General features: G+C 41.2%; 4 protein-coding genes across 4 annotated transcripts in view; 3 read left to right on the forward strand and 1 right to left on the reverse strand.

The window, feature by feature from the left end:
• Window positions 1-9927, forward strand: part of LOC117255463 (adhesion G protein-coupled receptor E5) — a 19003-nt gene extending 9076 nt beyond the window's left edge. Inside the window, exons 8-17 of the mRNA XM_033624411.2 lie at window positions 1-8; window positions 88-207; window positions 294-493; window positions 664-831; window positions 2089-2283; window positions 4827-5044; window positions 5186-5344; window positions 6353-6521; window positions 6695-6796; window positions 8074-9927. The exon at window positions 1-8 is cut by the window's left edge and continues 146 nt beyond it. Of these exons, the coding sequence (XP_033480302.1) occupies window positions 1-8; window positions 88-207; window positions 294-493; window positions 664-831; window positions 2089-2283; window positions 4827-5044; window positions 5186-5344; window positions 6353-6521; window positions 6695-6796; window positions 8074-8115 (1381 nt within the window). The 3' untranslated portion in view covers window positions 8116-9927. The remainder of the gene's footprint in view (window positions 9-87; window positions 208-293; window positions 494-663; window positions 832-2088; window positions 2284-4826; window positions 5045-5185; window positions 5345-6352; window positions 6522-6694; window positions 6797-8073) is intronic.
• Window positions 9928-14567: 4640 nt separating this feature from the next.
• Window positions 14568-21673, forward strand: LOC117255464 (long-chain fatty acid transport protein 1-like). The gene is made up of 14 exons (XM_033624412.2): window positions 14568-14782; window positions 15320-15497; window positions 15635-15773; window positions 15912-16167; window positions 16253-16420; window positions 17032-17101; window positions 18109-18200; window positions 18868-18977; window positions 19060-19269; window positions 19357-19483; window positions 19621-19758; window positions 20787-20951; window positions 21098-21244; window positions 21328-21673. The coding sequence occupies exons 2-14, from the start codon at window positions 15328-15330 to the stop codon at window positions 21483-21485; spliced, it is 1950 nt and encodes a 649-aa protein (XP_033480303.2). The 5' UTR covers window positions 14568-14782; window positions 15320-15327; the 3' UTR covers window positions 21486-21673.
• Window positions 21674-22956: 1283 nt separating this feature from the next.
• On the reverse strand, window positions 22957-29691 carry LOC117254705 (zinc-binding protein A33-like). The gene is made up of 7 exons (XM_033623095.2): window positions 29353-29691; window positions 26191-26286; window positions 25827-26063; window positions 25711-25733; window positions 25506-25624; window positions 25204-25418; window positions 22957-23772 (listed from the first exon to the last, which is right to left on the reverse strand). The coding sequence occupies exons 1-7, from the start codon at window positions 29575-29577 to the stop codon at window positions 23080-23082; spliced, it is 1608 nt and encodes a 535-aa protein (XP_033478986.1). The 5' UTR covers window positions 29578-29691; the 3' UTR covers window positions 22957-23079.
• Window positions 29692-41794: 12103 nt separating this feature from the next.
• On the forward strand, window positions 41795-60640 carry LOC117255670 (procollagen galactosyltransferase 1-like). Its single transcript, XM_033624795.2, has 12 exons — window positions 41795-42687; window positions 48421-48531; window positions 48662-48779; window positions 50650-50784; window positions 53080-53284; window positions 53371-53490; window positions 55161-55237; window positions 55323-55429; window positions 55834-55966; window positions 57485-57612; window positions 58336-58542; window positions 58651-60640. The coding sequence occupies exons 1-12, from the start codon at window positions 42470-42472 to the stop codon at window positions 58919-58921; spliced, it is 1830 nt and encodes a 609-aa protein (XP_033480686.1). The 5' UTR covers window positions 41795-42469; the 3' UTR covers window positions 58922-60640.
• The last annotated feature ends 308 nt before the right edge of the window (window positions 60641-60948 follow it).

Below are 60948 nucleotides of genomic sequence, written 5' to 3' on the forward strand. Positions count from 1 at the left end.
TGAGACAGGTAGGGGGAGTTTAATAAACGACAGTGGGGAAAGCAAATGTGAACTGCGTCATTTAAAATGAGCTATGTGTTCAAATAGACGCACAGATTGCAGTGCAGAGGGGGAGGACTCGACCAACTGGCCCTATCCATCTGACCAATGAGAACGCTACACTCGACACTGACTGGACAATAGCAGCTGGGGAAGGACCATACCCTGGTAAACCTCTCTTCTCTTTTGATAAATAAGTCACAGTTTTAATGTTTGTCAGTGAACACTATCATATTTCTTTTTGTCTCTTCCAGGTTTTGCTCTGGCTGCATTGTTGAGCTACAGGAACCTTGAGATATCTGTTAACCAGTCCTTTGATGAGATCACGGGACATGAACGAAATGGAGTGGATCCCTCCCTTCAGATCTCCTCTCGAGTTGTGTCTGTTGTGGTCTCCAACCCATCCACTCAGAACCTGAGCCGCAATGTCAGCATCACCCTCAGACATCTCAAGGTAGTCCCACCATCTGTCCTTCAGTCCTCTCCTCTCAGTGTGGTCAAACTTCTACCAGTGTATTTTTGTGTAGCCACTATAGTCACAACAGTTAGGAACACTGGAATATGAAAATATGAATAAAACACAAAGCCTACTCTTGACACGATGGAATTGTTTTGTGCACATAGGCCCGAGACGAGTCTCCTCAGGTGAGCTACATCTGTGCGTACTGGACTGAGAGCGGGGCCTGGTCCACAGATGGTTGTCATAAACAACAGTCCACCGCCACACACACAGTGTGTATGTGTGAACACCTGAGCAGCTTTGCTGTTCTCATGGCACTCTACCCGATAAAGGTAAGAAACACACACACACACACACACACACACACACATTGGACAACCCCACTAAGAAAGTAGTTTTTGAAACAAACTGTTTCTCTTTGGCAACATTTAAAATAATTTTGGCCTCGTAGCAGAATCATCTGTGTGGAACCTCCTCATGTCCAGTAGTAAAATATATAAATGAACAAAAAATTAGTGAAATAACTGAAAAAATTATTTAAACTCATTATTAAACAGGCTCTATCCAAAATTCGGAGTATATGAGTTGTCTGGACACGGTTCTTAACATGGACATGGCTGCGGATGGACGCTACAAAAGCCCCAGGAACAATGCCAGTCTTTGAAGCCAAATTTAGATTCTTGCTAACTTCGGGGTCCATCACATGAAGCCATTGGGCCCAGAAAGACTCTTTGTGAGTGAGAAATCTGAAAATCAGTGGATACATATTTCTGATGGTCACAATCCCTGCGAAATGACTTGTTTTACTATTAGAATTTGATTCGATAACATTTCTGAAGTCTAGAAGAGCCGCATGATTAAATCATGATATCCCTGTTTAAGTTAGCGGAGCGCTAAACTGGAAGTTAGCTGGCTCGCCCTGTGGAAAATAGCTACTCTTTAATGTAGTTTAATAGATAATTAATAGTATACATGCTCTTTGGGCCCCACAATACAGAAGATCTGGGTAATTTCATACCGTGGAAAATAAGCTTTAATGGCTTTGTGCGCCACTGAGCAGCTTTCATTGGAATTACCTGGGTCTTGCCTCCAGCGCTGTATCTTGCAACAACACCATTCTGATATCATCTGTAACTGCTGAATAAGTGCAGTGCAAAGCAATGCAATGAGCTAGCCAGTGGGCCGAACTGGCTTACCACAACAAACCACAGAGAAGCTCGGATTACAACACACACAAAGGTGACGTTGCTTCATCCTCTGCTCAGGACGCCATTACTCCACCATATCTTTACATAGCAAATAGTGGTTTGCTGCTTTAATAATGCTCTGAATGTCGCATACAGGACCTTTAATGTTTCATCATAAATTTTTATAATAACTCAGTTTATTTGTTTGTTATTATTTCATTATAGACATTTTATTTCAAGTCTGTTTTTATTTCATGATGGCATTTTCCATTATAACATATTCTAAAGCAACAACATTGGCATTATTGTTGCTGTAAACACACACACATTATGTTGTAAATTATAACCTCATACAGTACCTCCAGTTAAACACTTTGGGACCTAACATGTCTTCTCTACTAGCACACCTTTGGGCTCCAGTTGGTGACCAAGATCGGGCTGACCATCTCCCTGCTGTGTCTCATACTGTGCATCATGACGTTCAAGTTCTGCCGCTCCATACAAGGGACCCGCACCACCATCCACCTGCACCTCTGTATCTGCCTCTTCATGGCTGACCTCATCTTTCTGGCTGGCATTTCACGTACTGAACCTGTGGTATGTTCGTGCAAGCAGCTAGTGACTTCAGTCACACGGACTGCAATAATCTGAACATGACCTTGTCTTTAATAAGAAAGTAATTGGATTAAAATGACAGTGGGTCCCACTCATCTTCCTGTTTACATGCAACAAAGCAGAGAGCCCAGTTAATAACTGAAGAGGCTCTCTTCACATCAACATCAGAGCGTTCCTGCAATATTAAACCTCAAGCCCGTCTTCCTGCCACGTTACAGCTGAGTCCCCTTGTGGTTATCTTGAGGCGAAAAAGGGGGAAAACTCTGCTTCGAGACTTTTTCAGAGACAGTACTCTTGAGAAGGCTGACAGTGGAGTGGAAAATCCCAAAATGACCAAAAAGGAAGTTTGTTTGTTCTCACATACTTGTAGAGAGCGACATTGTAATACCTATATTATAATCTCTGGTGCAAAATATCTCTATTGAAGTACAGTTTTGGGGAACTTATACTTTCCATTTTATGCAACCTTACATGGTACTCCACAGTATTTCAGCTTGAACTCATTTTTACTCAACCACAGTAATTTGAAAGCTATAGCTATTACAGTAATCACACATAACCAGTTCGTGTTACAGTTTTATAGATGAAGCCATCCAACAGTATATGAAGTAGTTAAATTTAGCACCACATCGACATGCAACAATATTAAATTGATGATCAAACAAAAATGAATTATTGGTAATGATGCAATCATATTATATATGTTTAATGATGTAGGTTTTGAAAGGGCTGAAATTAGTACTTTTACATGTGAGTGGTATTCCTTCTTAAAGGGTCAGTTCAACCCCAAATCAAAATTACATATTTTTCCTCTCACCTGTAGTGCTATTTATCAATCTAAATTATTTTGGTGTGAGTTGATGAGTGTTATATCAGCTGTATAAGTATAATGGACCTAGATAGCACCTGGTGGTGATCAAAGTGCCAAAAAATACACTTGAAAACCTCTTTCCAGAAGTCATGGCCTGGTTACTAGGATAACCCATAGTCCTTGCTGTGAACAGTTTAATGTAGAAATGATTTTCTTTCCACCAAACTACACAAACCAATCATATCACCATGCAGAAGGAAGTGTGCATCTACCCTTAACTCACCTGGCATCACAAAGCTAGCTAAGGGTGCCTTCAGACCTATGGTGTGTCTCAAATCACATTTCCGTTAGTACACTTCTATGTTGTATACTAAGTGCACTATGTACTCATTGGTGTAGTGCGCAAATTTCGACAAGGTAGTGTTGTCTCAAACCAAACACGGCTGTTGTGCACTCACCGGAAATGATGACCTCAAATTAGCTAGTTAGCAAACTAGCATTAGCATTCGCGTTATCGTTGGCGGTACCAAATCATTACAGACTGCTAAACTAACCCAATAAACATACTGCTGGCTTATACCCAACAACAGTGTAGTGGTGCTCAGTGCAAAACACATGTATTTGTACAATGCAGCGACGTTCACAGTCACACAGTCCTCGGCCGCCATTTACAGTTTGAAAAGTGGTCCCTCCCATTCTGCTACGTAGCCAAGATGGTGACCATTGAGGACGAGAAGTGTCCATAGTTCCACACTCAACTTCTTGACCGTTTTGAGTGCACCATGCCGTAGTGCACTGCATTTTTCCATACTTCTCAGTGTGAACGCACTATGCACTCAAAATATTAAGTGTAAGTACAGAAGTATGTGATTTGAGACACAGCACTAGACTTTGCTTGCTTTGGTCCGAGTCAGGGACTTATTTTGTTACAAAGTTGCACAATTGCCTAGAGTTGGTTCGTGTTCTCACGGCATCATTTACAAGTGGACCAGATAAAATGCCTTGCGTGAGAAAGCTGCTCTTGATTGGTCAGAATTTCCATGCGGGACAAATCCAGGGAGTAAACAAAACATTGAAGAGTACACTTGTAAGGTAAATGTGACACTTTCTAATGTCACAACAATGGAGGGACAACTACGCGGTTTGATTTTAGTGCTGGTCATCATGTACAGTATTGCTGTCATTGTTCATTTTAGGTAAACCATACAGTTTGAAAACGAGGTGCGGCTCCAACGAGAAAGTACAATGTTTTGATGTACAGTGATACAGTTGGCAGGTGTAGTTTGGTCGAAAGAAAATAATTCCTACATGAAACTGCTCACAACAAGGTTATCTTGAGTAACTGGGTCATGATTTCTGGAAAGAGACACTGCTTTTGAGTTTTTCAAATGTTTTTTCTGGGTGCTTTGATCACCACAAGCCAAGTGCCGTCTAGTTTCATTATATTCAAGAGACTGGCTGCTATCTCCAACACTGCAACTCACACAAAAACAATTTAGACTGATAATTAACACTGCAGCTAAGAGGAAAAAACATATTTATCATTTTAGTGACTGACTGTAATCTAATGGAGCTCATGAACATCAAAAAGAACTTGAACATTTCCTATTCATAGTATTGCCTTTATCAGATTACTGCTGTGAGACATTTCATTCCTCCACTCCCTCCTCTCTGATTTTGTCTCTCTTTGTGTTGTCATGTTATGTTATTACAGGGCGGCTGCAGGTTTGTTGCAGGGCTGCTACACTTCTTCTTCTTGGGGGTGTTTGCCTGGATGTTGTTAGAAGGGGTTCAGCTGTACCGCATGGTGGTCCTGGTGTTCAACGCCACCATTCGACCCCTCTACTTATACATCGCTGGTTATGGGACACCACTTGTTATCGTCATTATATCTGCCATCTCTAGACCAGATGGATACGGCACTGACCAGTAGTAAGTGTTACACGATGTGTGTTTGCATACTTGATGTGTGATAGCGATTACAACAGTGCATTACACAGACCTGCTGTTATCTGTCTCGATGACATCAGGAAAAACCCTGTCATGCACATGTGTTTCCTCCCTCCTAACTAGCTGCTGGCTGTCCCTGGAAGACGGCCTCATCTGGAGTTTCTTCGGCCCTGTGTGCTTCATCATCATCATCAACGTCTTCTTCTTCATCGTCACCGTCTGGAGGCTTGCCCAGAAGTTCACCAGCCTCAACCCAGACCTCTCCAAACTGCACAAAATTAAGTCAGTCTGTGTGTTTGTTTGCTTGTGGCTTTTTTGTGTGTGTCCGCTCCTGCTGTTGTAATGTGTTCTGTAATGTGACCCTCACTTGTTCCACTGCGCATGTCCGCACCATATGTCGGCTAAATGGAGCAGCTTGGGGAACTGAAAAATGCACGGATGGAAAGAATGTGACAGTTTTATGGGGGGAAAAATGTAGCCAGTGTTTTCATAGTACCAGCTCTGCTTTCTAATGCTACTGAAAGGCTCCTACCTTCATCTGTGCATGCTCATTTTTTACTCCATTCAATGCATTTGTAGACACCACTGTATAAACATGTGCAGCTGCAGAATACATCTTGCCTCTGATTAAAAAAAATCCATCCTTGGATAAACTGGTTCATTAATCAGTGCTGTTCAGTTTAGCCCAGGGAATTGGGAATGTGAAGCGCTTGTGCTAAAATAAAGGGAGTATTTTTTCAGGTAGGAAAAACTCAGACAGCATTAGATTATATTTAAAAAAATTCTGTCAGTGGAAAATGTGGTACACTATCCAAATTTTAGATGAATTTCTCTGGTCCTAAGGGACTTAGATTAAAACCTGGTGTCCTAGATGATTAAACTTTTATATGCTATTAATCTCCTCTGTATGTTAATGAGAATGATATTGATTAGTAGGAATAAGAGGAATTAATCACCAAATACTTCAAGGGGCCCATGCCCCAAGAGTCCATTGCTGCGTATTTTTAAAGCAGTGCTTCTGAGCGTGGATTTTCCCCTTAAGCTTATCTTCTCTATTCATCAGTTCTCTTTGGTTTCTCTTCTTCCACCGTCTCTCAATAGACAGTTAACAGCTGCTTTGCTTTGCACCAATCCCCCCTTTACTATGCTTTTCCGCTCTTCAGGGATTTTCCAGATACTGGAGTGGTATCTGACTCATCCATGTCATGTTAATCTTTCCTTTCATTCTCTATCTGTTGTCTTTTCTCTGACCCATTACCACCCTCTTCCATCCTTCTGTTTTGTCTGCAGAGCTTTCACAGTGACAGCTATCGCCCAGATTTGCATACTGGGTCTGATGTGGATGTTCGGAGCCTTCATGTTTGAAGATGACAGCATAGTAGTGGCATATATCTTCACTATCCTCAACAGCCTGCAGGGAGCACTGGTCTTCATCATGCACTGCCTACTGTCCAAACAGGTAGGATATGACAGGTGTGTGTGTGTGTGTGTGTGTGTGTGTGTGTGTAACCGGGTCTGTATGCATGAGGCTGAGAAAGAGATAAGATAAAAGTATAAAAAAAAGAAACATGAGAAAGTGTAAGAGGAATCTGAGCAGTGGATTTTTGCCTGATGTTCTGCTGCCCCCTGCAGGTCAGAGAGGAGTACGCCCATTTCCTCTCCTGTATCTGCACACCACAGAAGAAGAGATACTCGGACTTCAGCAGCACAAATCCCTCCAGCAGTCAGTCACAAGTAAGCATCAAGTGACATCACTCACTGTCACTCTCTCTCACACACACATACACTAAACTGCTGTTAGCCTACTTAAGTACAACTTTGGCTGACACATAGAGACACACAACCATTCACACTCACATTCACACCTACAGCCAATTTAGAGTCACCAGTTAACCTGCATGTCTTTGGACTGTGGGAGGAAGCCGGAGTACCCAGAGTAAACCCATGCTGACAGGGAGAACATAAAAACTCCACACAGAAGGGGATCTCTCACCCTGGGTTTGAAGCAGGAACCCTTTTGCTGTGAGGTGACAGAAGCCCCTTTCACACTGCCAGATTTTCGGCGAATGTTGGGCCGTTTTGCCAGCAAGCTGCAAGCGTTTAGACACACAGAGCCGGATTGGCGAGTTGATCCGAGATGCCCAATTTTCCGCCTCGTAGGGTAGTCATATTGGCGGAACCCTTTTAGTTTAAAAAGACCGAGGCAGCCTTCCGCAACAGGAGGGGCTATTGAAGACTTGTGGGAGGGGCTGTTGATGACACCGCAAGTGCGAGCCACTGGCGGTGGATAAACAGGAAACAGCTGATAGCAGGAATGAGCAGCTAGTAGTAAGAGGGAAACACAAACCTGACAGACACTGTAAAGATGAGCCACTGGGGAGACAAGGAATTGTGTGCCCTCCTTGCCCTTGCAAACAAAGAGGCCATTAACCGTCAGATGACAGGGACGGTGAAGAACGGGCCGACTTACAAGAGAATTGCCAAAGGACTGACTAGCTGTCCCACTTCACTGTTTACGTTGCACGCTGAGCTACACGTTTTGTTACTTGCTCATGCCCCCCATTGCCCCAAAAAAGGCGCATTCTGTATAAACTAAAGTAGGCGGCATTTTGCCGCACTCCACGATTTTGTTTTTATACTGCCAATGCTGAACGAAGACTGATTGGGCTTTCCTGCAAATTTGTACAATTCCTGTTTAAAAGGGCTAATGCCCACAGCACCACTGTGCTGCTACAAAAATAGCAGGCAAAGTGCCAAAAAAAATAAAAAATGCATGTTAGTAGTCAACAATTCCTGCATAGCATACCTTTAACTACATTTTGTTGACAATACTTAATAATGTTAACTTAAGTATACTTTTTAATGCCTGACTTTTCCTAATTATAGAATATTTTTACATTGTGATACTGCTGCTTTATGTTAATAAAATTGTACCTCTCCCATTGCTGCAGACACATAACATTATGTCGTCAAACATTTTTTCTGACATTGTGCTGTTTGTCTTCATTCAGGGTTCTCGGAGTGGACACCACACCGGAGAATCCCAAATATAAAGTAATATCTTTTATCCTCCCCCAAAGACAAACTATCCCACCTTTAAGCTTTCTGGGCTGAGTAAGGTCTGATTTTAAAGGTTTGGATGACTTCAAATAAAAATTCAGTCATTATTAACTCACCTCGATGTCAGTTGAAAAAAGTAATCAGGGGCCCTCCAAAAGGTCACACGATAAATCCGAGATGTCTCATGTGACATTTAACAAGAGAGAGAGAAGTTAATGGGACCAAACTAAAAAACTCCACTAATCTGAGTAGCATCATCTGCCAGTGAATTGCATTATGGGTCAGAGAGTCTACCATTTACCACTGTTTGCTTATTCCCCTCACTGTTGTTGCTCCACAGTGATCTAATGATTGATCAAGTTGTGTTGATGATGACTGAATTTTTGTTTTAGTGTGTTATTATTGTCACAGCAGGCAAGAAGTAGCCAACTTCTAAAGTGTTTATTCAGGAACTCTTTAAGTGAAAGTTAAGGTGTTTCTTATTGGTTCTTCCAAAACATATCACAATATAAGCTGTATTGCCTTCAGAGGGATTTAAAGTAAAATACTGACATAGACTATTTATTTTCAAGTGCAGACTATAAAGTCTATTTTATGTAGGCTACAAGAAAATATGAGTGATGCTCTTTATGTTTAAAGCATGAGCAGACAGTTTGCGCTGTATTTTATATAAATGTTTTATGTAAAAATAAGGGTGAGGGTGCTTTTTGTTACAGGGCTCCTCACAGAAAATATTTGTGTCCATGTACTGTGTTTAACAGTATGATAAAGAAACAGCTTGCTGAGCATGCAAATGACTGACGGAGTGCCTCTGACGTTCCCTTTATGTCCCGGCAAATCCCATGTGGGCTCTTGGAAGGATTTTGCATCTGTTGTTTCTCAAGTTTAAACAAAATAAGTGTTTTTTTAATCACTTGTGGCTAATCTTAAAGAATCTTTCTCGATTTACAGCTGAGCTGTGCTTTCTGTCACCGATGTATGAGAAGATATATTACTTCTTTTGAATTAGCAAACAGGAAAACAAATCAAGCCCAAAATAGTTTCTTGGGAAATTCACAGAAAGAGGCCCACCCTTCTGATAAGCCCTCAGTTTCCTGTAATCAAATTGTGTTTATGGAATAAAATTCCATTTCGGTGTCATGTGTTTTTTTTATTACAGTAGTTATTCCTCCATACATTGTCAGTGACTGTAAGGTATCAAATCCCTGAAATGAGAACTATTCAGTCATTTTGATGAGGTCTGATGGGAGCTGTACAGACATGAGTTTATGTTATTGCACTTTTCTGTTGTAAAAATGATAATCCAGCACATCGTAGTTCACATGGTGCATGTGATAATCAAGAAAACTTGAGAACCAGCCTCGCTTAAAGGACCTGAACAGTTTACTTGTTGTAATAAAGCTATCAATTATACATTTTTAATTGTTATAAAAAATGATCAGAGACTTTGATCTGCAGAGAAAAAAGAAGCTGTGCTAGAATCCAAGTCAGTCTTTTAATGTGATGAAGACCTCACGTGTGTGGGTTTCAAAAGCTAAACTGTTTGTAGGTTCTTACGTGTGGCTGCACTGTTTTGTGACCATCGATACCTTTAATTCATGCATTGCAAAATGTATTTTTATGTGAAAAAGCTATGCACATTTTGCAGCATCTGTGAATGTGAGGTTCTTGTTAGAATATACTATAGGCGTTACAGTTTGAAGGTATATGAACTTATTTTTCTACTTTGTTTTGTTGTATGTTGTTTGGTACTGTTTTCTTTGAAGACTATGCACCGCGAGATTTATTAAAGCTTCTACTTCATCTGAACAATCTGTTAAGTGTGTGGTTTGTCAGCATTATTCCAGACAGACAGGTAGATAAACAGATACATAGACAGATAGGTAGGTGTGTATGTAAGTAGATAGTTAGACAGACAGACAGACAGACAGATATTGGTTTGGATCGGTCTGGGGGTTGATCGAGACAGACAGACAGACAGGTAGGTAGGTAGGTAGGTAGGTGTGTATGTAAGTAGATAGTTAGACAGACAGACAGACAGACAGACAGACAGACAGATATTGGTTTGGATCGGTCTGCCGGTTGGTCGAGACAGACAGACAGACAGACAGACAGACAGGTAGATAGATAGATAGATAGATAGATAGATAGATTGGTCGGTTGGTAGATAGACGGACGGACAGACAGACAGGTAGGTAGATAGATAGATGAGAGATAGACAGATTGACAGATAGGTAGACAGATACACACACACATACACACACACAGATATATTGATAGATAGATTTTCCTCCAGTAGGCAGATTAAATTGGTCAGCATGAGTCACACTACCTTAAGAATATAAGCCTAAAATTTGTCAGTATGTTTGTACAGTACAGGCCAAAAGTTTGGACACACCTTCTCATTCAATGCGTTTTCTTTATTTTCATGACTATTTACATTGTAGATTCTCACTGAAGGCATCAAAACTATGAATGAACACACGTGGAGTTATGTACTTAACAAAAAAAGGTGAAATAACTGAAAACATGTTTTATATTCTAGTTTCTTCAAAATAGCCACCCTTTGCTCTGATTACTGCTTTGCACACTCTTGGCATTCTCTCCATGAGCTTCAAGAGGTAGTCACCTGAAATGGTTTTCCACTTCACAGGTGTGCCTTATCAGGGTTAATTAGTGGAATTTCTTGCTTTATCAATGGGGTTGGGACCATCAGTTGTGTTGTGCAGAAGTCAGGTTAATACACAGCCGACAGCCCTATTGGACAACTGTTAAAATTCATATTATGGCAAGAACCAATCAGCTAACTAAAGAAAAACGAGTGGCCATCATTACTTTAAGAAATGAAGGTCAGTCAGTCCGGAAAATTGCAAAAACTTTAAATGTGTCCCCAAGTGGAGTCGCAAAAACCATCAAGCGCTACAACGAAACTGGCACACATGAGGACCGACCCAGGAAAGGAAGACCAAGAGTCACCTCTGCTTCTGAGGATAAGTTCATCCGAGTCACCAGCCTCAGAAATGGCAAGTTAACAGCAGCTCAGATCAGAGACCAGATGAATGCCACACAGAGTTCTAGCAGCAGACCCATCTCTAGAACAACTGTTAAGAGGAGACTGCGCGAATCAGGCCTTCATGGTCAAATAGCTGCTAGGAAACCACTGCTAAGGAGAGGCAACAAGCAGAAGAGATTTGTTTGGGCCAAGAAACACAAGGAATGGACATTAGACCAGTGGAAATCTGTGCTTTGGTCTGATGAGTCCAAATTTGAGATCTTTGGTTCCAACCGCCGTGTCTTTGTGAGACGCAGAAAAGGTGAACGGATGGATTCCACATGCCTGGTTCCCACTGTGAAGCATGGAGGAGGAGGTGTGATGGTGTGGGGGTGTTTTGCTGGTGACACTGTTGGGGATTTATTCAAAATTGAAGGCACACTGAACCAGCATGGCTACCACAGCATCCTGCAGCGACATGCCATCCCATCCGGTTTGCCTTTAGTTGGACGATCATTTATTTTTCAACAGGACAATGACCCCAAACACACCTCCAGGCTGTGTAAGGGCTATTTGACCAAGAAGGAGAGTGATGGAGTGCTGCGGCAGATGACCTGGCCTCCACAGTCACCGGACCTGAACCCAATCGAGATGGTTTGGGGTGAGCTGGACCGCAGAGTGAAGGCAAAGGGGCCAACAAGTGCTAAACACCTCTGGGAACTCCTTCAAGACTGTTGGAAAACCATTTCAGGTGACTACCTCTTGAAGCTCATGGAGAGAATGCCAAGAGTGTGCAAAGCAGTAATCAGAAGAAAGGGTGGCTATTTTGAAGAAACTAGAATATAAAACATGTTTTCAGTTATTTCACCTTTTTTTGTTAAGTACATAACTCCACATGTGTTCATTCATAGTTTTGATGCCTTCAGTGAGAATCTACAATGTAAATAGTCATGAAAATAAAGAAAACGCATTGAATGAGAAGGTGTGTCCAAACTTTTGGCCTGTACTGTAAGTTGTGAAATTGCTCGCCCGCATGCATCAAGGTAATAAACAACCAAGGGCCATTCTTAAGAACTCATTGCCAGGAAGATCACGCAAATTACCATCCATTCGATACTTCTGTGGTGGAAAGTTACAGTACAGGGTATAATTAACTGTGGCACTTAAAAAGACATTACAAAATGTTTGTTTGAATAGCATTTGCAATGCTAAGTGTAGCACAAATAAAGTTAGCAAAGGAACTCATTATTGTCCATTACACAGAAGAAATTCTCTCTTCAGTTTGCTAACATTAGCTACAGTAAGAGTCAGGCTGTAGCATCAAACTCTCTGATGATAAAATGTAATGTAATGTGGGACATCAGGTTAAATGGGACAAATAAGATTTTATATCCTGGGCTCTTTGATATTAGCAGCCAGTCACTGAGATGTTATTGATTGTCACTATTTGCCTTACATGAAACAATCATTAGTCTGAGACAAATTGTATGGGCAGAGCAAAGAGTCTCAGAACTTGGAAGAGGAGCCATGCGCCATGTTGCTTTCTCTTTTTTGGTAATCGGAGTACTGCAGCTGAAATAATAAGGGTATGACAACAAAAATGATTCTATGATTGATGTTGCATTTTATTAACTGTTTGATTTATAATCAAAATATTTTCACAATACATTTTTTAAAATCAAACCAGCATGTTATAAGGCTTCCAGGTGCCATAAAATCACGAGTTATGTGATTGTGTGCCATCTTATAATATTACAGATATTTTTAGCATTTTTAGCATCACTTAGAAAACATTTAAGATGATGCAGTGAGTCCATGTCAGCCACAATAGTCCAGAATAAGCCATAATTGTTACACAAACAAACACAAGCACACACATGTCCGGTGTAGACATTATGGCACCAAGGAAACAGACAGCAAAAGTGCAGGGGAAGCACAGCAGAAAAGCTTAGTTACACTGATGATTTACTGAATTCATGACTGAATAGATACATGGATTTAAGTGGATAAAAGGATTTTTTGAGTCTTATTTTGAAGGTAACACTGTCTAAAACAGCCTATCAACACCACTAACAGGTCTAAATGAGCATTCATTAATATGCTCTAGCACAAGATGGTTGGTCAGCAGTGCTATTTATGATGTGAGTTGGTGGTGAAAGCAAATTAATCTGTCATTGTTAGTGTCTCTGTTTCCCTCTGAGACTTTTACATTTTTTGGATTTGGAGTCCATAGTTAGTCACGCAAGGAAGATTCAAGACTAGTCACTGCTACTGAGGTTCATTTAGAGATGACCTCAGCAATATTTAGAGGAAAAGGTGCCAGGCCATAGAGGTAATTGACAAAATGTTAAAAACTTGTCAATGTCAAACGTATCAAGTTCTGCCTGTTACATGCATTGTCTTCTTTCAAAATACACTGTTTTCACAGGGAAATTTAACATTTACATACAGTCTCTTTCAAAATAAACACACTAGTCAGTACAGCAACACAAACTGATGATTTTTTCCCCCTTCAACAACTAATACACAGTAGGCAACAAAAACGTGTGGCTAGGTTTAGGTAACAATTTTAGGCAACAAAAACACATGTTTAGGTTTAGGAGAAAAGAACAGGATTTGGCTTTAGAATCTTAAGGGACGTGAACATTGCTCTCTCGGGTGAAATTCATGGTTTGTTGGACCCATAAACCACCCCTCCCACCCGCCCAACTTAAACTTTCCCCACCTTAACTTTCATGTTTCCCCCTGACACGGCCACGTGCCATTAAACTATAAAGGCAACCAGCCATATCACGACGACATTAAAGGACACCTTTTTGCGTTGGTTTCTGACACCACAAGTTCCATGTCCAAGCGCCGGATTTCCACGACTTCAGAGTGAGATGAGGCTTGTATAGACTACACATTTTTACAATTAAAGAATGTAAAAATTTCCTTTGGCCATCAGCAATAATAAATGAAAATTAAAATATTTTCATTTCCATGGTATTCGTTGTTTAAAGCCATGGGGAGCCACTGGAGAGATGTGGTTCAGTATCCTTAGGTTGCCCACCCCTGCTTTAGGGGATTGGTCACAGAATTTGGTGTAACAGTTACTTTACAAATCTGAACTGCTAACAGTTTGCTAACTGCTCTAAAATTCTGCCACTGTCATTATCCAATAATATAACTGTCAGTTGGCTTTAACCTTTGACACACTTTGCTGATAAAACTTTTTGATTTGATGCAGTTTTTTTAGACTACCTCTATTTTCCATTATACTTCAAAAAATGCAACACATGCCATTTACGATACGTGTCAGGAATCTTACTCATGAAACGATCAGTTCATTCCACGTTAAATCAGACATGTGTGATTGAAAAATCTGACTCTACGTGACATGTTTACACCCGAGGGTGCTGAATCACTCCGCAGGGAGCAGCGCTGCAGTGACGCAAGGGTTTATAAGTTATAACCTGCGCTGCTCTCTGCTCCAGTAAGTACGTGCTGCTGCTCACTACATGTTACACATCTGACTTATGACGACTCCTCTGCGCTGCTGTGGCTCCACCGAAAACTCAAGTTTACTTAGCCTATAGCCTACACCTCTGGACTTGTGGCGGAGCGCCTGGCTGCTGTCAACTCCTTTCTTTATTTCTTCGTGGAACAGGATTGAAATTCTCGGACAGGTAAGCTTCCTTTCACCTAACAATGACTTTGTGTTTAATATAGAAGCCTATTTACACCAGTGTGATGAAAAAATATCCTGTTAGGCATTATAATGAGAATCTTTCTAAAAATGATAATTTAGTGTCTCGAAATGATTAGAGACTTTATCAAAAGATGATTTAGTATCACAAAATGCTTAGAAACTTTGTCAAGATAATGATTTAGTGTCTCAAAATGATTAATAAATCTCAAAATGATGATTTAGTGTCTCATAATGATTAGAAACTTTCTCAAAATGATGATTTAGTGTCTCAAAATGATTAGAAATTGTCTCAAAATGTTGATTTAGTGTTTCAAAAATAATTAGAAACATTCTCAAAAAACAACAACAATATTTTAGTATATTTTTCATTATTTTGAGATATTAAGCGATTATTTCAAGAAATGTTTCCATTATAATGACTTCTGGATCTTTCTTTTCCATCACACTGGTGGAAATGGGCTTCCCAGCATGCTGATTGTTGTTATCCATGAAGTCACCATTTGTATACCCTCAGGTATTACTATGCATCTGATGAGTGGTGTTACCATGTGCCTGGGTGTGTTTGGGGCCATCAGACTGCTCTCCCTCCCCTGGCTCTGCAGTTTGTTGGCAGGGCTGGGGTTCTGCGTGGTGTGGAGGGGCTCCTGGAAGTTCATACATGTCGCTCTATGCACCATCAAAAGAGACCTAATGTAAGGAGTTTGTGTGAATGTGCATGAGTGTGTGTGTTTGTCATATCTGATATTTATTTATTTTCCAAGCTGCCTACTCCAGTTCTATTTCTCACTTTCTTTCATTACTCCTTTTTCTACTTCTCTGTACCTAAAAGGTGTCTATTTGTCATCCTGCGAGTGAGGTTTTCCATGTACCGTAATTTGCGAAATAGAAGCACCATCCCTGCCCTGTTTGCCCAGACGGTGAGGCTGCATCCAGACAAACCTGCTTTGATCTACGAGGCTACTGGAGAGGTGAGGACTCCTCTTAGATTACAAATGAATGCAACTTCAGCTGTGACACTGATATGGATATCAAACAGAATCACAGAGCCCATTGTCAGATGTATTGTTGTCAAAAATTACTGCATTTCCATTTTCATTTTGTGCCAGGTTTGGAGTTTCAGGGAGCTGCAGGAGCAGTGCCATGCCGTGGCTCACTGGGCGCTGGCACAGGGATGGGCTGAGGGAGATGTGGTGGCCTTGTACATGGAAAGCCAGCCTTTAGTGGTGGCTCTCTGGTTGGGTCTGGCTATGGTCGGCGTGGAGGCGGCACTCATCAACCACAACCTTCGACAGCACTCGCTGCTGCACTGTGTTGGCATATCTGGTGCTCGGGCAATGGTTTTCGGGACAGAGATGAGAAAAGGTAGGAGCATGTTGTATCAATAACAGTTACGAAGCTGTAGATCCAAGATTTTTAGACTTAAAGGTGATGTTTCATTGTCTCCCAGCGGTGTCAGAGGTGAGTGGCTCTTTGCAGCCCCACATGGTTTTGTTCAGCAGTGGAGAGCAGGGCGACGAAGAGGAGCTTCCCAACCTCCAGGTTCAGAGCCTGAACGCCCTGTTGGACCGTTCGCCCAAACACCCGCCACGCTACACACTCACGAAGGATTTCAATGGTGAGGCTCTGCTGAGTGTTTGTGCATGGGGCCAACAGATGTTGCCATATTATGTCCTATGTTACATATTCCAAATTTTTTGATTGCAACACCTTCGTTTCCTTAGCAAGTCTTTGCCTGCCAGAGGGAACTGCTTACTACCTGATTTCACTCGCTCTGTTTTTTTTAAATACACACATACACACGACTGTCAAACAAATCATCAGCTCATGTCAGAAATAGTGGATGTCATGCAACAATGAATTGCATGTAGACAGATAGTCTGTACAATATATTTAAATGTCTCTGTCACTTTTGAGTTAGTGGGTGATATATTCGTAAACTTACTTTTGTCTTATTGATTTGCTTATCTGTATTGTTTATCACCCTGTTATCACATGACATTCCTAAGTTCATACTTTTCAAGTCTTTGCTTGCACAGCCTGTCAGACATACAGAGGATACAAGAGGAGAGACAGAAATATGTTAAGGAATGATGGGGGGAGCAGGGTGCATACCACACATGTGAAAAACACTGGCAAATGAACAAAAAACAAGAAAGGTTGCACTGAACATTCCCCAGCCCCTAACAACTCACTTTTGTTTTCCTGTCATTTCATCTCTCCTCGCAGACAGACTTTTCTACATCTACACTTCTGGTACAACAGGAATGCCGAAGGCAGCTGTGGTGGTGCACAGTCGGTGAGTTTATCTGTGATCTTATCTGAACTGATGTCAAGTTTATGGGGGGAATTAAAATAAAAAAGATCTAGATAAGGGACACTTGCAGTAACAAGTTGTAGGAAACGCTGCAGTAGCTACAACTCTGCCTAATTGCATCAACTCTGATGATCTGCCCACACACATCTGACTGTTTTTACATCCATGTATCTCATTTGTCATTGTCAAGTTAGTAACTCTTTGTCACAATACTGACATCAAAAAACACATTCTCTGTGCCTTGGCCAAAATGTTGCACTTGAACACACCGCAAAGACTACAACCAGTGGCCAGCTAGCACCTGCGTTCTGTGCCTATGTTAGAGACAATAACCCTCCATACCAGCAGGTGGTGGAAGTCTGTATTCGTCATTCAGGAAACAGGAAGATGAATTGAAAAGGCTAGTCAGCCAGTTAGCACTTTAATAACACAACCCGAAGTTGAAAGCACAAATGATATTTACCATGTGCTAGCGAACAGTAACACAATTACGGGCAGTTTCTGCTACAGAGCTCAATGGCTAATGGCGTCTGTTTCCATCTCACGCCCTCTCGACTTTAGCTGTTTGTTTACTTTCCTCACTTCTGTTTCTCTTCTCGTGCACTGAGCTGAACTGCCAATCAGAGGGATTTCCTTACTAATGGACTTAGCGTCTCCAATGGCAATTCAAAATGCTGAATTGGCCGAAAAACCACAGACAATGGCTTACGTGTCCCCACGGTGCAGGACACAATGTGAAAACTAGAAAGACATATGCAGACTGATGCCCAGACTTGGACCAACAGCTGGCAGTCAGCCTCGTGTGTCGGGGCAGTTACACTAAAATTTACCCATGAAGGATCATTAAAAACCTTTAAACTGTTGGCAGTTGAATCACCACAAGCGTTTCAATTAAAAAGAGGACCATAAGGATCTCTGGTCAGTGTGTTTGATGAGCTGAAGTCTGGTGATGATGGATGCCAGTCACTTTATTCCATCTCTCTTGTCAGGTATTATCGCATCGCTGCCTTTGGTTTCCACTCCTTTGGCTTGCGTCATGATGACATCATCTACAACTGCCTTCCCCTGTATCATTCTGCAGGTAGGCCTAACTCAGTTTGCTCTCTTCCAGCTGTAATCTATTTTTTCCTGTCTGTACTGCTGTCATATTGTTGTATATTCAGCTCACTCCCCACATTGTATCACTGTGTCTATTTTAAAAGCTCAATTTAAAAAAAGACTGTACAAGACGAAACAGTGTCATAACTCCACCCTCATCCCACATGACATGTTTCAAACTATAATACCGTACCAATTATACCATGATGCTACTATAATGATCATAATCATACTTAATAACTTTACAGCCACAGTTCAGAAGATGTAACACTATTACTGAAAACATCACCACACCCATCACCAGTAAATCGTAATCTTTGCTGTACTTGTGTATCTGTGTGCCAGGATCCTCCAATAAATTTTTAAGTATTCCCTTCTGAGTGAACCAGACTAGTAGCTGGTTTCCAAGTTCTTGGACTGTATCTGTATGCCCTTTATGATGTAATCTATCTAATTTACGGATGTCTTATTCTGGTGTATTTTCCCTCTATTGACTTAGACCAATTGTTATGTCTAAGTAGCATACTGAAAATATCTTAGCAGAATCTGTTAAGCTGTGGGGGACAGAGAATAGGTTGACTGTTATCATTATGTCTGTCTTTGTATGTGTATAATCGCTGCATGCATGTGATCATGTGAATGTTGTACAGGTACCATCATGGGTTTAGGCCAGTGTCTACTCTTTGGTTTGACTGTTGTAGTCAGAAGGAAGTTCTCAGCCAGCCGCTTCTGGGATGACTGTGTCAAATACAACTGCACTGTGAGTACACCCTGCCACTAAATTCAGCTACCAATGAGGACTTCTCTCAAACCAAAACTGACTGATCTCTTTATTTGTCCAGGTAATTCAATACATAGGTGAGATTTGTCGTTATCTGTTGGCCCAGCCGGTCCGTTCATCTGAGGCACAGCACCGGGTGCGTCTTGCCCTTGGTAACGGCCTCCGTCCTTCTGTGTGGGAAGAGTTTGTCCAGAGGTTCAGAATCCGACACGTCGGGGAATTTTACGGCGCCACAGAGTGCAACTGCAGCCTGCTCAACATCGACGGAAAGGTGTGTGTTGTTTTTTAATGACTTCGAGGTAAAGTGAAGGATTCTACAAAGTGCGTCCTGTCTCATGTACTTGTCTTATATGCCCAGGTGGGGGCGTGTGGCTTCAACAGTCGCATCTTGCCCAGTTTTTACCCCATCAGACTGGTCAAGGTGCAGGAGGAGAACGGAGAGCTGCTCAGGGATTCACAGGGACTCTGTATACCCTGTCTGCCTGGTGAGAACACACACACACCCCCACACACACACACACACACACACACACACACACACAAAGCCATAACAGAATAAGAGTGTTACAAATGTACCAAAATGTCCTCTTCTCTCTTCTCCCTCCTCTCTCTGTCTCTGCAGGTGAGCCAGGCATGCTAGTGGGACGCATCAACCACTCTGATCCACTCAGGAGATTTGACGGCTACGCTGACAGGGATTCCACCAGTCGTAAAATTGCTCAAAATGTCTTCAAGATGGGGGACTCTGCTTATGTCTCAGGTGTGTTTCATTGTGTCTCTTTAGAATACAGTCAGAATAATGATGATCAACTGTCTGTGCTCATACACGCTCCCGCCCACTGTCTGAACACATGCTGTATAACACAGCTGGATCGAAGACTTTAAATTAAAATGTGAACATCAGTGAATCACTGTCTGTGATGACACAATGGGAACCTGTCCATTGTGTTTCCCGTCTTCCACTCGGCGCATGCTGGTATATGTTCCAGCTCTTTATGAGTGAAAAAAAAAAGATGATTAATAGACACGAATGAACCTGAAACCCCACAAACATACAACAGAAATATAGAAGACAGCAACACATACAAAAACTTATGGACACACAGTGTGGACGGATGGATTCCTGAACAAGGCCCAGGGGCTTAAAATGTCAGGGGCTCCCCTGGCCTAAACCTGCAAAATGTTATTTAGAGAGACATGTAGCGACCAGAAGGACACTCAAAATCACCACAAAGAAACACAAAAACATCCAGAAAGCTGCAAAGAGACACTAAGAGACCCACAAGGACTACGGAAAGGGGCAAAACCTACCACAGAGACACACAAAATGACCACAGAGAGATGCAAAATGACTACAAGAAAGGGCAAAACAATCACACACGAATAATACCCGCAAAAAAGATCAAAACAATTACAAAATAACACAGAACAACTACAAAAAGACACAAGAAGATGCAAATCAAAAACAAAAAGAGGCTTTACAGCTATAAAGTCGGTGTGTGCTCCTCCGATGTTGTCTTTCAATCTGCCCATGATAGGAGACATTACGTCTCAAGAGTCATCGTAAGAAATCTTTAATCAAGTCCATAATTGCCACATTTACAAACAACACAGTGAAGCAGTGAATCATCATCACATCATATTAAAGTCAAAACTGTAGTGGTGAGTCATCATCACTACAGACTTCTGCTTCTGCCTCTTTCTCTCTGTGATCGCCTCTGGGATGATGATGATGATTATTGTTATTATTTATGTATCTATTTGTTTCTCTCCCTGTCTGTGTCCCAGGTGACATTCTGGTGATGGATGAATATGGCTACATGTATTTCAGGGACCGCAGTGGCGACACGTTTCGTTGGCGAGGGGAGAATGTCTCCACAACAGAGGTGGAGGGAGTCCTCAGCCGCCTGCTGGGACACACTGTTGTAGCTGTCTACGGAGTTTCTGTACCAGGTAGAGATGAAACAGTCAGGACGGGGAAAAACTAACAAAGCCACGTTAATTAAAGACAAACGATTAAAGGCTTAATGTGGCTGTTACATCATATAGTCTCCTGTTCATTACCTCACCTGTCTGTCTGTCTGTCTGTCTGTGTGCAGGTGTGGAGGGGAAGGCCGGTATGGCTGCAATAGCTCACACAGAAGGCCAGTTTGACCTCGAGGCATTCTTGATCGCTGTACAGAAAGCCCTGCCTTCCTACGCACGCCCCATGTTTCTGCGACTCATGCCATCTGTTGACACTACAGGTGAGACAGTCATGCAAGGTCATGCGAATACACACACATTCAAAAAGTCGCAAATTAATTTAATTTTTGCCTTCTGTCCTCAGGTACCTTCAAAATCCAGAAGACACGGCTGCAGAGGGAAGGATACCAGCCACAAGACTCAGACGACGAGATTTATTTTCTGAACAGTCGTGCTGGGCGTTACGAGGCAGTTACTGATGAACTATATAATGCCATCATGGAGGGGAAAGTGCGCCTATGAGACAGGAGGAGGCTGAGAAGATACAGACTTTTGAAGAGGATAGTGTGTATATTTCAAAGGGGAAAGAGAGAGAGAGAAAAACCACAGGGATGTTTCTCTAGAGGGCAAATACATCTCTACATACTGACGTGGAAATACCATTGTGTTGCTGTTTTTTGCAATAAAACTCATCTATTTTTTTAACCGAATTACTGTATTTTTTCTCACACTGTACAGTATCTTACACTTGGCAACATGTCCTCATACAACAATTATTATATCTTATAAAATGCTCATATGATGGTTCGTATATCTAATAAATTAGTGCTCCACAAACAGTGCGCTTTATGTAAAGTTACACGGGTTAGATTTAGGCAAGTAACGTAACTTTGGTAAGATTTTAAAAAAAGGAACATGGTGACAGCCTTAAAAGTTCTCTCCTTAGGGAAAGTCCTGTGTTGTCTGACCCTTCCGCCACCCTGGCTTGAATCCTTATGCGGACTTCCTGTCTTTATACTACTTCCTTCTTTACTCCTGTCAGCTCATTGGTCATGTGATCGCAGCTCTCTTATATACATAATTACTGGCTCATGGTTACGTACCTTATATACGAATTGCGGTGTATTACTTTTAATGATATCTGTGTCATTTTATATACAATTAAATGATGTCAATAAAAAATATACGCCTGTAACAGTTAATGGCATCCAAAATTTAACATCAATTTAAGAAAAAACAAAACAAACGAACAAAAAAACCCTGGACAAATAGGTCTAAAACTCAGCTTTCAATTTAATGTAAACAGTTTCAGAGGAATTAAATACTGGTGAGCACACAGCAAATATACATTTTCATAACACTCCTTAAAAGTGAAATCCAATCAAATTCTGAAATGTATTTTAAACAAAAACTTAAGAGTCTACATCTATGGTAGCGGCTGTGCCATGCTTTGCACCGAATGCTCACGTCAGCATACTAACAAGCTCGCAATGACAATGCTAACATGTTGATGTTTAGCAGTTATAATATTTAGCATGTGCACCATCTTCATTTAGCATGTTATCATGCTAATATTTGCTAATAGCAATAACTACAAAGTAAAGCTATGATGGAAACAGTAGGTCATACATTTTGAAGGTATTTGTCATAAACCAAAGTACTGGGCAAATTAAATTTTGACAACATGATGCTGCCAAATGAAACATCATGGGATCATGAAATTCATTAAAATTCATCCTGACAGAAACATGAATGTCTGTTTTAAATTTCATGGCAAACCATCTAATAGATGTTGAGACATTTCATTTAAAACCACAAATGTCCACTAGATGAGAATTCAGTGGATCACCAACGTCATTAGTTTCCATAGAATGTCTGTAAAACATCCATCCAATAGTTGTTGAGATTTTCCATGTGGTCCAAAGTGGTGGACCGACTGATCGTACCATCCCTAAAGCCATGCTGCTAGCATCACAACACACTAAGAATAACACTTGTATGGAAGTAAAAGATGGCATTATAATTCAGTATGGCTGCAGGATCTTGTTATTTAACACACAAACGATAAACCATATGATCAGCGTGATTCATCTGGATTTGTTTGTGACTGTCAGATTCATTTTTGATGACGAGCTCTGCTCAGTGAAACCTCGTACCTCATGAGGAACCTGGGCTTGCTGCTCTGATGAATAACAGGTTTGTCGTCTTTTATCTTTTCATTTCCAGCGGGTTTTGTTTTAATGAGCTGCTCCTTCAAGGTGCGTCTCTGAGGTTTGGTTTTCTTCTCCTGTCTCAGAGAACAAATTGGCAAGTTTTTGTCTTCCATCAGATGTCTGCTCTCTGACATCTTTCTGTTGCTGTTGGCAGATGTGGTGTTATTGTTTCCCTCAGTACAAGATTCACCTTTCATTACCTGATGCTCCTCAGAGAAAGCAGTGTCCTCCACAGGGACATAATCTGACCCCACATTGACCTTCACTCTTTGTGCCAACAAAGCAAAGCCCCCACTCAACGATATACTCTGAAAGTAAGGGTACACCTTCTCAATAAAGCGATGTCTAAACATGAAAAGATGTGTGTCAGTGTCAGGGTTTATGAATTCCAGCATCCCTTCATCCCAGTCCAGCTTCACACGGACCCTGCTGAGGTGGTCTGAGTATAGGGTCTGAGCAGGAGAGGCCAGAGCTCGGTACTCTCCTTCTTGCAGGCTGATACACCAGAGTCCTGCCTCTGGACAGGCCTCAAACTCTGCTTTTCTGGACACTGACTGAGCAGCAACACCAACTGTCCAATTGTTGGTGTCGCCAACCTGTTGAAATCAATACAGAAAGATTAGGCAAACAGGGTGGACGACAGGAAGGATTCAGAAACGTGTCTCAAGGCATGTGTATACTAGAGCCCAAGGAATTGAGGCTGACACCATTTGCAATAATTACAAGCAAATAAAATCAATATATGGCAGGATATTTCACACATTTTTCATATCAGTGACAAACACATTCTTACTCCTTACTCATCAAACACTGTGGCTTGGTCAGTGGTCCTATGCTTCAAACTATGATCCTCTACACACCCTCTTAGCGGCAGTTTTGTAAGTGTCAGTTTACGCTCTTTACATGCATATCCTCCTGAGAACCTACATCACATATGAGGACATCACATTTACTGGACCTTATACTTCATTCTACTTAACTGAGACCTGTTGTCCTCTTTGTGGACACCTGTCTGTGCCATCTAGTGGTAATAAGAGCAAAATACACTAATCCATGTAAAATCAAGATGGCAGCCATCTCTGCTTAGTTGGTCTTGATTCCGACACAAAAGTAAACAAGGTCCAAACCCTGACCACATTTTATGATTGAACTTGTTTATTTATGATTAATAATGTTAGTAGTTTGATGTGGCAACAAATTTGACCAGTTTTAGCAACAGTAACAAGCTAAGACGCTGTTAATTAGGAAGTACTTGTTTGAAGACATTGGAACTTAATTATCATCATTTTATCCTTATCAGGCCCTACTCATCCCAAATAGCTGGGAGATAATAAAAAATCATACCAAACAAAGGCATCTCAGGAGGATATCGTGTCTTTTCAAAATAAACTTCCAGTTAGGTTTAGGAAAAGATCATGGTTGGGTTTAAATAAGTAGGCATGTTATGTGCGTGAAGTGTGTTAAGTACATTATGTATGTGACGTAAATTAAGTACATGAAGTCAATTTACATAGTTACAATTAAAATAAGTTAATGTTGACTTTTGGTATCACACAGGACACACACACACAGCAATCTTCTGAGTGAAAGTCCTATGTATATTTGACCCATTTTTTCCACCTGGCCTCCTCAGTACACAGACTATGTCACTCTTTATACTACATCACCTGACTTCCTCCTCTGCTCCCGTCATAACTACTATGGCCACATAGAGTGTCATAATTTGAAGCATAGAGCTGCTGTACAAGCTGCCTTATTTTAGGTCCAAAGTACCAAAAGGTCCAGTGTGTAGGATTTATTGGCATCTAGTCTGAGGTTGCAGACCTGAAACTTCTCCCATGTGCCAAGCATATAAGGTAAGTACAATGTCTGACACAAAAATGTGAATGTCGCGACCCTGACCTGCTCTGTGTGTAGATATAAACGTTCTAAGGTAATGAAAACACAACAATTCTAGCCAGTGTTCTAAAGCCAGTATTTACCAGTTATAATACTGCTCAGGCTCTAGTACAGACAGTATGTAATACCTCAATATCCCAACAGTGCACTCCTGAGTCAAAGTCCTCTCTCGCCAGGATGCAGGAACAAGGGTGGAAACGTTCAGGGTTAGCTGGGACAGGGACATTAACATCCAGACTTTGTTCCAGCCCCTGTGAGGGTCCAGGGCTGATATGGACACTGTTTAACCCAGAAGACACCCTCAGGGACTGACCAGCTGTCCTGGGGTCCAGAGTCACTGGAGCTGGAAGACACAAAGGGGCTCAGAGGGTACTGACGGCGAAAATGGACAGGAAGTAATCAGAAAGTGTATGCATAGGAAGAGACTGACTGTATGGGGCGATGTGTTTCATCTTCTCCCACTCGGCATACTTTAGGTTACCCACGTGTTTGGCCACATCTATTAGAGGTTTGTAAACCTCAAGAGGCTCCATGTCATCTATCCATGTACTGCAGTGAATAAACATGAACATGCAGACAGTTAAACAGGTGCATTTGCATGTGTATGTACTTGTATGTGTGAAAAAGTCCCATACCTATTCATCACGTCTTCGTAGTGCTGTAAAAAAGCAGAGTTTGTATGATTACTGTTTGAAATACAAACACCTGCTCTCATTCATTGACTAATTATGTAACATTTGATTGATGTTACCTCTAAAAATCCAACCCCGTCTCCTTCTGCATCTAGCTCTTCTTCCACCAGTTGGATCTTCTCTTCAAGAGATTGTATCACCTGAATTATACTGTCTACCTGTTCTTCTGCATTTCTCCTCTTCTCGTCTCGTTCCTCCCTGAGAGCAAGTAGCTTGGCTGCTTCCTCATCTCTCAAAAACTGGTGAAGACTCTCAAATTCCTTTTTCATGAGCTCCTCTGCGAGTTTGGCCTCAGCCTGGGAAGAACAGAAAAAGCAAGAAAAGTGTGAGGAAAGAAGAGGACGTCCTGAAGTAATGACCCAATCATGACAGTTAGCAATGCATCTGAACTTTGATTGTTTCCATTTTTAGTCACAGTTCTACCTCGTTATGCCCGAATGCATGTTCACAGGTCTGAGCGACTTTCTCAAAGTCAGTCTTCTTCCTCTTCAGTCCATTTAGTGATGTTCTGAGCTCTGCCTAGGGGCCAAAAGGAGAATGACTTTTAAACAATGCTCCATCCATATCTGTTGCCACTATCACAGGGTAGTCAAAGACAAAGTACACTTAAGTGCAAATACTTTTTGTTTACTATAGTAAGATATTTGACTGCTACATTTATGAATAATTTTGCAGGTTAATATTTTATACACAAAATTATAGATCCTTCTGAGACCTTGGCTTCTGTCTGTTCCATGCTGTTTGGGATCAGTCCGACCTGATGAGTATAAAAACTAAACATTGTCTTTGAACAGAAAGTAGTTTTCAGAAAAATTATGTCCTCATATGAGGACGTTGGATTTATTTTTAATAGTGACAATGTCTAATAAAGTATAAAACTGCTTATTTCAATGTCTGAATGTTGTTGTGGAAAAAAAACTAAATTACAAATAATGAAACAAATCTAAAAGTCTGGGATTTATCATTTAGAAACTCTGCATCAATTTTCTTTGCTCCATACTCCAAGCAAGAAATGTCCCTTTGTTATTGTTGAAATTGGTCACATGAGTATGACATATCAAATTACAAACATTAATAAGCCTAAACAAACAAGTTTTGACCACAACACCTGATCAGGTTTTGAACCTTGTTCCGTTTGTGTCAGGATTGGCTGCAGACTGACTTGGCAGAGGTGGCTGCCATCTTGTTTTCACATGAAGGTTTAAGTTTATGTTTATTTTATTTAAGAAGGGACAGTGCACATTAATTAACATGATCACTTAAGTCACGTAAATGTGCCAGATTTAGCCATATAGGCTAATTTTCATCTGCAGTCCCTGACAGGTTGATGGTATATACATATATACATATGAACAGGTATTTCCCCTGCTACCACTAGATGGCACAAAAAGTGTCCACGAATGAGAACAACAGGTCAAAGATAAGCAGAATGAAGCATAAGATGCAGCAAACCCAGAATGTGATGTCCTCATATGAGGACACACTGTCTCAGGAGGATATAGTGATTTAAATTAGCCATCAGCCCTAAGCCGAGCTCCATTTAGTTCAATTTTATTTGAGAGAAGACGGACATCTCTAGACCTGATATCTCCAACATCGGCAGCTCACACCAAACAAACAAACAAAAAAAAAAAAAAAAAAAATCAAAATTGATAAATAGCAATAGTAGGAAGAAATAGCAATAGTAGGGAGAAAAATAAGTATTTTAGATTTTGATGAAACCCCAAAATGGGTACATTATCCTGAGAAGAGTCCTAATCAAGCAAAATAAGTGAAAACACCTGTGTGGGTGGACCCCAGGTGTGCAGGAGCTCTAAGACTTTACATACATACAAAATATAAGCTCACTTTCAAGTTTTACTGATCAAACTACAAAACAACATAATTAGTAATTAAGATTCCAACCAGCTAACATATTAAAATGTTGTTTGTAATAAATCAGAAATATTTAAAAATACAACACTGACTTCACAGGAATTTAATGTAATCCACCAGCTCTTCAGGTTATTCTTAGCATTTTGGTGTGTGGGTGTGTGTGTGCAGGTCAAATTGCATGTCTGATGAGCTCTAAACATGCATTTGTGACACGATGATAGCAACAGTAATTACCAGCTTAGTTTTCAGCTCGGTGCCTCTTTTAAACTCACTCTGAATTCTGCCTGTGTAAACTAATCTTGGATTAACAGACGGCATCTGTTTGGGCAGGAAAATAAATATTTACAGGAGATGAAAGAATGCCTGACTGGCTCCTTGTTGAAATATCCACTTGCTGTGGTTGCAGGAAGCATGTTAATGAAAAAGTATCGAATCAGTCATGAGAGGGCACCCTCGCTCTTTGCGAAAGACAGGGTCCAAATCTTGGATGAGCCAGAGCTGTTGGGAGCTCTGCTGTTATTTGACATCTTTGTGCTGATGTTTTGTTTGGCTCTGTGGCAGCGGGGTGGCTCTAACTAGAAAACCAGCATACGAGCGCTCTCGTTGGCAATCATCTGCCCTGTTGAAGCGTCCTTTAGGAAAACAGTGAATTCCTGCCAGTTGCTCTGTATCCAACCCTTCAGCATGATGCTTTATTGCTTTCGGTGGAGGATTAAGGGGGCCTATTTCAGGCCTTTCACTTCAGCGGCTCTCTCAAAGCAGTCGCAAGATAAACCTTACGAGATGATTAATATGATAGGAGAGAATAAAGATATATTCAGCGTCACAGAAATATAGTCATTTTTTTAGACTCTGCTCTAATAATTCATCATTGTTTCAGTCGTTGAGGCCTTGAAACACACTTACATCAGGGGTGGAGCCAGACATTGTAAGGGGGATCCTGGGGCTCACTCACTCGGGGACATGTTTTTTTTCCATTTATGGCAGCCATATGCACTAATTCGAAAGTCATTTGAGAATGCCTAATAATCTGCACATCCTTTTTGGAAAAATATGATAGTTGCCAGGAGAAAAAAAACATCCCATAGAGCCTACATCCTGTTTTGTAATTGTTCTCCAACTGTCTTCATATCCGGAAACTACAACACAACAAATATTAGAGATGACTAATTTTAATTCCTGTCACCAAAAAAGAGGCAACAGATGTCAGATGTTGCTATTTTTAAGTTACATAACAAAGGTAGAAACAGAAACAGGCCAACGGAGAAACATTTACTCAATTATATTAGATTTCTTTAGAGAATAACATCGTAGGATGAACAACATGGGCATATTTTATTATCTGAATAGCACAAAGATAAAGGTCAAGGGCTGTTGAGAAAACATTTGGTTGAACTGCTCACAAGTCACGGACAAATAAACATGCAGTGGGTCACATGAAGAAGTAGCTTTGTTTTCAGGGGACACAAGCCAGAAAGGAGCCAGTGTTTTACTTTGTAAAACTAGAAACACAGTAATGACTATTTGTCTGCTTTTTACAATGCTGCCTTTTGTGTCTGGTGAGCCAAAGAAAGAGTAGCAGCCATTTGATGACCCAGATTTAGAGTGACACTTCTCTTAAAGGGCTCACATAACTCCATCAGTTGTAGAATTGATGTTTTCAGTGCAGTTAATATGTCTCAGCTGAGGAGCCTGATACCTGATTCCTACCTTGCAGTCAGTCACAGCCTCGGTCAGGAGGTACACTCTGTGTCCTGCGTGGCTCAAAGCTGCACATAGTTGACATAAAGGCTCCAGGTCATCCAAACAGAACACAGACAGGCTCTCGTCATGTTCCTCGCACCGCTCTGAAGAGTCAACAGACCAGGGCGTCGAGGCAAGGCCCTCCGCTTCTGCTTGGTGAAGGGAGACGGGGAGGAAGGATTGGCAGCTCATGGATGGACTGCTGGTGGTCTCTAGAGCTGAAGCCAGCTTGGTTCGTGGTCAGACTGAAGCAGCGAGACGAAACAGATGAAAAGTGGGAACATGGCGGGACATATAACGAGACGGGATCAGTGTTCTATGTCCAGCTGCCATGAAGGAGCCTTGATTCATGTTCCATCTATGTGCAGCATCTCTGAGCAGCACTGAAGTTACTTACAGTAGATCTGTTTACACGCTCCGTCTTAATCTTGAATCTTTGCCAATGTGCTTACACCAGATGCAGCCATACATCACTCTGAAGTGTGACTTTCATGATCCTGTGATTTATGGTATACTCTCACATCCCAAGGCCCAGCTTATTCCTGTGCCTTTGCTTGTTACTTTAACTCTTTCTGCTATCCATCTCCCCACAGAGGTATGCTCCTCCACTAAACGACATACTGTACCTTGCAAGCAAAAACAAGCTGCAACTAGGTGCTTTTTTTTTATACACTTCCACATGTAGTATTAGATTATTGTATATTTTTGGAGCCATACAGTGGTACTTTATGTACTGCATGCCAGGCCTGAGCTATGTTAAATGGATTTAGTTTCACTGGCCTTTAACAATTTGAGCTGGTGGAGAACATGGAGACCAGATCAGCCCTGACAGGCGGATCGTATTTCATTGAATCATGCGGTATGCTCTGAAATGAAATGATTGACATGTAATCTGTTTATTCTCAATTTGCAACGTGATACATGATAAGACAGACATGACCATAAGTATGTGTCCATGTCATGCCAACTCTTTAACAGTCCTCTCAGCACATTTTGAGCTGTGAATTAGCTAGCGCTCAAGAGAAGTATGGGGTAATTACTTTTTTGAAATGTAGTTTAGTTTTAGAGCATTGAATGATTTCAATGAATAATCTTCCAAACCGTATGATTAGCAGAATTGTTCATTAATGATAAAAGTAGTATTGCTTACAATTCTTTACCAAGAATTCAAAACTATTTTTGATTTTATTAAGAAAAAAAATCCACATTTATGTTATGTACAGAGGATTTCAGGAGTTTTACACATTGCCCTTCTCCTGCAGAATGTTGAAACTGTACTTTTACTGTTAGCAGACAGCTCCATCGCTTAGTAGATCTTCATGATTTAAAACCTTGAAAAACAAAGAAACAGAGCAGCAAAGAAATAATTTTAGAAATTGAAAATGGCTATGGTCTCCAATTACAAAACATGTTTTTATTGTCTGTATCGAGTGTACGTACAGAGTTTGGCAAGCGAGCATTTATCTGCAGAAGGACTTAAAGTTGCACTCAGTGGTTCCTCTCTGCCATTTCAAAGCACTGTTGCAGGACTTTTGTACACAGTCTTCTATATGGCAGTGTCACGTTGTGTCTTAGCTGGTCTTTGTTATCATGAGTTGTTGCCATTTTTTGCATTTTTAAGTTTCATTTTATCAACATACTTTTTGGTTTTTCTTTGTAGTAATCTTATTTTGTGCTTTATTTTGCTTGTTTTAGAGCTTTACATTTGTAATTCTGTATTTTTGTTCTATGTTGTCTGTCTGTAACTTAGGTTGCTGCCTGTCTTGGCCAGGACACTCTTGAAAAGGAAATTTTTAATCTTGAGGTTTTTCTGGTTAAATAAAGGTTAAATGAAAATAAAATAAATTAAAAAAAATCTGTTGGAGAGCTGCAGGGATGACATTTTCTTATAGGCCTAAATGAAAGTTAGCTTCATCCTGGTTCCTTTATGGATTCATGCAGAAAATAAGATCTGTGGCAACAAACTTTCTGACACTTACACGTGTTGTTCAGTGAAATAACCTGTAAAACAGTCTTCACAAATGAACACCACTTTTATTATTTTTGAAGTGTAAATGGAATCACTGGAAGTAAAACGCTAAAGTTAGGCTACAGACAAACTACCTCACGGTTGCCACTACAAAAAGGCTGTTAAGTCATGTTCGGCATGATGGCGCTCACTTGTTAGCAGCCATCTTTTTAAAGACACGTAAAAGCTTCAGAATTCTTGAGTGGGGTATTTACTGACATATTTTATGTCCTAGACCAAAATGTGACAGTCTGTTAAGCTTGTGTTTACCACAGACCTTATTTCAGGCATCTAACCAAAAATCCATTGATTTCAAGACGACGAAACCAGGAGTGCTAACTCATTTTCGGATTTTAGGACTCATTCCTGCACCACTCTAGTTGAGGTACAGTGTAGGATAAAAGGCCTCTACACATGATCAGCTGTAAAACCGCTTTGCGCTGGCTGTCCCATTGTTCGTCTATGGAGAGGGCGGCAACGCCTGACAAAGCGCCACCGCTACCCTTGGCGTCGCGCACCGCTTGGATTTTCCGAGCGCTGCGCTCAGAGTTGAAATTATTTGAACTTTGACCGAGTTTACCTCTGACCTCTGCGCCACACCTGGCGGTGAGCGAAGCGCATTGTTCTTATCATGTGAAAGCCGCTTTAGTGGTATCTAGCTGTGAGGTTGCAGAACTGAATCTTGCCAAGCATGTGGAAGACATGGCCCTCTCTATAGCCAGTGTTTGATTTGTTCATTCCAGGCTACTGTAGACCAACATGGCAGACTCCATGGAAGAGGCCCCTCCCATGTCTGTAGATACCAGCGGCACATTCTAAGGTAAAAATAATGCGTTGAGTTCTTAATTTCAGGTCATTATACACTACTGAAAACATAGCTATAGATATTATATTCCATTTCTGCAAATAGACGCACCTAAATCCACGCTGGACCTTTAAAGAGATAACAGGCAGAAGCCAACATGTCTGTGAACTGATGCCTGTGAACATGGCCTCTGTCACTGCCTCATGAAGGTTACAATTTATAGACATACCCGCACCTACACTGTTTATACGGGTGCTACTATACATGCATGGTTTGTGCAAACCTCCATCATCAGACCCGATTTCTGTGACAGAATTGGCCACACAGCTGAGCAGCAGGCTTTCACACACTGGCTGAGACAAGATGAAACACATCACAGTACGGTAGCTGTCTCTGCACGTGTGCTGCATGTATTTTCTGTAATGGTTTCGCAGAGCTCTCTGCTCCATGTTTCTTTCTGTCTGCTGTCTCCTCTCTTTCTCTGCTGTCCTCCTCCTCGGCTCTGATAATCCCGAAAGCCAACTGTTACCTCTCTCTCCTGTGACATGAAGAGTTTTTGAGACGGTGAAGGTGATGACAGTGGTGAAGTTAAAAGCTTCACTGTATTGCTCTTAAAAGTGGTTCTCTTGCTGCGGCACACAATTTCCCCTGTCGACTGCACAGCTCTGACATCAGGTTGATCAATTACAACAGCTGATTGTGGGTTGCGCCACTTAACATTAGTCACATCATGTCAAGAAAATGGATTTTGTGGCCTGAGTCCCGAGTGTTGAGAGGGTGAAGTACTGTCTCCTTTTTCGCCATCCCTCCATTTCTCTTCAGTCAGTGTCAGTTTACTTGTGACTGTATTCATCATTTAAATTCTGAGAAAAGTCCTCACTCTCTCTGATATACAGTCCCTCATGCTGATTCCATTATCTAACATTGCTGCACAATAACTACAATGAGAGATGGGGTTGATGGGGTTAGATGTTGTTTCGCCATGTTTGTCTTGTCTTCTGATTGTCTATTCTTGTCAGTCATGTATTGACTGTCAAGTCCACCACAATGATATGACATGCGAGTGAAGAAGGTGGGTGGAGAAAGAGTCATCTAAAGGGTGAGGACAAACAATTACAACCGGTATAAGGGTGACAGGACAGTATGAAACAAGAGGAAAGAGACAGATGAAAGAGAATGGTAGGGAAGCTTACCTGTCACCTAAACTCCAAAGAGTGCAGGTACGTCTCAGGTAAGCCTGTCGAAATGATGTCTCATGCTGCTTTCAAGACTATGTGTGTATCCAAATGTTCATCTAATCTTACATATGCTTCCCAGTCACTGTCCGATGTTGAGATGTTAAGAAAATGTTGTTGGTTTGTGTGCTGCCCAAAGGGGTTCAGTGTGGCAGAGATCTGGCGACTGTTTGGAAGCATAACTTCTCCACTTATGCATTCACGATTTTCCTTTTGTGTTTAACTCAAACTTTACACTGCTTGCTGGTAATAAAATGCTGACATCTAGTTTTTCCTGTGTTAATGAACAAAGCATACTGCTGACATCATGGAGACGTTAGCTCCTCTATATCAACATCACCTCAGCTCAAATCTACTGACCAACATGAGGAACAAACACATGGAGTCCACTGAACCCCGCCCTTTTGTTCAGCACCCTGTAAGAACATCAAAAATATTTACTTCAGTGCATTTTTAGAAATGTCAAGCTAAAACTGGAAGGTTTTATAAAGGGACAGTTCACCCCAAAATCCAAAATACATATTTTTCCTCTTACCTGTAGTGCTATTTATCAGTCTAGATTGTCTTGGTGTGAGTTACTGAGTGTTAGAGATATTGGCCGTAGAGATGTCTGCCTTCTCTCATTCTCTTGAACTTTGAAACACTCAACAGCGACGTCTCTTTCCAGAAATCATGACCCGGTTACTCAGGATAATCGACAGACCTTGCTGAGAGCAGTTTCATGTAGGAATGATTTTCTTTCTACCAAACTAAACCCACCAACCGAATCACTGGGTAGAAGGAAGCATGCATCATGGATGAGAGGCAAAGATCAATGCCGTCCTCCTCAGCTAAGCTGTATTGTGTGGTTAGCTCAGTGGTGCTAAGTGAGCTAGTAGTAGATACATGCTTCCTTCTGCACGGAGATATGGTTGGTGGGTGTACTTTGATAAACAGAAAATAGTTCCTACATAAAGCTGCGCACAACAAGGTCTGTGGATTATCTTGAGTAATGGGATCATCCTTTCTGAAAAGAGACATTGCTGCTAAGTTTTCAAATGTATTTTTAAGCACTGAAATCACTAAAAGCAAAGTGCCATTTAGTTGCACTACATTCTAAAGAAGGCAGACACCTCTTCGGCCGATATCTTCAATACTCTGCATCTCACACCAGAACAATCTAGACTGATAAATAGCTCTACAGGTAAGATGAAAGATATGTATTTTTGAACTTGGGGTGAACTATCCCTTTAAACAAACTTGGGCTCTGTGCTCCAGGATGTTATTGCTCACGATGGGACTGTGTTGGAGAGTACTTTGCCCCTGTATCTGGATGGGATGCTGGACACATCGCCACCTACAGGTCACTAATAGTTTTACAGTCGAGAGTTGTGATTCCAAACAGGTATAGACAGTAATGGAGGAGCCATCTGTTGCCTGACCTACATCTGGTTCCTCTACTGTAGCCTGATCTGTACATTCTGTGCACATGTGTGTGTGTGTGTGTGTGTGTGTGGGGGGGGGGGGGAGGGGGGGTGGATGTGACTTTAAATGCTCCAGCTATTTGAAAGCAGTTGGGGGTGTAAGACAGAGCTGGTGATTTCTGGATGCCATATTTGCACCTCCATACAAGAAGCATTGTGAGTTAGTGGGTGACATGTGCCGACACATTAAGAATGCTCTTAGACTACAGCTGCTATTTCCTGTCTATTCGCAGTCTGTATACGTTTCTATAGTTCTATGCAACAAACACACTTTAATGTGTGTGCATGTCTGTGCTTTTGCAGATAAATCAGGTGGTAAACTGGCATGTTGGGATTGCCCCACAGCATTTCCTGTCATCATACAGCACCCTTACAGTGCCCCAGTGTGTCGGGCCACTGGATCACACCAGGAACAGACACAGTGGGCCAGTATGCTACAAGCTGCAACTTGGTATAGTTCTCTTATCGCTGTTCCCAATCATGAGCCAGACAAATTTCCTCATGTTTCAATGCCACCTTTTCCCACCCATTGCCTTGACTGTGTATCATCTGTTAGCACTCTGGTGTGAAGATTCACCAGAATCCAGGGCCCTCTTAGATCACTGTCAAACAGAGATACATGCAGTGGGCGATGAGGAAGAGATATGATGTCATGCATTATTGCATTGTTGTTTTCTGCCTTTTATTTCCTATCATCTGTGCGTTGCTGCCTCTCTAATATCTCCCATCTTTAATCTTTGTTCTCCTTCTGTCTCCCTTTGTCCTTAAGGTGTTGGTAAGCATAGTGATGGGAGCAGTGATGCCTTACCTCATGGAGCAAGTATATCCCAGGATTATTGAACATCAAAGCAGGCAGTGGACAGCCGGGATCAGAGTGGGTGAAAAGGACAAATAATATGTCTCTATACAAATATATTAATAGATAGGAACCAGTGTACAAATGCACCTTTTGTGTCTTTCTCCTAATCTCTATCTGTATTTATGCATGCCTGTCAGTTGCTGTCTGAGGTCCACAGGACAGCAAAGCATCAGATAAAAGCTGCCATGGTTGCACTGAAGGAGGAGTTGTCGTGCTATCATTCTGATGTGGAGAAACAGATCTCAGCAGGACTGCAGCAGGCCAGTCTGCTGCAGCACCACATCGCTCACACGATCACAGGTGTGTGTTTGTTTCTGTGAAGTCAGAAAATGTACAACGAGGATGTGTTCAGCATCTTGATCCTTTTTTTACTGCATCTCAACTTATAGGACATGTGTGAGCCGATATTACAGTCTCTATCGTCCCAAAGCTTGACTGCACTCTGCAGGAAGTGGCTACACCCACCTGTGGTGATTTGCTTCTGTCCTGGGTTCAAAAAGCACATCAGTGAAAGACATCAAAAAAGAAGTGAATTGGGAAATGTGCCCCTTTCTTTTATGATTTTTTAAGGTTCAGTGTGTTGGATCAAAACTTTCTCATCCCAAGTTGTCACATATCGCAGCTTTGTGGACTTTCATCTTTACATATTACACACTAGGTATCCTCCTGCGTCTGCTGTTGATGTTCTGGGACATTGCAACCAACGCCAGGACGTCAACAAAAGAACATGGTAACATCATGGTTTAGCTCTAAATTCATAGGGGAAGTGAACACCAATCTCCCAGGTGAAAGTCCATGGTTTGTTGGAACCCATCCACCACCCCTCCCACCCATCCTATAGGGACTAGCTCTGTTTATTATGTTGTCACCTGCAGTGTTTCAAACTGACACCGTCCTGTGGCGTATTGTACTGCCGCGACAGGTACTATTGCGTTATGAACTGATGCCACCTGTCTGCATATCATACTGCTGCAACAGGTGCCGTCTGGCCGACCAGTGCCATATCATAACATCGTGAAAGGTGGCTTTTGGCGTGGGTGTCTGACAGCAAAATCACTGACAAAAGCAGCAGTATTTGACGACTTCAGAATGAGAACGGGCTGGTTGAATTTAGGGGCATCGACTGTCAGAAATGGTATACAATTTTCATAACTATGTTGTTATTACTTTGTAATTACCTGAAAATAAAAATTGTTGTGCTTTTGTCACCTTGGAATAATAAGTTTATTTCGCCACATAAGTGGGTCCTCTTCCATGGAGTCAGCCATTTTGTTTCTATAAATCAAATACTAGAAGGGCCTTTCCCGTTTTTGCATCAGCCACTGTAGTTTTCCTACACTCTTGACAAATGGGTGACGTTTCATTTCTGCTACCTCACCGCTAGATGCCACTAAATCCTACACACTGGACCTTTAAGACATTAGTTTTGATGTTGTTCTGCCACATTTTACCAATGACATGTTCTAAAACAGGGGCACGTTCAATGTGATAATGGTGTGCAGTGTTTCGCTACGGTTTCCAGGTTGAACAAAATGTTTCCACTAATTGGTCTGAAACTGTGTTCAACAAGGTTTGAGGAATGTTTTTTTCTCATTTGGTGAGAGTGTGAGAGATGTTACCCAGTCAGCAGTGACATGTGTATAACAATTGCCAAATTAAAAGGCAGTGTGCTTGCGTACGCAGCAGGATGTTGCACCACTGTTTCCATTTAATTACAGATTTTGCTATGTCTTGTCAAGGCAGAAAGCACCTTCGTTGTTCATAACTTTGATGTCAGGACCCAATTAAAATCTAAGGGTTCCCGATTTGAAAGTTATTAAAAAAAATGTCTAATTTTTGATTTGTTTCCTTTGAAATACCTGCCAGCTCACCAGGCCTCTTCAGTCCCTCATATCAAATGTGAAGAAGAAAGTCACTCTTCGGTTGAACTTCCAGCGACTCATGTTCACACAAAGGCAAACAGCCAAAACCATCACTGGGTGTCACAAATAGCATTCCTCCACTTTCTGTGAATCACAAGACGTAAAGGTGGTAGCTGAAGATTTTGTTTGTCTTGCACAAAGTAACAGCAGAAGTGGATCATTGATCAAAGTTTCCCTCAGGCGACAGGCGAGGTGTTTCTATAGTTTCTTTAGACTACTTCATTATTTGACTGGCAGCTATGTGATTGTGTAATTATGTGATGGAATGTGAAGTGTTTTACAAGCCCCGAGGCATGAAATACTTCAACGTAAGCTCATGTCATGTTTCTTTTGAAATATTAATATTTATTATTAAAGTATTTAAACAAAAGTATTAAACATCATCTGTTAAACCAGTGTGGGGTATATCATATCATACATCATCAGCATTCTTGCACAAAATCCAAGTCTTGTACATGGAGCTGATAAAACTGGCAGCACATTAACAATACATTGTGCTGAAAAATTCCAAGGTGGTTCAGTACACTCGCAGATGTTTTTATTGTAGGTGCTGACACCTCTGAGTGGCGTCGAACCAGACGATGCCAGGGTGTGGCGGTGCCTGGGGAAGTTGGAGTTAGGCTTAGAGGGGCGTATGTAGCTCCAGGAGATATGGGGGAGTCCACAGTGGAACCTGGAGGCCTTTGCTACTCAAAGCTCAGAACACTCTCTACAACGTAATTTCAACAAACATGTCAGTGTATCAAGTAATTTCAAAGAAAACTTAGCCTGGACCTTATCTTCCCATGTTTGTGTCTGAGTGGTTAATGGAGACAACAGTTTTTGAGGTTAAGAGAGACTGTGGCAGCTGCAGCTGTGAAACAGGCTGCGATGTAATTTCTAAAGGCAATCGTGCACAGTCAATTTATGACATCTAAAAGTGTGTTTTTGCCACTAACAGGCTCAGACTGATATTTTAAGTGTCTAGAAGCATTATGGAAAAGACCCTGGTCTGTTTGTTAATGTGTGTAACCAGAACGTGCCCAAGAAGAATTCAGACTTTGACATTTCACAGTGCAGTCAGCTAAATGTCCAGCCATAGCACTTAAAATCTTTAAGATAACGTTAAGCTACGCATTCTGTACCTTAACAAAACAAACACTTCCTGGCACTCCTCTCTCCAACTCTCACTTATGTTTCCACCGTTGTTATTCCTGCAACAAGTCGCCTCTTGCAAGATTTCAAGACCTCTCCTTGTGCGAGGCTTGGTTACAATGACATACAGGCCAGCATAAGGTAAGGAAAAACAAGCACGTTTAATGGACGGAAAGTGGCAGTGCCAAATTGCCCCTGGCGATTACACTGCAGCCTGCTTCATCGCTGTGGCTGCAGCAGTCTCTCTCAATACTGGACCAATTTCAAAAATTGCTGTCCTATTAGTCAATTAGACACAAAAACTGGGGAAAATAGGGTCCAGGTTGAAAAATACAGAAGCTCCCTTTAGGGTAAAGAGTGGTAAAAACTCACCATGCTGTCTTTCACATCCCTCCACTCCTCTTTCACCTCCAGGTGGTTGATATGTGTGCTGTGATGTTCTGGTGGTTGCTTTCACAAAATCCATGTTTCTCTTTTGACTCTTCCTAGCTCACGACAGTGCTGTGTAGGATCAAAGTGAGAGTGGTCAAGGTGTGTGGCAGGATGGGCTGAGAAACACACACACACACACACACACACACACACACATTTTTTTTATTCTTGTCACTACAAACCAAATGCACCTTTCTCTGTCTGCCCCTGTCTCATACACATAGACGGCAAACAAAAACAGTACCTGGAAACAGAATTGTTGGCTCTTCAATGTCAATTAATTCTGGAGGTGATCTTGCAGATAAGATTACCAGCATTTACACGTGATGTGGGTGAGCAGGTCCGTGTCTTTATATCTTTGTCTGCGTATGTTTGTTTTCTTTATTTAGGTCTTTTTTTCAAAAGTAACTCCCCTTGATTTCAGGATCTGTCTTGTTACTATGCAGTGGTGAATCCAGAACAAGCTCTCTTCATCCACCCTAACAACCTTCTTCAATCCCAAAAGACAAACTGACCTCTTAATCCAATCAGGTACAGTGTGTGATCAGGTTTAGGTTAAGCACTGAATGCTCTTTTTAATTGAACCATTTGTTTGCTTTATTTTCAAGGCTGTAGACCCAAGATTTCGTTTTCCTGCAGTGATGAGGTACTTCCTGCCACAACAGTGCTCGCCTCTCCCTGTCAGTCCCAGCAACCCCTGCAGCCCCACCTCTAGTGTCACAGAGCCAATGTACCACGAGCTGCTGCCTCCTTGTGACTGCCAGCAGAACTTCTGCCAAACCTCTAAAGGCTCCACCTCAGGATTTGAAACACTCTCACCAAGCACCGTGTCTAACCAGGATGACACTTTGGCCAACTCAGAAAACTCAGTGCTTGATGCAGGAGAATACATCCATGTCACTGAACCATGAAAGAACTGTAGAGCACCACAGAGTGCAGTAAGGTTTAGGGAGAGTGGATCATGTCCTCTGTATATTTTTCAGAACAAAGATACAACTTCAATAGAAAGGGAACAAACTGACAGCTATATAGTGAAATTGTTTCAGCCTTATGTACAGACACTTAAGCCCCAAAAATGTATCATTAAAGGTCCAGTGTGTAGGATTTAGGGGCATCTATTGGCAGAAATGGTGTGTAATATTCATAATTATGTTTTCATTGGTTTATGATTACCTGAAAATAAGAATCGTGGTTTTCATGATCTGAGAATGAACTGTTTATATCTGTGTACATGGCGGGTCTTCTCCCATGGAGTTTGCCATGTTTCTACAGTTGCCCAAAACGGACAAAAGAAACACTGGCTTTAGACAGATTTATTTATTTTTTTGTGTTTTCTCATCAGCCACCGTAGTTCTACATGCTTGGCATACAGGAGAAGTTTCAATTCTGCAGCCTCACCTCTAGATGCCGGTAAATACACTGGACCTTTAATTAAACTATAAATTTCAAGGGGGAAAAAAGAGAATATACTTAAACATAAACCTGATAACCTCATTGTACTTCTGCTACTGTATGTCTATTTTATAGTTCAGTATATCAGAGGTGAAACGGTTCATTAATTAGTAAGTGACAGAGACATGAATATCTTTGGAAACAATTTTCTGATACTTTAGACTTAACTATAATTTTTTATTTAAAAAAAAATATCCATAGGCTTGAATGATCAGTAATGAAAACAGTCATGACTTACAGACCCATTGTGTCACATTGAAGCATACAGTACAGTAGCCTTGTTGCATAATGTTGATATATCCTCCTAAGATCCAGCAATTCATCCTCCTCTGTGGGGACATGACACTGAGGCCTTTACCTTTAAAACCATGCATGCAGTCTATTTGACTCCAGATAGACTGGGAAAAGGACATCCTGGGCTTTGTAGAGATGTAACAAACATGGCGGTGTGACCAACACAACATATCTTTTGTCCTTTCAAAAAGTGGGGAACTGTGGTCTGAGTAGTCTGAATCTTAACTATATTGTATTAAGATTTCTTTAAGATGTCTGTTCATTTTTATGCCTTTCAAAATACACATTTTAACACGTAATTTGTGGGGGACAGCGAGACTTGCTTCTTTTCATTCTTAACCATTTCTTGTACACACACACATAAGCACACACACTATGTATAACCAGTTAAAAAGCATGCAAAATGCCTTTAATATTACATATCTTAAAAGAGAATTTAATTATATAATGTAAATGTATGTTTTGTGGAAAGGGACAAGGGACATGATACAAAACATTTATAAAGAACATTTCACGAGAAAGAAAAAAATATATGTGATATGTTTCCTACATTCCAATTACTATGACATGAAATAAAATAAAAATCTAAATATCCAAACGTTTTTTTCTGGGGCTCAGGAGGATATATTTTTGGACTTTGTACTGTTACTTTTGGGCTCAGGTAGAATGCATAAAGTTGGCTGTACGAAATGAAGTGTGAGAACCTCTAATTCATATTTCATGTCTTCTAACTTCACTGACGATACAAAGCAATGACCCCCAACCTGACGACCTAATGAAGGGTCCCAAGAAAAATCTGAGGGGTGATTTTTTTTTTTTTTTTTTTTAATGTAAACGTTTTGCTTTTTTCCCCCTGTGAAATCCTACATACTTTCAGCTCAGGCCTGTGAAGTTCTGCATTTGAAATGATCTGAGAATTTAAAAAACGTCTTTCACAACTGTTGTCATGAGGGGTTACAGACAGACAGTTTTGCTTCACGTTAAAGGGTCCACCAGTCAAATAGATTGGGGGCCACTGTTGTAAATTACAGGGCCAGTATGACCAGTCTCTGCCTGGCAGGTCTGCAGCATATTGAACACATGGACACGCCCATGTAGCTTTCTAGCTGTTTCCTACAGCTGGATCGGCTCTTAAAGGGGAGGACAGCATACTACAGGGGGAAGCCTTTACAATCAGCCTTGAGGGATACAATAAGTTATTTATATAAAATACAATTCATCCAAAACCCAAGCCTGACAGGAGCTCCCTGGTGACATTTATTAATATGAATCAAGAAGAGACACAGAAATGAGGGCCTGCTGCTGTCTTTAGAGAACACAGAGTTCCCCTTAAACCAGCCCAGACCTGCCCTTTAATTCAGCCTGCTCCTCCGCCATGTATCCACTGTCGGCATAACACAACAGCGGGACCCTCAGCTTCCACATCCTCCGTGCCCTTCTCTGTCCGCCGCGTCACCAGCGAGTCTCTCTTCCCCCTGCCATGCCCCGGGTCACCTCCCTGCTGCACGCCCTGCTGTTCGTTCTCCTGCCGGGCCCGAGCCGGGGGTATTTCCCCGAGGAGCGCTGGAGCCCCGAGTCTTCGCTCCTCGCTCCCCGGGTCGTCGTCGCGCTGGTCTGCCGCAATTCGGCGCACTCTCTGCCGCTCTTCCTCGGAGCCCTCGAGCGCCTCGACTACCCGAAGGACCGCATTGCGCTGTGGTGAGTGTCATCGCTTTTACTCTTATAAAAGGACTCATGACACTGAATGTCAGATTATATTGTGTCAAAACTTTTAAAAGTATTGTAAGAATATTAAAATGGCAGAAGAGTATGCCTTAATGTGATTTAACGTGAGTGTGAGCTCATTAAAGAGACACGTAAGGCTCATATGGATATGGAAGCCCATGTAGACATATTATAGGGGAAAAGTCTACGTGCGTTTGCGCGTGCGCTTGTGGGTATTGGCCATGTGGGGCCGCTGTGTTGTTATTCAGATGTAGGCAAACGCAAGAGCTCGTTATCTTCACACCTCACAAATCAAATCGTTGGTGAAATGAGTGAAGGTTAGAGCAGCGTGGGTGTGGATGTGCCGGGGTATTATAAGGACTTGGCCCCGGCAGCAGAGCCCGGAGTGCGGGCTGCGCCATCAGACAGGCCCCTTAAAAAGTTCCATTCAGTCACAGATCTTCCTTCTCATCCCCCCTCCGCTTTTCCCCTCTACCCCACCCTCCCATTTCTTTTTCCCCTCCCTCTTCCCCTCTCCACATCTTCGTCTTCGAACAAAAACCAGCATTGTTGTTTAAAAAAAGTTTTCAAATTGCCACCTGAGCTGTCAAAATCTTGCACAATCCACCTTCAACAAACTGCGTCTGTGAAGCTGTCTATTAAAAGCTTCTGCAGGATTTACCTTCCTCGGCCCCGGCCTGTTGTTTTGCCACCAAGCCCCCAGCCTTCCAGATTATTCTTGTCTCTACTGCTCACTTCCTCTTGTCATTTTGATCCTGCGCCAGTAGATCTGTTTTTGGATATTAGGTTAATCTTTTCATCAGCATTCAGCCCTGACAGGTTAGATTGTATTTCCTACAAACCCTGTGACCTAATAAAAGCAAAGAAGAGCAATATCTTCAATCAGAGTTTATGTGATTGTGTGAGTTTGGATTGCAGTGCAACATCATTCAAACTCCCATGGATTGCTTCATCCGACAGGGTGCCAGGCCGCTCTGAGAGTGTGCTGTGGGAGCTAGAATGAGGGATTCTAGTGTCCCTGTGTCTGTTTAAACAAACCACCCTGAATGTTGAGCTTTTTTTCCCCTTGTATCCCAGCCAGCAAATTCAGCCTCGGTGCCTGAGTCTAACTATGCCCATGTGGCAGCCGGAGCTCAGTTTTCTGCATGGTTGCTTTGATCTACAACATATCCCTTCCCTCAGTGAAAGACCACATGTAAAAGGGTTTGAAATGCAGCGTGAGAGACATAAACTGAGCTGCTAGCATGCCACCTGTCGATACCTGTAGTTATCAGCCCGACAGGTTAAGATGGAGCACTTGGCAAGTGGCAGCATTGACACACTCTTATGCAGACTGCCTAAATAAGTGTGTGTGTGTGTGTGCGTGTTCTGCAGGGACATGCAGGATGGATATTATCAGTCCATAAATCTTCCAGTTTTATCTCTCTTGTCTCTTTCTCAGCTTTCTCTTATCCTTAAGGCATGGCTCTGTTGCTGGCACTCAAGCAAACCCAAATATTTCCTCTCTTTAAACTTTATTCACTACCTCTGCTCATTCAGAACTTCACAGCAGCCAGACAGCAAAAGGTAGGGAGAGCAGCGGGGGGAAGAAGAAGAAGATGGATAGGTGGGTCGGTCACATGTAGGTGCTCGGACGGCACGGCTGTGTTAAAACGCCACAGACAGATGGGAAACTAACACCTGCAGCACGCCGACTGTCACTCACTACATGACAGGGCCAGGAGCACATCCATTTCTCCCATATTTACACATTCTTTCCCCCTCTCTTGCTATGTCTGCGTCTGTGCCCCTCCCCGACACATACTGAGATCTGTTATGATAACACAGACAGCAGACGAATGCCACTGCTCCGCTTTTCAGCCCCTATTGTCTGCCTGTGATCTTCCTTGTCCACGCCAAACAGTAGTGATGTGCAACTCTGCTCCTATGACAGCAAGACCCTTAGGGGACAGACGTAGAAACAGATATTACATAAATATTATTAATGCAATATTTTATGGGGTTTGGTTGTATCAAGATACATCTTAAATGTGTATTTTTGTGATTAAAGGTCCAGTGTGTGGATTTAGGAGGATATATTGACAGACATGGTATATAACTGTGTTTTCATTGGTGTACAATCACCTGAAATTAAGAATTGTTCTGTTTTCATTACCTTTGAATGAGCTGTTTATATCTACATACAAAGCAAGTCCTCTTCCACCGAGTCCGCCATGTTTTTCTACAGTAGCCAAGAATGGACAAACTGAACACTGGCTCTAGATTGGGTCATTCACCTTTTCTTGTCAGCCACAATACTGTAGTTCTCTTTATGCTTGGCACACGTGAGAATCTGCAGCCCTTACCGCTAGATGCAACTCAATCCAACAAACTAGACCTTTAAAATGACTGTAAGTAGGCAACTCTATAAAATTATTATTTGCAATATTCTGATTTCAGCTTCTTCTTCTGCGCCCAAATAGCCACGAAAATGCATTAATGGCAGTTTGAGGCTGTGTTACAGTTAACTGATAGACTTGTCTGAGCTTATTTGATTTTCGTGGTTCAGACAAATGATCAGTGAAACATTCTACATCATTCTGGTCATCATGTTTAAATTGCCAAGTGTTTTCTGACCTAACAATAGTGATAGTCTCCACGTTATATCTTAGTATGTTAGTGTCAAGTCATTGTCATGGTCTCTAAATTATATTTGTGGTCCTGAAAACATGGTAACAGCAGCTTGGGAGGATGACCAAAGTGTTCTGTTCCAGTATATTAAGCTATAAATGTACCAAATTTGACACTTTTATCGCAAAAATGAACAATTTTTTTAGCTATGCCGCCCAATTTATTAGTTTGTTAGCAGAATTATACAAAAACTGATTTTGACCAATTTTCACAAAATTCGGTGGAGGGATGTAACACATGCCAACTTAGACTACATTAAATTTTGGTATTGATCCAACTCAGGGGGCGTGTCCACAGGCCGCCCACACATGACCGCCCATTCACTTCCATTCATTCCATTCATGAAGATTATGTGAAACCTGTCCAACTAATTTTCACAAAACTTGGTGGAGGCATGTAGCATGGTCCAACTTAGAAGCCATTACATTTTGGAGTGGATCCAATTAACGGGACGGGTCCATGGGCAGGTAGGATTCAATTGCCTACTCTGGCCACCAGGGGGCGAGTTTCCGATGCCCCGATATCCAGATTTGTTCTCAATATATTTGTCAACACATCTGCCAAATTTGGTGCTTTTATCGCAAAATTGAACGATTCTAGAAAAATATTGAGCTATGCTGCCCCACTAGAGCCCAAGGTAGCGTCCAATTTTTTTTTTTTTTGTGTTAAAACCACGGGTGATGTCACCCATGGATTTGTGGACCTGCCGTCTTGGTTTTTCTGGAGCTATTTTTTTATCTGGACTATATTTGGATGAGAGGCTGGTGCTGTCGAGGAGCAAGGGGTGGATCTGACTGAGAAGTGGGGGACACTATCCACACACAGCCTGTCACTCTAAGCGGCCCACCCTTAATTATGCATACTGCTTTAGGTCTTAATAAAATGTTAATGGACGAGATATAAAAAAAACTCCCCCCCCCCCCCTTACAGTTGTCCTGAAGGGGGAAGTAGCTATAGAGACCAAAACTATTTTTTGTACCAGGCTGTAAACATGTTTATTTCTGCTTGGGCATTTTAACATGGGGAGTCTATGGGGACTGACTCGCTTCTGGAGCCTCAAGCAGGCGTTTAAAGAACTGCAGTTTCTAGCACCTCTGTGTTGGCTTTATTTTTCTGCCTGGGAGGTTTCCACTTGTCCAAAATATAAAACTACTGAATTTACAACTCCAGTGCCTTTTAATGTGCTTGATAAATTACAGAATTTAACAATCAGTTGCATATTGACACTGTTGTTGCTTCTTTCTATTAATGAAGGCACTCTGCTGATGAATGAAGGAGCTAACTGTCTCAACCTGACTTTGAAATATCACAGTATTTGACTTTGTCAGTATCTTTCTCTGCTTATTATTGATTATTTAATTTATAAACCCTTTCTCAATTGAATTTCGACAAAAATAAACTTGTCAAGATGCATATCACTGGATCAGGCCTATTCCGAAGAACCAGAATACCAGTCCAGAGATAGGAACACAGATTCCAATACCTTGACCTGTGGGTAATTGTCCATTGCAAAGTACCAATCTGATACCAGTGGTTTTTCCACCTAATTCAAAATCTGCATTCCCCAATGAATGCAATGGATTGGGATCTCTTTTCTATGTGTAAGTTAACATGAGCATACAACTACACATCACTTCTTACTAAAAGTGGAGGCATTAGTTGTGAAGAGACATTAGCTCACTGCAGTAAATGAATGGAGGAAACAATGAAGCTCCTGTTGTGAGAATGCTGTTTGAGTGACAGAATAATAACTGCTGGCAAATATTTATGAATAAGGCATTATTGTGCACAGGGATTGCTGTGGTGCTCAGCCATTGGCCCAGTGCAGCTGAATAAAGGTGGAATCACTGAATTTCAATGACAGGTCACGAAGCAGTTTTTATTAGGAGCAGGCTCGGCTTAATAATGTCAGTTCTGGGACCAATACTGTTCCAGCGCAACAAATCAGTGCATCCCTAATACCCCTAATATAAGGCTCTTGGGGTAAATTTTGGATTTTTGATATCGGGCTGTATAAAAAAGGTATAGTGGACCTGACTGAATCGTTGTTGGAATATGAAATTCGACACTGTGACACAAGATTTTATCCGTAGATCTACCCCTGACCCATAGTAACACTAGATCATCAAAGAGTACCTTACATGGTTGGTGGATAAAGCTGCAATAATTAATCAATTAATTGTCGACTATTAAATTAATTGCCAACTCATTTGATAACAGTTTTGTAAATGTGAATATTTTCAGTTTTTACTCCTCCAGTTACTGAATATTTAGGGGTTTTGGAGGGAAAAAAAATGTCAGAGGACATCATCTTGGTCTTTGGGAAACCCAGCTTGACATATTTCAAAATGTTTTGCTATATTATGGACCAAATTATTAAGAAATAATTTAAAAAAAAATAATTGATAGACTAATTTATTTATTTTATTTTACAGCGACAGTGCACAGTTACTTAGAGGCACCAGAGTTAGCTATAAGCTAATTTTCATCTGTAGTCTCTGGGCAGGAAACAGAGAATAATTTATCGGCTACAATTAATGTAGTCAATAAGTGGAGCCCTCTTACAGGGTGTCTGCAGCTTCTTAAAAAGTTGTAAAATGTTTAATGTTCTTAAATTCAATTTTATAAATATTTGATCTGAAAGGTCATTAAATTGTCTTGAATTTGAATTTGTGTGGCCCTAATTGCCACAAACCTGTTATTTATCTTTTAATATATTTTTGTCAAAATGAATCAAGCTCTTCTGTGTAAAAGTCCACATTTGTGATAGTACAAATCTTTAAACCTGCCCCTGAACCTAGTACCCTCTTTTTACATCATACTTGCACTTTTTGGTGAAATGTAAATTAACCTTACTCACTCTAAAAACCATATTCCTACATAGAACCAACCTCTGCTCTTAAATTTGCTTAAAAAATGTCTTGAAAGGGTAGAAAAAGTACTAAATTTAAGTGTCTGATACCAGTAGACACCATATATAGGTGGTACTGCTGATCAAGGTGCGTCTTACTCAAGGTCCCTGTGTCTCTCCCTCAGGGTGGCGACAGATCACAACATAGACAACACCACAGCCATCCTGAGAGACTGGCTGGTGAAGGTGCAGAATGACTATCACTATGTGGAGTGGAGACCTGACGACGAATCCAGGTACTGTGTGTGTATGTGTGTGTGTGTTTGTGTGTGTGCGTGTGTGTGTGTGCGTGCGTGCGTATATGAGTGAATGAGTATGTGTGTGAGACATGCATTACCTAATAGTTACTGTCCGTGCATGTGTCAGTGCCTTTGAAGATGAGGTGGGGCCTAAGCACTGGAATAATCTCCGTTATGAACATGTAATGAAGCTCCGTCAGGCAGCGCTGGAGACCGCCCGCGAGATCTGGGCCGACTACCTGCTGGTATGTTATCATCCCCTCAACAGCTTCATAAGCTTCCTCTTATTATGCACTCTGAGTGATGTCTCTGACTCTGGGTCAGAAGTGAGCAGAGATACGTGGAAGTAAGTAAGCTGAGTCACAGCACTCGACTCTTTGAATACTCGAGCATGCATTGTCTGCACTTGATAATACCTGTTCAGGGTAAGGAGGTCAATGTTAAATAGATGGATGAGAAAGTAAAGCTCAGTCTTTTACATAGAAAATAAAAAGGTACTGCAATAAAGACGAAATCTATGAGCAATGAACAAAGCCATGTTTTAGACAAAGAGACATTTTGATGACTACTGCAGATTTATTTAACGTCTTAATTTCTTTTTAGTCCTAAAATCTAATCTTCCAGAGATTATCTCTGTGACATGTTTCTTTGTGTTATAAATTGGCCATTTTGTCACAGCAGATGTAAGCAAAGCAACATAAAGCATAATGAGCTGTGCTAATGTAATAAAGTAATGGAGAAGATCGAGGAGATGAACGCCACAGTGGGAAGGAAAGAGATGGAGTTCAAATATTTGTTTGTCGTTAGTCTAAGTCATGTTAACATTATTTTTTCACTGGTACGACTTTTCCATAATGTACAATAAAGCCCAAGTATCTTTGCTATGGTTTCCTGTATTTCAATATATGATGCAGTGGTGTAGAGTTGTTAAAATGCTTTTCTCTTTTCTCTTTTTTAATTTCATTCACTACCATTGCCAACTTATTTGTCATAGCCATGATGTAAAATGTAAAAAAAGTCATAGTATTTGGTCATTAAAGAGCTATAGCCAAGATCATCTGTACAGATCAGGAAATTTTCCAGTTGAAAAATTAATTTGTCAGATGAACCAGTACAAAATGGTGACACTGTTTGTACACCACCTCAGACATATTTTTGGCAATTCTCTTGTGCAAGTTCATGTTTTATTCATGAGCCAATATGTAGGCCAGTAGGGGTGTAATGATACATGAAAATCTGGATTGATATATGATTCAAGGAGCAATGATCCACAGTCATCGGTGCAAATTGAAAACATCAATACATAGCATCAACTTTAAGATACACCTTTATCTTGACATTCTGATGGCATGTCTGTCACCAAGCACACCTCCTTCCTAAACATTCAAACAGTGCTCGCAGCTCATCGCCAGGCAGACAATGTCAAGCAGTCAAGAAAAAGACTGAAGATATTTACTGATATTGTCTCAAACTGATCGTAGGCCCCTCAAAATTGTGTCATGGCAGACTTTCTAATTTCAGCAAATATCGTATTGTGTTGAAACTTGGGATGTACACTCCTATAGGCCAGTAAAGATCTGTCTATATTTGGGATCAGCTGATACTTCAACACAGCTGATCATCAGTAAAAAAAAGAGTAAGTAAAAATGTAGAGTACAGTGCACAGTTTCAAATGTCAGTGTAAGAATGACCTCAGCTTTAAATTGGCAGTATCTGGACAAATATTTTGGCAGAAGAAAATGCAGGTTGACTGGGAGCAGTCTTCATTTACTGGAGCTGCTCTTGGTGAGACACAAGGAGGCAAACGTACACAAGGGTTAAATATCGAGTTTTGGCATTGAGCAGAGGTTGTTCTCAACACACCAGAGTGGAGAACATCCTACTGCAAATACAAGTGCAGCCTGTCTGTACGGCTTGTTTAAAATTCTGGGCTGTGAGTTAAAGTGGGGCGGGAGGGAGCTGCTTATGCTCGCAGTATTCTGTGATCGAACCATGTTGCTGTGGCTCAATCAATCATTTAGTGACAGTGAGTGACATTTTGTCTGTGCTTGCATGTGCATGTGCATGTGCGTGTTTGAGTCTTGTCAATACTGTGCCCTTCTCCTCCATCTGCAGGTGGCTGACTGTGACAACCTGCTCACCAATCCGGACACGTTATGGAAGCTAATTAGTGAGAACAAGACGATCGTAGCGCCAATGCTGGAGTCCAGAGCTGCGTATTCTAACTTCTGGTGCGGCATGACCTCACAGGTACTGCAATTTACACGACTTCTAACATGCCTGTAGAGCTTTAGGTACACTTCACAGTTCCTTCACCTGCTTTGTGTGTTGGGTGTGGTTGTGGTGTAAATGTTCTGCTACAATAAGATTACTGTGGTGACATTAGAAATCAGATTAACAGTTATATTAACAGTAAAGTCACTCTAGTTACGACACCAAATCAAATACTCTCTAAGTCACTGTAAGACTACTAATGCAGGTATTACGCATGGGCTTTAAAGTATGAACTGCACATTACTAAAGTACAGTTGTTTATGCCTCCGCCAGGCAATAGCCATGGCCATTATGTTTTCAAGTTATTCATCTTTTGGTCTCATTCTTGTGAATGGGATATCTCAAGAACACCGTAAGAGAATTTCCTCAAATTTCACACAAACGTCCACTTTGTACTGAAGAATAACCTGATTGGAATTTGGTGGTCAAAGGTCAAGGTCACTGCGACCTCACATAACATGTTTTTGGCCATGACTCAAGAATTATTTAGCTAATTTTGACAAAACTTCACACAAATGTATAGTAGGGTATAATGATGACATTTTATATCCAAAAAGTCAATGGTCAGCTTCACTGTAGCATCATAATGTAATGCAAAAACACTTGGCCATTATCCAGTGTCATACCTCCAGACAGGGAGAAATTTGGTTAGATACTGAATTGCTGACGCTGATCTTGAGTGTGCTGTGCTGATTGTATAGATCTTCTGTGCTGCCAGGGAGAAGATGTGTATAAAGGATCCATGTTTTCACTGACATAGCTGTGAACTGTAACCGCAACTTGACTGGTTCATGGAGGCATACAACCACGAGGTGGTAATTCTATTGTTACATCTTTGGACAGATAATGCAATCCACATAAAGTCTGCTGTTTGATAGTGAATAAAATGTTACTTTTCATGCGGCTCTGCAGAATAATAGAGTGCATCTCCTGCTACCTTCATTATGCAGAAATTCGATCTGGAGGGAATTTCACACCTGATTATTTTTTCTTGTGCATGAAGAAATCAAATTTGTGTGAATAAGTCACTTTAGAAACACTGCAAATGAGTCAATTTGAAGGACCAGTAGAGAGGTTTTTTTATTCTTAAAGTATTCAAGTGATTCCCCTCTGATTACTGGGTAGGAGCGAAATGCTGTGGTAAATATACATTGCAAATTAAAGTGAATTATTTGTCTAACAAGTGAGCTAAATCTGTCCTGCTCCAATATCACATAGTATTTAGATCTGACTAGTTGCCACATTTATCTAAAAGATACTACTGCGGTTTGTGCTGCTGGTAAAACTATGGGCCAAAGTGACTTTTAATTAATGTATGCCTCATATCCCATAAAATTTTCAGATTTACAGACATCATTACAGCTCTGCCAGCTTGATTTTGACTAATCAGACTTGCACATCTGATTTATTGGGCATTATGTACTGTATGTGGGTGTCTTGGATGCAGTTCTGTCTGTGATATATTTCTGTCTGGACAGGATGCCTTCAAGTACTCATCCTTGCTTCTTTTCAAATCAGAGTAGACATATGGACATTGTCTATCCTCAAGCACAGAATAAACTCTAACCCAGACCCTGCCTGTCTGATTCCCTGCAGAGAACATTTTCTTCAATGACAGTTAATGGGCCTGTAGCCAAAAGGCAATAAGCGATGTCTGTCAATGTCTCTTCATGTAAGTCAGTATTACTCAGGCTTAGTCACTGAATTTTTTTCTTTTTCTTTTCTTTTTTTGTAGTATTTTAGTAAAGTTTGAAGTTTCAGACATGTCTTGGTCCTGTAAAGGGTTTTAAACTGACACATAGATGTTGATGCGTAGAGTTTGGGCAACCAATTTTCTCAATCAAGTCTCTGTCAAACATCTCAGATCAAATCAGATCAGATTTTGAGTTTTCCCCAGCTTTTTAATATGTCTCTGCACCAGTGACAGCTGTGGCTGGAGGCATTGTGGTTTCCCGTTGTCCGTCCAGCCCATTCTTGAGAACCCAATATGTCAGGAAGTAATTCAGGGAATGTCTTCAGGTCTGGCACGAACGTCCTCCTGGACTCAAGGATGAAGTGATTAGAGTTTGGTGGTCAAAGGTCACTGTGACCTCACAAAGAAGAGGTTTTTGGCCAGAACTAAAGAATTCTTAGACAAATTGACATCATAATTCGTGCAAAAACACTTTTCTCACCATTATTTAACGTCATAACTCAGGAACAGAAGGGGAGACATTTGAAAGAAAAGCAAATGGCGTATAACTGTACAGTGTTTGTGTGCATTCACTGCAGGGTTACTACAAGCGTACACCAGCCTACATGCCTATCCGTAAGGGAGAGCGCCGTGGCTGTTTCGCTGTACCGATGGTCCACTCCACCTACCTCGTGGACCTACAGAAAGAGGCCTCCCGTCAGCTGGCTTTTTATCCACCACACCCAGAGTATAGCTGGACCCTGGATGATGTCATAGTCTTTGCCTACTCAGCTCGCGCTGCAGGTGAGACCGAGAGTTGTTATCTGGCGGAGTTCTTAATGTCTTTCTAGGCATGTTTTTTTATATGTTTGTCTCTTGTATCTTTGCAGAGGTGCAGATGTATGTGTGCAACAAAGAGATTTATGGTTATTTCCCAGTTCCAACGCGTTCCCATGGTACCCTGCAGGATGAGGCGGAGAGCTTCTTGCATACTCAGCTTGAGGTCATGGGTAGGTCAAGATCAGAGTGATTTCTTTGTGTTCTACAGTTTTAGCAAAAGTGTGAGAGTTTGCATGTGATCAATCATTTACACAGACACTAGGCTGTAATTAGACGTGATTAGATCTTTGTACAATGGACATTTGTTCAGTTGTACTGATCTGTTGTTCAGTTTTATCTTTAACTTGCATTGTCATGTTGTAGAGGTACGCAGTTTTGGCATTTATTTGATTTTCCCAACTTGTGTTAAGCTAAACTAAATGTTTTTGCTGCATCCATTATGAAAAACCAAGACAGGTTTTCTGAAAGTAGCCTAAAGATGTAGCAACTTAATATATTGTTTACCTCTACCTAAAAACTGCATACCTATTTAGACAATGTTTTGGTTCATGACATTACCTTTGCTAAAATAATTTTGCAGCCAATTTTTTTCAGTTTAAAGGTCTAGTGTGCAGGATTTAGTGGCATCTAGCGGTGACGTTGCAGATTGCAATCAACTGAAACTTCTCCCATGTGCCAAGCATGTAGGACAGGCCTCTTTAATTACAAAGTGCTTTGGGCCGGATTTTAAATCTAGGAAATGTAGACTGGGCAGACCTTCTCAGCAGCTAGCCTTTTCAAAACCTTTTTTTTTTTCTTAACTTTTGATAACCACACATTTTAAACCAATGTAAATTAATGTTGTTAGAAATAGCGATGTTTATTTTTTTGCTTTTGAAATTTAGAAAAATATATTTGGTCACATATCTGACCCAGGCACATCACAACGTGCAGAAACAGATTAAAAAAAGAGTTGTCACTGCACTAAACCTTAACAAGTGGCAATAACAGTAACAAATACCACACTCTATCTCTCTCTACTAGTATTTCTCTCCTTCTCTCTCCACTCTTTCTCCCACACACACACAAACACACATCTTGGTGGTGACTACTCAGTAACAGCCAAGATGTTTGGAAAAGCTACTAAGCATGATCAGAACTGTATCACATGAGAAAACATTGTTTTGTGAAAGATATGATTTGCGGTGTTGTGATACCAACCCGTACACCCTGCCTGATCGGTACTGCGCATATGCAACTCAACAGAGATGGGAAGGAAGCGAGATGGCTCACTCGTTAGGTACTTGCAGACTTAAAATCACAGTTAAGAATATGATATTCCATTTCTGCAAATAGATGCCCCTAAAGCCTACACACTGAACCTCAAAGATATTGCCAATTAAGGGTGGAAAGCTGTCCAGGTGAGACATTCAGTAAACAAGAGAGGAAACAGAAGTGTCCACTAAAAAGTGCCATAAAAAACAAGTGATGTGTGAGTGTAGCGCTATGACTCAGGGACTCCCAAAATAGAATCCAAGTTATCAGAGTTAAGGTAGGGTCCTGCTAAAACTGTCCTCTGTTAGTTATATTCTACTGTATATACTAAAGTCTTTGTGTAGCACTACTGTGAGTATTGTAGGTGAGGAAACACCAGCAGGATGTGCTGTGAAACCCACATAATGAATACCAATTATGATAAAACAGTGTATACATATACTCATCTCACAGAAATCTAGTTCAAATTGTTCATTTTGGAAATCTCCTGAGGACTCCTGAGCATCCCAGAGCCACATTTTGGGAACGTCTGTTCCATCACATAACACATTCTCTTTGTAACCTTCCCCCCGTTTTCCTTTGAAAGTGAGAAATCCTCCATTGGAGCCCTCCAGCTTCCTGTCTCTTCCTCCCAAGCAGCCTGACAAGATTGGCTTTGATGAGGTACGCACACTCAGTCGCATAAACACATAAAACACACAGAATAACCCAAGCATGTGTGTGAGGTTTTGCATTCGTGTGCACCCAGGTGTTTATGATAAATCTGGTGCGGAGAGCTGACCGTCGTGAGCGGATGCTGAGAAGTCTGTATGAGCAGGAGATCAGCTGTAAGGTTGTCGCTGCTGTGGATGGCAAGTACGTTTCTCATCTTCTTCCTCCCCCACTGCCTGTGTCTTACTGATTTGTGCCTCGGCAATGTGCGGTTTAGATTGATGTAGGCAGGCTGAGCTGAGACAAACAACCAGGTGAAAAGTAGCGGGTGCCTGCTGTCAATTAAATTTTCTCTGAACCACATAGTTTGATCTTGTCTGTGAGTAAAATGTAACTCTTATGTGTGTGTAGGCTATCCAATCAGTAGGTAGCATCATGTTTTACCTTCTATCATCTTTATTTGTAATGGTGAGAATAAGTAAAAAAACAGCTTGCAACACACGCATGTCTTATATTGTCTGTTTCCTGTTTTCACACACACATCACATCCATATAATTTATTGTTTCTATATCTAATCTCTGTGTTTATCCCTTCTCTTTCTTCTCAGAGCTCTGAACAAGACTGATATAGAGTCTATGAGGATTAAAATGCTGCCAGGTTACAAAGACCCTTATCACGGTCGGCCTCTCACCAAGGGTGAACTGGGTTGTTTCCTCTCTCATTACAACATCTGGAGGGAGGTGAGACACTTGGAAAGGCCTCAGGCCTCTGGGTCTACCTGTGCATGGTAGATAACGTTTACTACTGAAAAACACAGTAACTCAGTTTGTGTGAGGAGCGGCAGCTGGTGAGATTAATGAGCTTGTTTTATTTTTGTTACAAAAAATATACTGCTTTTTTTTTTGGGAATAAGGTTCTCCAGCAACTTGCTGTCTTTGTTAATGTAAGAGAACGTGTTATAATTTAGAACAAAGGACTCCAGCATAGCAGCAAAGGATTTAAGAAGCTTTTCCATCACAGTAATGCAATAATGAAGCTCTTTCCTGCCAACGTGATGGGAAAAAAAAAGATTCCATTAGTCAGTGTACTGAGAAACTTTCTCAAAATAATGTCTTAGTATCTTAAAATGATAAGAAACATTCTCAAAATTATTAGTTTAATTTCCCTATTTTGTCCACACATATAAATACAGATCACTTTAAATAAGAAATCTTATGGTTTATATAACAAAACCACATCCAAAGGACAGACAAAAGGTAATTGGTCAAGGTATTAGTCATAATTATTAGTTAAAAGTATAGTTATAAAGGACAAAAAAACGTGTAGAAATGGGAATCCTTTCCATATTCACAGTAGTAGCAACAGTTTGTATGAGTGATGATTTTTTCCAAATCCTATGTGTTTGACAGCAGGGCATTTCTGAGTGTCTTTTTGTACATAGCCACAGTTACAGAGGGATCCATTAAATGTGCATTTTCATTTCCCAGGATAACTATGAAATTTGATAGAAAACTGACGTGAGACCTTAGTACCTTAAAATAATGAGGAAACATTGTCAAAATATTTACTTATCCTTTTCAAACTGCCTGTGAAGAGCAGGAATATTGCGCTGTTATGCCGACCTACCATTCTGTATAAAACCTACGATTGTGGAATGGGGGGACAGTGTGGTCCAGCCCTTAATCTGCCACCAGAGGTAGTAACAGCGTCGAAAAGGTATCTGTATTAACAGGACAGCTGGGCAGGACAGGAGGTGTGGTGTTTTGAAGACATGTTACATATGTGACCCACCATGGGAGATTTAGAAAGTAGCTGTTAGCAGTTAGCGGCTAACTAAAAAAAAAAAGAATAGCAGCTGTAAATGTCTGGTAAAACAATATGACTCGGGAGCTCCTTACCCTCCAGGCAGAGGATGAGATCAGCTGCCATACAACAGGGACGGTACATGATTGTTATTGCTTTGTTATGCCATTGTTGTTTATGAAGTGCTGCTGACGCATGTGTCACACTAAGCCTACACTGTTGAGTTATATGTGGTGCTTGTCACACCTCTTTTGATTGCGGGACGCAAGATGCAAATTCAAGAACGTTTCTCATTATTTTGAGATACCAAGTCATTATTTCAAGAATGTTTTTTTAATTATGACTTACAGGATCTTTTTTTCATCACATTGGTGAAAAAGGGCTTCCATACATGCCAGCTCACCCAGCAGCACTGTAGTGCTCAAAAACTCATGTGTTTCTGTATTTGTGTGTAGATAGTAGATCGTGGTCTGCAGACATCCCTGGTCATCGAGGACGACCTCCGCTTTGAGGTGTTCTTCAAGCGACGAATCCAGGCGCTGCTGCAGGAGGTGAAGACACACAAGCTGGACTGGGATCTCATGTGAGTGATGCTTCAGCGAACAGAAGGAAAACACGATGTAGTAAATAGAGAGGATTATCAGTGAAATCCGTCCATCTGTCACACATGATATCTCACACACCACTGATCACATGCTGAAGACACTTGTGGGAATTATGCATCTTAGCATCACACGACTGAGCTGCTGCAGCATGTTCACATTCACAGAGACCGATCACGGTCAGAGAAGAACAAATTTGGTGGAGTAATGTCAGAAAATAAATACCGTTCATTTTCTGCACAGACCATGACAAAGTGTGTAAAGGCGTGAACGTATCCAAAAATGAGCAACCTCAGTAGATAATATCAGGGTTTTTCTTCATAGAAAGTCTAAGGCATATAATCTTATCTTTTTTTTGTCTCCTTTGTTTTTGTTTGATTGCATTTGATTGCAATCTGGTCATGTCATCCAGTGTATTAAGTCTTGTCTGGTCTCACCTGCCATGTCTCGCCTCACTAAATAAAACAAACAAATAAATAAATTAAAAAAAGTCTGAGGCATGTAAAGATGTTAGGAGAAAACTACAACTCAGGAAGTGTTTCGATAAGACACATCCTATCACTGTGTTTAGAATTCTGCTGCATGCACCACTAATAGCAAGCTGGGGCTAAAGATTGTATTGTACACTTCATATTAAGTTCAGCAGTTGTTTGTTTAGTGTTTGTGATATTTATGGTGCCTCTTGTCTTGAACACTAAATACAGTTACATCGGGCGAAAGCGGATGCAGGTGGACCACCAAGAGAAGACTGTGCCAAACATCCATAATCTGGTGGAGGCAGACTACTCCTACTGGACACTAGGTTATCTGTTGTCTTTACAAGGAGCCCGGAAGCTCCTCAAGGCCGACCCTCTGACCAAGTTGCTTCCTGTCGATGAGTTCCTTCCTGTCATGTACGACAAACATCCAGTGTGAGTATAACCCATCTGTCCCTTAATCTTCTCTCTGTTCCTCTCATCATGTCTCATTTTTTATGCTCTTGTAAATCTAATCACTTTGCTGTTTCTCTCACTCATCAGGTCAGAGTACATGGACCACTTTGAGACTCGGGACCTGCGCGCGTTTTCTGCTGAGCCACTTCTGGTGTATCCGACCCATTACACAGGAGACGAGGGCTACATCAGTGACACGGAAACATCAGTGGTGTGGGACAACGAGACCGTCAAAACCGACTGGGACCGAGCCAAGTCGAGGAAAACTCAGGAGCAGGGGGAGCTGAGCTTCGAGGCCCAGAACTCCGACGTACTGCAGTCTGAACTGGAGAACTGGAGCACACGGGACGAGCTGTGACGAAGAAGAGGGGACTTGACGAGGAGAGACAGAGAAGACTCTGGCAAACAGAGATAAGGATAAAAGGGGATAGAATAAAGCTGTGATGGTGGAGGGAATGGATAAGATGGCGAGAATAAAACAAACGCAGGAGAAGAGAGAGGAAAGGCAGAGTCAGACCGACGCAGGGTTAGTGAGGGGAAAATGCTTTTCCTTATACATTTCTCTCCCCGGTCTTTCATCTTTCTCTTAGGAGATGAGATGTAGATGTAGAGTTAACTCTTGAAGAGTCAGCTAGCAGCTTTTGTTTTATTTATTGCATCCAACGCACATCCCTTGACCACAGCCCTGTCCGATAACAGAACCATGTAGGGCTGGGCAATATGTTGATATTATATCCATATCCTGATATGAAACTAGATATCATCGTAGATTTTGGATATCTTCCAGACTATTTTCCTGGTTAAAAGGCTGCATTACAGTAAAGTGATGTAATTTTCTGAACTTATCAAACTGTCCTGGCCCTCTACTATTTGCCTCTACCCACATCATCATAATATCCACATATCCACATAGCAGTCTCATAGTTAAAATATTTCGCAAATGCACCAAGAGTCAACCTTACAATATCTTCCCTATATCAATATTCAGGTGTATGGTAAAAAAAATATGTGATATCAGATGTTTTCCATATGACCCAGCCCTAGTTCCATGTCTTAAAGGTCCAGTGTGGAGGATTTAGTGCCATCTAGTGTTATAGAACTGAAACTTCTCTTGTGGGCCAAGCGTGTAGGAGACCTACAGAGGCTGATTCAAAAATGTAAAAGGCCCTATGTAGAGCCAGTGTTTGGTTTGCCCGTTTGTGGCGACTGTAGTACAACATGGTGGACTTCATGGAGGAGGACCTGTTATTATAAACAAATGAAAACACAGACATATGCCATTTCTGCCAATAGATGCCCCTAAATGCTACACACTGGACCTTTAAATAGTATTTCACCCATATATAAAGTCTTCCATAGAAAATAAAATAAAAGCAGGTGCTGGAAAAAGATGCAGTATTTAGCTCAACTCCAAAGTGACATCTGTTCACAACACATCATCAAAACATCACCTAGTTACACGCGAAAGCTGCAGTATGCTTTGGCTTTGGAAAATGAGCCTCTAGAATATAAAACGACAGCTCCTTTTATACTCTTAAGGAAAAACACAGTCACTAAAATGCTGCCTTTTCTATACACAGTATTATACGGTCAGTGGCTCCCAACCTTTTTGGCTTTTGATCCCTTAAGAAGAAGCAGTGTCTACTTGAAACCCCTCATCACCAGTTGCGGATGTCTACTGGCTGTGACGAGTTCTACCAAAGAGTTGGGAACCACTGCTCTGTCGTCTTCTCCCACTGACTCTTAACTCCTTGTTGTTAAGTTCAGTCATTGTGTTATTTAAGTTTTCGAAGGTTGTTAGTTAATAGCCTTAGATATTTTTCACTCATGAATGTAATGTAGTGTTTTATTTGCTGTCAAACCTTTTTACACTTTGACAGCAGCTGTGTATTGGTTTACTGTTCCCCCCTCGGTTCATATTGCAGTTTTAATGTAGCTTTTGTTGCATTTTGTTTGTCGAAGATCACAGAAAACAAATGAATATTGATTTTTTTAAGTAACTTTTCATGTTTTGTCTCCTTTGTGGTTACAAAGTGTGTTTTTTTAACCAAAGAATGAATAAATGCTTTTATAATTACTGGCTGTGCTATTCTCTGCTGAATTTAGCTTGGACCACACGAGGACACACTCGAGCATCAGCCCCTTAAAGTTAAATTAAAGAACACTGTAGCACTGACATTGTACAAATTGTGGGTTTATTTCTAGCCAGAGCAACAGTGGCTAAAACATCAACATACATTGTGCACTGCTTTTTTTTGGCACACAGCAGTTTTATTTCAGCCCAGATGTAAACGTCCCACAATCCAGTTGAAAGGTTTCTTTTAATTAGTGCCTGCTGGTGTTCGCCTTCCCTGCCTGTGCATAATGGTCAGTTTGGGCTGCAGC

The sequence above is a fragment of the Epinephelus lanceolatus genome, chromosome 3 (assembly GCF_041903045.1).
Source record: "Epinephelus lanceolatus isolate andai-2023 chromosome 3, ASM4190304v1, whole genome shotgun sequence".
In the NCBI taxonomy this organism is placed as follows: domain Eukaryota; kingdom Metazoa; phylum Chordata; class Actinopteri; order Perciformes; family Serranidae; genus Epinephelus; species Epinephelus lanceolatus.

Excerpts from the sequence above, each read along its gene's own strand:
- LOC117255464 (XM_033624412.2), top strand. The coding sequence starts at position 15,328 with ATGCATCTGATGAGTGGTGTTACCATGTGCCTGGGTGTGTTTGGGGCC. Across the intron at positions 16,168-16,252 it reads CGGGACAGAGATGAGAAAAG|CGGTGTCAGAGGTGAGTGGC; the intron begins GTAGGAGCATGT and ends ATTGTCTCCCAG. Across the intron at positions 16,421-17,031 it reads ACTCACGAAGGATTTCAATG|ACAGACTTTTCTACATCTAC; the intron begins GTGAGGCTCTGC and ends CTCTCCTCGCAG.
- LOC117254705 (XM_033623095.2), bottom strand. The coding sequence starts at position 29,577 with ATGAGCTGCCAATCCTTCCTCCCCGTCTCCCTTCACCAAGCAGAAGCG. Across the intron at positions 26,064-26,190 it reads ATGCATTCGGGCATAACGAG|GCTGAGGCCAAACTCGCAGA; the intron begins GTAGAACTGTGA and ends TGTTCTTCCCAG. Across the intron at positions 25,625-25,710 it reads TACGAAGACGTGATGAATAG|TACATGGATAGATGACATGG; the intron begins GTATGGGACTTT and ends TATTCACTGCAG.
- LOC117255670 (XM_033624795.2), top strand. The coding sequence starts at position 42,470 with ATGCCCCGGGTCACCTCCCTGCTGCACGCCCTGCTGTTCGTTCTCCTG. Across the intron at positions 50,785-53,079 it reads GGTGCGGCATGACCTCACAG|GGTTACTACAAGCGTACACC; the intron begins GTACTGCAATTT and ends CATTCACTGCAG. Across the intron at positions 57,613-58,335 it reads AAGCTGGACTGGGATCTCAT|TTACATCGGGCGAAAGCGGA; the intron begins GTGAGTGATGCT and ends CACTAAATACAG.